Consider the following 72,089-nt stretch of genomic DNA (forward strand, 5'->3'; position numbering starts at 1 on the left):
TCCTTTGACAATAACATTGTAAAACTCATTATCCCATTTAAGACCAAACTGTAAACAATTCAGGGATGCAAATACCTTTGAAGAATAAATGTTAGAAAATTGATAGAGAACTCTGTTTCAACTTAATGACCTTAATGAAATATAATAGTTGATAGGAAAAGTCATTGACTGTAATATCAAAAACTGTTCACCAACATAGACAAGCTCCACCTTTGGTCATTGTTATTTTCAAAAACAATGCTTTACAATAAACTATCCAAAAGCAATTTATAGTGTTGTGTAAAATCAACCCAAAGTAATATGTATAAAGTTTGAATTCCAATCCTAAACAGCAGCAGATTCATTGCAGCAATTCAATGAACAACATGCAAGCAATTAAGAAAATTCATTAACTCCTCTACATTCAAAGCAATATTGCAGAAACTTTGAAACTTAATCTTGCATAGCAGCATATTCATTGTGGCAATTCAACAAGCACCATGCAAGCAATTAAGAAACATTCATAACTCTTGAACTGTACATTCAATATTCAGTACAAACTCGTCAAATGTTCATTCAATATTCAAAATGTAGTTCAAACTCTTGATCCAACAATCAAATCATTGAAACATTGATTCAATATTAAGTTAAGAGATCAAAAAAAAAAAATAAAAATAAAAAAAATGAGGAGGGAGAGAGAGAGAGATTGTACCGTTGCTCAATAGTTTTCGATTTCAGTCCAATAGCCGAGTCTTTGTCGCTGGTTATTTGTAGCGAGGGATTTGGGTTTGATAGAAACTACCGATTGCATTGCCGAGTTTGATGGAGCAACGATTTGATGCCTTTTCTGATTTTTCGGTATAAAATAACTAACATACAGTTTTGGCTACTTTGATAAAGATGCTCTTATATTTTGAACTTTTTAAATTTTTTTTATAATTATAAAATGCAATTTTATATTATTTGTATTGTTAAATGTTTATTTTTTTATAATTTTAATAGTATTATTTTGTATTTTTATTATCTTTTAATGTTTTTTTTATAATTTTATGACATATAATAAATAAATTTAATTATATATATTGAATGTATTCCCAACGTGTCGTGTCTCCCATTTTTTTAAAAATTTACGTGTCTCTATGTCCACGTCGTATTACGTATCCGTACTCATGTCCGTGCTTCATGACTTCCTCTAGTGAGGGGTTGAAAACCACTTAACAAATGCTAAAGTAAGTTGAGAACAAGTTTGTTGTCCAAAAAATGGAGTTCTGGGAATTAAATCATTCATTAGAATCAAGCAACAATTAAGAAATTCGTTTGGCATATATGCAAAAAGTTAAATATTCTATGGGTAATGTCAGAACTCGTATTTTTACATATTAAATTATTTTGATAATTATATTTAGCTACTTAAATATTGTAATCAATATTCATAATCTAATTCCATAATAACATTTTGTGACGAAATTCTATAATTAACTTTTAATTATTTAATTAGAGCAATTTTTTATCTTCATAGTATTATTATTATTATTATTATTATTATTATTATTATTATTATTATTATTATTATTGTTGTTGTTGTCATCATCGTCGTTGTCGTCACTTTTATGACTACACAAATATAATTCTTGATATATATTATTTTGTATAAAGTTTTGCATTAATAATTTGTGTACAAGAAAATTAACCAATGAAGATTAATTGGTTCAATCTTAAGTCTATTAGCTACATATAATAATATTATAATATTAAGTCAACTAATAGTGATTATTAAACTATTAAATTAAATGTTAATAGCATCATGATTAATACCAATATTAAACCCTTTTAAATAAATTTATTTATCTTAATGTGATTAAATTTCTATATCTAAATACAGTTGTGAAATTTTTTTTAAACAAATAGTAACTAAATTTTCATCAAAAGTTCTCCTTAATGGGAAAAATGTCGAATATAATGAACTAAAATCTAGATAGAGTGGAGTTTTAGATTGCCAAAAATGTAGAACAATGGATCTTAATGTTCATAGAGTTGTGTTGTTGAACGACTAATTTGAAGAAAAATAGACAATGATATATTTGATGTCAAATTAAAGAGTCTACCTGTATCGTACCACATTTTAGAGTGTGTGGCGTATCACATTCCCATTCTTCATACCAAAATGATCTACGTTCTAGGTAACATAGGTTGCCGTAATAAAGCCAAGGATCACGTGTACTTTATTTTTAGAAGTTCCTAAACATTGAATTATTAATTACATGTTAATAATTTGAATAGATTAGCATATGTTGTGCTCGCCCAATTACAAGGTAATTAGTCTAAAGTCATTAAAGTAAAAACACTAAAAACAAACTGTGGGCAAAGTTCCGAAAGTCTCTTTCCAAAAAGGATTGAGATTCATACCTGAGTAGTGTGAGAATTTCAATAAAAATACCATATCAACGGTCTTAAAATCGGAGATCTATTCGAGGCCCCACCTACTTTTTCTCAAGACATCACTAAGAAATTGAAAATCTTAAAACTTTGACACCTTAGATAAGGGTCACGTTTGATAGAGTTGTGAAAAAATGATTGTAAATTATAATTTAACAAATTATACCTTACAACTGTAAACATAAGCTGATAACCTATTTAGTATAACTGCGAGATTATAAATTTAAGCAGTATAATTGTGTTTGATAAATAATCTGTAAAATAACTTTTTATTGTGTAATTGTCATTTTTGCCCTTATGAATATAAAAATTGTGATTTTGAAAAAATTATTTTATTAATTTTGTCAAGTGATTAATTCTTATTATCTAGTTCCTCCCAATTTTATATATTTTCTTCACGCCTTCATTCTTCTTCTTTTTATTATTTAAATTTTGTTCTTAATGTGTGTAATATTCTCTAAATATTTAAATAGAAATACAAAACAACTTGCCTTTCCAATTAAGGCACAACAAGAAACTCAACTTTGCTGGCTTTTATCCATAATTTGCTCAATAATGTTACATAATCCGAAAAGTGATCAGCTTAATTAAATGGATTGATGGCTTATGTTAGTGGATTAAATAAATTCCATTCACACTCCAACCAAACACTGGGCTTAAAGCACATCACAACTGCCACAATTGTGGAAAATGCAAAGGAAACGAATTTAAAGGACATTTGAGACATCCCTGTGGCTGTATGATCTATAGTTCTCTATGAAGTAGGCCTGTATTAACAGAGGTATATCATGTGTTTATTAACAAGCACAAGATGCCTTCACGTTCAGCACAAATACATCAGAGGAAGATGGAGTTCAGAAAGGTATTCATGCAACCAAGGAGAACCGATTCCTGTAAATGGAAGACACCCACGTGTGGAACAAATAAAAAAATAATGCATCAGGCAACAAGAAATAGGCTGCTTTGAAAAGTATAGATATGTTTATTAATTCTCAAGGAGAAATTGATAATTACGGCATTACATTCCTTTTGGGATACTCTTTGTTACTTGACAACTATTATTATCCTAATATCTGTGCTTCTTTTGGAGTGTGATCGAATTTTGGCCACTGCCACTCTGCGTTCTTCAATGGATTGGCTTGAGAGATTGCGGACAAGTGCTTGAATGGCTGCTATGTCCCCACTAACATCACAGAATGATCCATCACTCTTCTTTATCCGCCCATTGGCCAATGCCATTTAACGCTCAATATTGTGCTCGACACACCACTGAGTAATTAGACTTCTCAAAACATAATTTGGGGTAAGTGTGAGATTTTGGAGTTTTTGTTGAGTTTTTGGGCATGTTGTGTTGCCACAATCTATCCATCTCTGTATGTAAGATCTCTCATATGTCTGTAAAATCAAGAGGCAGATAAAATTCGAAAGAAAGCATAACAAGGATGTCTGAGCTTTTAAAAATTCTTAAACAACACCATGTCAACATATACCTGTCCTGTGGCAACAATAACAGGATCCCTCATCAGTTCTAGAGATATTGGGCAAAGGCTCATCAGGAATTACAGGAGAATTAGGCTTTTTATACTCTTGATGATTTCTGGTCGCATCAAAATTATTTTGTTGACACTCCTCAGATGATGCAGATGAGTCACTTGGTCTTTCTGATTCAAGATTTGTTTGATGTGTACTATGACCTTGTGAACCATTGCCTTTTGGAGCAGAACCAACCTTCATTTGAACTTCATGATCAATATTACCTATATTCTCTACATACAAACTTCCCATTACCTTACGGCTAAGTGGTTGCAGATCGATTTCTTTTTCTAGTGGCTGGGATAAGGCACGAGATAATATTGTTGAACTTAGAGGCCCACTATATCTTTCAGTGGCTTTTCTCAACCGTGTTTTCACTAATTCAACCTAGAAAGAGAAAATCAGAAAAACTTCACAAAATTCACAAAAATGGTCCACTTTTTTGCATAAATTATTAAAACTTCACAGCTTATATATTTATTTTAGTTTGGCCTACTGGAAAGTGGTAACAATAGTTACATTTGAACTCATCAAACTAAGGGTAACAAACTTCACAACAAGTGAAGGTTGGACAAACTTCACAACAATAGTAACAAACTCATCAAACTTCACAACAATAGTTACATTTGAACTCTTTATATTTGTCTTGTTTATTCATCTTCTATTTGTGACCATGAATTGATTAAGGAAAATTCTCTATTAGTAATTGCCAGTAGTTGAACTTATCAAACTAAGGGTAACAAATATCATGTATTTCACAAAAAGTTTTTGTCATCCAAGCATATAAACCAGAGAAAGCATTACACCAGAGAAAGTTTTTGTCAAGGAAATATTTTCTGCCATGGATGTAAGGTCGGCACTACACCAAAGAAAGCATTTAAACTGTGAGGTCAGCACTACAACAGATCAGTCAAATACCAATTATGAATTTCCATTTTCTCCAAAAACCCAATCTCCAAAAACCCAAAGTTTTTGTCAACATTTAAACTAATTGGGCCAATCTTTAAATATATATATATATATATATAATAAAAAAAAAAACCAAAAAATTGAACCAAAAGTGATTTTGATTTTAACACTACAGCAAACAAGTGAACAAGAATTGAGCAAAAATTTAACAAGAACACTGAAAATTGAGCAGAAGATTATGCAAATCGGAGAAGAAGAAGAAAGCGAAGAGAGGAATGGAGTGTGATCTGGTCTCCGTCTGTAAACCCTAACTCGATGTGTGTATATATATATATATATCACAAACAAAAGGCATGAACTCTTACCTTTTTGGTGCAGATCAATGGAAACAAGGACGGAAGGAGTTCGATCGGCTGCTGTGGAGGATCGTCTTCAGTGTCGCCAAGAGAGGAAATGAGAAGAGGAGTGTGAGGAGAGGAGCGGGCTAGGGCAACAAGAGGGTTTATATAGTGGCAATTCTGTAATTGTTGAAGTTTTGGAGGGGCATTTTAGTCATTTCATCACCCATGAACCAGCTGCGCGCTTAAGCTTTAAGTCATAAGCATGCCTCGAGCAACTTCTACATTTGAGCTGAAAATAGCTTTTTTAAAGCTATAATTTGATCATTTAACTTGTACCAACATAATACCTTAAATTAAGTCAAAAGCTGAAATAAGTTGCTTTTAACTTTTACCAAACAGGGCCAAGGTATGAGCTACAAGCAAGAGGATTGAGTTTCAGAGCTAAGGTACACGGTAGAAAGGTGTGAGGCACCCATCCTGTCCAAACATTAGGTTGGTCTCTACTCTATTTTATTTGATTCAATTAGTTAAATTTGTTAAACCTTTTAATAATGCATGATGACATATGTAAACAAGTAAACAAAATAAATAGAACATGCAATAGAATGAGAACAGATGCTCATTCGGATAGGAATCACGCCAAAACTTTTGAACTGTAAATTCACCTCTAAGCAATAAACCTAATGGCTTGGGCCCAACCCCCAAGTGTTAACCCTAGGTTTTAACTAACAAATGTGAATTTACCTAATTGATGAAAAATGACAATTTCCATGATTTTTAAAAATAAGTCAAATGATTTTGAAAAGAGAAATCTCCATATTCATCAAAATTAAGGATCATGGGCAATGGTAGTAGTGATGAACATACATTCTTGAGACTATCCAACAGTTCGCAAAATATTGCCCTCAGTCCACTTATCTTGTGAACATACATCCAAACTTTTATGAAGATGAAGATGGTCGGTGGTAGTAGTGATGAGCAATTGATAGTGGCCGGAGGGGGTGAAAAAGAGAAAGAAATCAAATTTATTTTTCAAACAAACGAAGCAAACTTTTGTGTTCAATTAAAGAAATTAGTAATTTTTTAAATTGTTTATGATTCTTTAAAAACAAAAATAGTCAATTAACGAGTATTTGTTTCAAATTTTGTGTTCACATATAAAATAACTGAAAATTGCAAAAAAATCTAGTGCTTGTCTATTTTAGTTTTCAAGGAATTGTACACAAAATTTATTAAATTTTAGTAATTAATTAAAACTATGTGATTCCAATCCTTGATTGACCTTCGGCATGTGAACAACCCATTCTCCATCAACCTACAAGCTTCTACTTCAAAGAACAACTCCACTCCGACACTTAACTACCTTTACCAATTAATCTTCTCAATAAGAACGTATTCCTTATCCTCAACAAAGCTTTCTACTTCTCATTCAGTCATAGCACCTTATATCCATAGAGACAGTCACTAATCCACAGATAAACCTTAACCTCTTAACAATAATCATCTTCTTTGGGTTACCATTTGCATTGCTGTTGAAGGTGAAGATGGCCGATGGTGCTAATGAGCTGTGGGTGGTGGCCAAATAGGGTAGGAGAGAGAGGAAGGAGTAAAATTTCATTTTCTAAACAAATGAAACCAACTTTTCTATTTAATTACAACAATTTAGTAAATTTTGTAAACTGTTTACAATTCTTTGGTTTGAAGGTGAAAATAGACACCTAATAAGCTTTTGTTTACAATTTAATTATTATTATTATTTTTTTTGTGTAAAAATACACATTACCCGAGCTTGTTCAATAATGTTTACTTTTACAATTACGTGTTTAAGTCAATAAATAAATAAAGAAAATTGACAAATAAGTTTTTTCGGTGTGTATTTTCCTTTCTAAAGAATTGCAACCCATGTACAAAATTTATCAAAATCCAATAATTAAAAAAGGAAGTTGGTTTCACTTGTCTAGAAAATAAGCCACAAAAGTAGCATGTACGTCATTTTGTCAAACATTAACCACAACAGAATGGAATTGAGATTGAGAATGTATAGTTCAGAAGAAGAGGGAGAAGATAGCAAAGAAAGCAACTGGGAATTAAAATGGAAAAATAAAACTCAAATTTTAAAAGACATAATTGTTGTGAACACTTCTATACCTCAAGCAGAACTTGGTATCACTTTTCGTCTTGACATTAACTCTTAAAACTATTGTATGCCAACCACTACTAGCTCCCACATTCGGCTACCCACACCTCCAATCACCATCGTCGGTGAGCTCTTTAGGCCACAAACACTTGCTATTGATAGAAATAACCTTTGATCATCACCACTTGGCAGAAACCACCTACGAACGCCATCTTTTGCAGAAAAGCTACGGCAACCACCTCTAGCGACTGACAACCATGTTCCACCCAACTTCCACCGATGATGACCTATCACTACCTCTCGCCATAAACCATCACAACACTAAATTAACAAGAAGAAAAAGAAGAATCTAAGTCAAATTTAGATTCAAGAATAGACTAATTTAGTCCCTTGTTCAGGGGATACAAGGGGAGGACGTTGGTGGTGAGTTGGATATTATATAAGGTGCATCCCACATATTTTGTTGTCTCTCTATATTCGGCGTTTGTACTCTGAATATAGGAAGTCTGGATTTTATTTCCCTTGAAAGGAAGGGATATGCAATACCACACCCCAATGGTATTCTATATCCTCTCTTCCAAAAAAAGGTTGCTTGACTCTCGGATGCCACACTGCCCCTTCTTCTAGAAACAAATGGTTATAAAACCCCACAATCTCGAACTTAACTTGTCAACTCCACCCCATCCACCCACATTTCGTCAATTTGATTCACCCTCTGATAAGCATTGGCCATCCGCTGAATTTTTTTAGTTTTATTTTTTATATTACAATCCCTGTCTTTCAAACACAAGCACCTTGATTTTTGAAAAAAATTGATTTCTTCTATCCAAGCAATATGTCCAAAGTCCCCACTTCCGCAAGGCGTCCTCTCCACTCAGACCCCCCCATTGCTTCCTTAACATCTAGGTCATGCAACACTGCCAACAAAAAAAACCTCCTTGTTCCACAATTTCATATCTAACTTTAGCATCTCCAATTTCTGTGCTAGAATGGAACTATGCATGTCTGACCCAACATAACTGTCCCATCACCCTTTCACCCTGTCTAGAAAGCCCTAAGATTTTAACCACTTATTCTCACAGTGAAAAGGTGAGGGATTGCTCTGAATCCCTCCATTATCAAGTAAGATAGGCCAATGATCCAACACCGGTCTAAAGAATCGAACCTAAACAACCTATGAAAACTACTCCTCCCACCCACCAGTCAACAAGAACCAATCAATGCGAGATAGAGCATGCCCGCTAGACCAAGTATGGTTGCTCCTTGCCATAGCAAATCAATCAACTGCAACTCATCAATAAAAGAGAAAAATGCCCCTACACTACAATGCGTTCCATCTAAAAGCAACACTCCAATTCTTCCACAAAAAAAAGCATCTCCTGGCCCCTAACTTAACCATACACCTCTGTGAACACCCATCAGAGGTTATCCTCACATACCGAAAACAAGCAAGAAACTGAAAAGCCCCCCAGCTCTTCCCCTCCCCTCCCCACCACCCTTTTATCCTAATAAATAAGAACCCCACTTGCCGCCCCTATTTCTGGAAGGTACGTCCATCCATAAACCTACTGCCCCCTCCCCAAATTTCCTTCATTATCTCGGCCCCCTCACACTCCATTTTAGTCTCCTAAATGCACACTTTAGCACTTCGTAACAAAGATCGAACTGCCACCCTTTTCCCTTCATCATTCAAACTGAGCATATCCAAGAAAGGATCTTCAACCTCATTCAAAAAAATAATTATTCTCCCATCCCTTTCTTGCAACCCCCCACTCCTCACTCGGCCCCCGTCATAATTTAAGGAACATTCAAGATTCTGCAATTCTCTAACACCCTTCTGCCATTGCACCACTGGCCTGGCTACCTCCTGAGACAGCACACACTACTCCACAATGCCTCGATTGTTACAAAAAAATTATGGCTTTATCCTCGTGTCCCTCAAATGAGACCCCCAACAAACGACTGGCCTCGCTCATTCTGCTCAGCACCCATTCCAACACCTCCTCCGATATGGGTTCAACACTTCCTCCAAAGACATCATCACCAACTCCTTCCAAACCCCCCACACCCTGGAAAGAACTAATCAATTTTGATACCAAGACTTAAGTAGCATGTTTGAAAAGAAAAGAAAAAAAAGGTTATTATTTGGACCTAACAAAAAAATTCTTTTCACCATAAAAAATCCAAGCAATACAAAAATAAGACAGATCATTTTTATTTTTCTTGGTACTTATGACTGATAATCCTAATCTTTAGTCCCAGACACATTTATTGATGGGTAGCCCATAATTAGCTTACCTCCCAAACTAATATATTTAAATAAGGTGAATTTGTTTGCAAACTATTGGCTTTTTATTCAAAATTGGAAGCTGATTCACACTCACAATTTAAGCTCAACATTTGTTCTTCTGTTCTCAAAATTGTGCATCAAAAGAAAGTAATAGTTATCAACAAGATCTAAGCTCAACATTTTCGTACACATGTACAGAGAAAGGGGACAAAATATTACAAAAATCTCAGAATACATTGGACAACAAATATAGTGTCTATATAGAGAGAGAGGGGGGGATACCTGTGAGAGGTACAGTGGTTGAAGAGGACGGCGGTGGTGGTGCTGGTTGACGGCGGTGGCAGATCGGCCCACGGGAGTGGATGACGATGGCTGTGACGGTGGGGTATATATATAGAGAGAGAGAGGGGTATAATTGTGATAGTTACAGTGGCAGAGGACGACGGAGGTGTATGAGAAGATGGCAGTGGAGAGGAAGACCACGAGTAGGAACCGTTTTGTTTTCAGATTAAATAAAGGAGTTTTGTTAAGTGTGCAAGTGCACACCATGTGCCACTTACACAAAAAGTGTAAATGTAAGGTGTAAGTATAAGTATAAGGTGTAAGTGTAAGTTGTAAGTGTAAGGTGTAAGGTGTAAGTAGGTTGCACATGGTGTGCAACCTCAAAAAAGGTGTAAATGTAAGGTTTAATTTTTTACAAAAGGTGTAAGTGTAAGGTGTAAGTGTAAGGTATAAGGTGTAAGGTGTAAGTTGCACACCATAACCAAACCCATAAATAAATAGTGTAAATTCTCAGTTAGTTGAATAAAGTTAATTTTCTAATTTTTCCGAGGAATAAAAAATATATACCATTATATTTTATTGCGCAATTTTTTTTTGTTATCGGTAGAAAATTTTAATCAATCTGTTTGGTTTTAATTTTTTAAAATTTAATTTTTAATTTTTTGTATTTTTTATTTTCGTTGAATATTTTTAAAATTTGAAGTATTTTTTTTTAAATTTTTTTAGATACAATTTACGTAAGGTTTAGAATTTGAGACTTAGAGTTTGGGATTTGGGGTTTAGTGTTTAGGGTTTAGGAGTTCGGGTCTAAGATTTAGAGTTTAGGATTTAGGGTTTAGGGTTTGGGATTTAGGGTTTGGGGTTTAGCGTTTAGGGCTTGGAGTTTGGGTTTTGGGGTTTGGAGTTTTGGGTTTAGGATTTAGGGTTTGGAGTTTGGGGTTTGAGGTTTCGGATTTAGGGTTTAGGGTTTGGGATTTAGGGTTTAGAGTTTGGGTTTAGGAATTAGGGTTTTACGTTTAGAGTTTAGGATTTAGGGTTTAGGATTGAGGGAGGGCATAGGGTTTAGGGTTGAGAGTTTAGGGTTTTGGGCTAAGGGTTTAGGGTTTTAGGGTTTATGGCTTAGGATTTAGGGTTTAGGATTTAAGATTTTGGATTTTAGGGTCTAGGGTTTAGGATTTAGGGTTTTGGGATTTTTAGGGTTTAGGGTTTTGGGGTTTGGGGTTTTGGGGTTTTAGGGTTTAGGGTTTAGGGTTTTTGGTTTTGGGGTTTTGGGTTTTGGGTTTGGGGTTTTAGGGTTTAGCGTTTAGCGTTTAGGGGTTACGGGTTAGGGTTTAGGGTCTAGGATTTAGGGTTTAGGGTTTAGGGATTAGGTGCACACTTGGGCTATGTTATGTAACGCCCTCAAAAAAATAAACCCATTATATATATCATTGACATGCATTATTTAAAGAAAACACTTTAATAATTCATTATAATATCCATCAGAGTCTTACTAAACAAAAGCATTACATGTAACATCAAAATAAATGCCCTACCGGCTTACACCTTTCCAAGCCAACACTTGGACACAAAGTATGAGTTCTAACTCAAATATAAATAAAGTCCTAGGCTGGAGTGTTTACATGTACTAACAATGAAAAACAAATAACTAAAAATAGTCTTCAAAATCCAATTCCTTCCAAGCTAAGTCTTTGGAGGTAGTTCATCACCTGAACCTGAAAATGATGTTCCCATAAAGGGTGAGCCACAGTCCAGTAGAAATATACTAAACCACATATAAGCAATGAATAAAGCAATAGCATTCAACAGATGGTTAACCAAGATAATCAATTACTTCATTTTACAGTCTCATGACACTATTGTCTAAGACACGTTTTACTTTCCAATTTTATCAACATGGCTCAGAACCTGGCCAAACTTACAACAGTGAATTACATATATCATATTCACATCCTTCCAATATCAACAAACAAATGAGACTCAAGCTCAAATCAAAACACTTCATACTTCCAGATTGATACACATTTTAGTGCTGTATCAATAAAACACTTCTATATAAATAAGCACACATAAAAGTGATGCTAATGGAGTCCATCCCCTATCTCCTCCCAAACAAAATCCGGTTTAGAGGTCCATCCCCTATCTTCCCCTAAACCGTGGAGTACATCCCCTATCTCCTCCCACACAAAACAATGTATGCAAATGCAATGCTCAATCAATACACGTATTTTCTGTATCAATGCAATAGTCAAAATTAACGACTTAACCAATGTGATTAGTTTCAGTTATTCCTAATCCACATGCAATGTCTACAACAATCACGACTATCCTCCACCGATAGCCCAAAACAGTTATTTCTAAACTGAAAATAACTATGTCAACAATTCAATAGACAAATGATTCAAATTATCCAACTACGCCATTTAATCAATGAATTCCCCAATTCCATGAATTTAACCATCTTTTCCCAATTCCATGAATTTAACCATCTTTTCCCAATTCCATGAATTAATTATACAAATTAATTTAATAATACAACTAGGGTTTTTCCCAAAATTTACCAAAGTATTCCCAACATATCAAAATACCAAAACTTAGAACAAAACCTATAAAATAGAGTAGGAAATCCCTACCTCGAAGAAAACAACCCAAATGGTGAAGACAGAGATGAGTGCCCAAATACTAATGTGCTCCAAATCGCCAAATGTTCAGATTAAATGAAAGCCCTCGACTCCCTCTATATTTTTAATAAAGCAACTAGGGTAGAAACACCCTCTAAATAGATCAAATCTAAGAAAGAAGGTGAGTAGGGAGAGAGAGACGTCGGACCTAGGGTTTGGAATCAAAAGAAGATGAAAAAGACTGATCAAAACCCGCTGCTGTGTATATAAACTGGACAGGCTCGCTCGAGTGACCAGACACAGAGAAGCTACGCTCGAGCCAAGGAATCCTTGCTCGAGCCAACAACCCAAAAGCTCGCTCGAGCGAAAGAAAACTCGATCGAGCGAAGAACTCAAACCCTCAGGTCTGTAACCAGACACACGCTCGAGCGAAGGAACTATCGCTCGAGCGAAGAACGAACTAACTCGCTCGAGCGAAGAAAAGCTCGCTCGAGCCAAGAATGCACAGCTACAGGTCCAAAATCAGACGCAACCTCTCGCTCGAGCTACCAAACCCCGGCTCGAGCGAAGAACCAAAAATAACAGCTCGCTCGAGCGACAAACTCCTCGCTCGAGCGAAGATCCAAAATTCTGGACAACAACACTTGGTTTTTAAACCCAACCAACCTGAAACAAACCTGCCCAACACATCCTATAAGTCCAAATGAGAAAATAAGGGACAACAACAACAATTATACAATGACAGAATCTACGGAACCTAAGTCCGGATACAATAATCAAATGGGAGAAGACCGGGGTCGCTATATGTTATGTGTTCCCGGACCTCGCGGGCAACCAGTCGTAGGAGGAACAGGGAGGTGGGAGGGACAAATCGGAGCGACGTAGGGCTGAATCTCAGTGGATCGTGGCAGCAAGGCCACTCTGTCACATACAATACCCCGTCGCGTATTTAAGTCATTTGTAAAGGATTTTACCCGCTGCTCGAGATAGGAATTGTACTTTAAGGCGCCCGCGTGGCTCATCCACCATGTGGGCTTCACCAACAACACGTGCCTTTGGGGGCTGGACGACCCCTACTGTGGGTCGGCAAGCGGGCGGCGGGCGCATGTGTCACTTCTAGCCCGGATTTTGACTTAGAGGTGTTCAGTCATAATCCAGCGCACGATAGCTTTGCGCCATTGGCTTTTCAACCAAGCGCGATGACCAATTGTGCGAATCAGTAGTTCCTCTCGTACTAGGTTGAATTATTATTGCGACACTATCATCAGTAAGGTAAAACTAACCTGTCTCACGACACTCTATACCCAGCTGTAGCTCGACTTTCTGTGCTCCTTTCGGATATGACTAGCCCTACAGTTCGGACTCTCGCGGTTCTGAATCTGATTCCACAAGTGCAATGTGAAATAGATAAACACCAAAGAGTCCAAATCCGGCGAATCTTTTGAAAAATCGATTTTGAATCAAATTGCCAAAAATAGACTGCTTTGCCAGATACAGAGTCATCACCTAAATATTTTTTGAGAAATTTAGGAAACCCATAACTCTTGCCAAAGGCCACATGTCCGTCATCACCAAGATTGTCTCGGCGCGGGAACTTAGGTACGAGAGGGGAAGGCCATGAATTGAGCACCCCCGCTCACCCGATCAAAGATCGGCCTTTACTAATCATGATGTGAATCTTATTTACATTATATGCTCTTGTTCCGATTATTAGGCTATTGTTACTATGTGATGCGCACACAAGTATAGACTAATTTGCAAAAAATTGGAAAACTTTGATTTATGTTTGTTTGAAAAGTGTTTCGAATATGTACCATTTGAAAAAGTGATCGCATATGAATATTACTCAAATTATTCCAATTCAAGAAATTAGCCTTCATTCACAAGCATTCAATAAGAAATATCAATTAAGCAATTAGCCTTATGGCAAGCATGCTAAAGATGATAACAATCACATACATGCGATATGCTAAAACACAAAAATGCTCACCTCGTATTCCAAGGCAAGCCAAAAGAAACAAAGAGTTAGAAAACATGCATGCTCCTGTGGGCTCGCCTTTTTTCGCACCCCCTTTCGAAAGGTTTGAAAATAAGGGCCTCACAGTTCGAACTCCCGCGGTTCTGAATCTAGTCTCACAAGTGCAATGTGAAACTGATAAACACCAAATGGTCTAAATCCGGCAAATCTTTTGAAAAATTGATTTTGAATCAAAAAGTGCCAAAATTAGACTACTTTGCCAGATATTGAGTCGCCACCTAAATATTTTTGTTTTGGAAAAATTTAGGAAACCCTGACTCGTGCCGAAGGCCACGTGTCCGTCATCACCAAAGTTGCCTCAGTTTGAGAACTTAGTTACGAAAGGGAAAGGTTATGAATTGAGCACCCCCGCTCGCCCGATCAAAGATCGGCCTCTACTAATCATGATATGATTTTTTTTATAAACATTATGTGTTCTTGTTCCGGTTATTAAACTAGCTTTACTATATGATGCGCACAAGCAAGTATAGACTAGTTTGCTCAAGTTGGAACAATTCAACTCATGTTTGTTTGCGAAAATGGTTTGAAATTGCCACCTCAAGTGGGCTTATAAATTGATTTGAACAACATGCGATTAAACACGTATTCAAATAAGTATTGAAATAATAATGCAGTTTGAATGAGGCGCCGAGCCTCGGTGTATGCAAAACAAAATGAATGGATGTAAGCATAAGGTATGCTAATTGAAATATGATGTCCCTAATCTAACCATCAAAAGTGATTAAATAAAAGGGAAAAAGACGTGGGGTTGGAAGAAATGCACACATGCACGCACACTTATTACAACATTACGCCCTCGCGAAGGAGGGTCCGAATGAATAAGCTAACTAGCTAACTAGGCTAATTAAGCTAATTATTACAAAACTTGAAATGAATTAACTAACTATTCTAAGCTAAATAATTATTACAAACTGAAATCGAATAACTAGTTAAACTAACTAATTGTTTACAACACTTACAACTAATTAATTACAACATGTATTTAAACTATTGCTAACTAATTAGCCAAATCCGAGAAGCGAGGGATGCATGCATGCTCAATTCTTCACCCGAAAGGCCACTGTCTTGCTACTGAATGCCTCTGTTTGCACATATGAACATTGAAAATGCTGCCCACTTCCAGAACATCTCTCCCACACCTTGCCAACACACCGCTCAATTTTCATTGATGGTCGACATGGGGCCGGTCGGCTACCATTGGTGGGCGGTCGGCCACTGGTGATGGCTGTTGACCACTACTGGTTTGAACTTTTCTTGCTGCAACAGAGAGCAAAACAGTGTATTTCTCAAGGGTTGTTTGTACACTTTGCCTCTCATTTTCATGGGGAAATCAAAGGAGGGACAAGCTTTGGTTCGCAAAACATCAATCAAGCAATTCCATTGCATGATGGCTTGTGAAACCAATTGTGCAAGTTTAATAAATGCAAGAATAAGGCTCAAAGAGACCATCACACTATCATGCATGATCAAGGGCAATGGAGACCAAGGAAAGTGGCACATTTCATCACTTTTGAGTACGAAATGTCTCATTTTCCTTGTGTTCAAACTAACATCCGATTTGAACACATGCAATGCAACATAAAGAATGCTTATCTTGCCTCTTTTACTTGCCAATTTTGTTTACTCATTTTAATTACCAAATCATTCATTAATCCATTAAGTCCATTGGTGAGTGTCCTCTAATGGAAAGAGGGCTCAAACCCCTAGTTGTTTTGGGCATGAAAGAGGCATTACACTGTTGGTAATGAACCCCCTAAGGGATTAAACCATTAGGTGTAGCACCTCCATTCCACACTTAGGCAAACAAGTGGTTTGAAACCACTTTCAAAGCAAATCAAAAGTGAAGAATTGAGAAGGGGTGCAGAGATGGATTAAGTGCTGGAAATGAATGATAAAAGCACTAAAACATACAATCAACTCAAGCTAATAATAGTTAAAGCCTTAAAACACTAAGCTAGTGAAGGAATTAACACTACAACCATGCCATGCAATGCTGAAATGAAAAAAATAACCAAAAATAGAGGCAAAACAACCCTAAATATGGTCTAAAACATGCTGGACTTAAGCTAAGTTAGGCTAAAACAATATGCTAACATATGAAACTAACTAGACATGCAAACAAGACACAAGGAGGGGAGGCTAACCCCTCCAAATTTTGATCTCAAAATAAGTTTTTTGCAACTGAAAAACCTTTGAAATTCAATGGTTAAAAGGCCCAAAAAAAGTTGATTTGAAAGTGATGAATAAAGGCACAAAAGCTTTACAAACTAATAAGTAAGGAGGGTGAACCACTCCCTAACTAAAAAAAGGGGTCAAACCACCACTTTTAAGCCACAAAATAGAACTTTTTACAGTTCAAAACCAGCCCCAAAACAGTTTAAAAACAATAGAAGAAGATGGCAAAACAAGTATAAAAAGAGAGTGTTATACCTCTTGAAGGGAAGACACAAATGAGGCAATAAACCAAGCCAAGACCACCTTCTAAAGCTCAAAGAGGGTCTCAAGCAACCTCAGCCCAAAGATAAGCAACTTTGGTTAAGGGTTGATAGGCAAACTTGAAGTGTATCTACACTTGTTTGCACAAAAGTTTAAGAGAGAGAGAGAGATCTAGAGAGAGAATTGTAGAGAGAGAGACTCCCAAAATTTTTTCAACCTTGAAAACAATAGATAAGGTCCTCTATATATAGAAATATATGGCTTCAGGTCGAAAATATCAATATAGGACAATTGGAGCAGTATGGAACAGTTGGAGGGAAAATATCTGCAGAAAACTGCCTTTTTTGCACCAATGGCCGACTGGCCATCACTGGTGGCTGAAAAACCTTATTCATGGCCGACACACTTCACCCCTGGCTGACACATGGCCGTCAAACCTCACTAGTGGCGGACAAGCAAAAAATTGGTTTCTGGCCCCGACTTCAAACAAGCATATCTCTTTCGTCCAGACTCCGTTTAAGGTCATTCTTGAATCTAAATTAAAGCCCCGGAAGTAAGCTTTCCAATGGTGGCAGCCTCACATAAAAATTTCAAGTGTGCAAAAAGATATTCCTATTTTAGTGAAGACTACTCAGTTTTGGTCCTAACCGGATTCATGCCTAACTTCTCCTCAACTAGTTTTCTTCCATCTCCTCCTATTTTCTTCAACTCCAAACCTTTAAATAAGATGTTTTGAAAGATTTTTCAAAGAGTTCACCTCTCTTTCATTTATCTCCCCTTTGTCATTGTTCGGTTTACCGAAAAGTGCATTTGAACGAAATGTGAGCCTCGGAACATCATAGAAACTTTTTCAAAAATATTTTGAAAGAGAGGGTTTAAAGGTCTAAAATTATTTTGTCAAAATAGTTTTGGCCCAAAATGGGGTGTAAGGTTGGGATTTGACGCTCTCCTTGCTGAAGAAATCGAACCTTTGCATAGCATAACTTTCATCATCGAGTAATCAATCAGTGGCGCCCAAGTCTTAAAGGCAGTAAAAAATGGGGTGCCTACAGTTGCCCCTCTTTGACAGAGCTCAAAGCCATGAAGTGACGTGAGTGAATGTCAAAACCCGAAGACGACCCATTTTGACAAGGCCATAAGACTTGGGCAAACAAGCAAAATGCAGATGCAGTTGGTTGAACTTGATGGTTACCTACGTATCCCTTTGTAAGGAATCAAACCAGTGTAGTTCAGGGGCAAGATACAAAATGATACACAATTGTAATGAAATCATGCAAATGATATACAATGTGATGAAATCATCAAACCACCAGCAGTGTAAAACACACAAATATCATGAAGGATTGACGATGCAAGTCAAACTATGTTTTATATAGAAAAGGTGCCGGAGCACTCTAACCATAATTCTTGCGGAATAGGCACATGCACATGCAGAACTATGTTTTTCGTAGAAAGAGAAAGAGTACAAATAATTGGATGGTATGATATAAGTGAGGAATGATTTGCTAGGAAAAGATGATGCTGAATGCTAAATGCAACAAGACAAAGTACAATGCAATGGATGCTATGGATGCAGTGAATAAGGCGTAGGCCAAACCACATTTTACCTATAAATGGTATGAACACAAAACAAACCACGTCTAACACAGAAAAGGTGCTAAAAACCTTAGACCACAATTCTTGCAGAATATGCACGAACACATGTAGAGCTATGTTTTAACGTGAAAAGGTATGGACACATGCCAAACCAAGCTTAACATGGAAAGGATAGTATGATAAAACAGATAATGCAGTAGATGCATGCAATAAATTCTATATGCAATAGAAGTGATAGATGTGATGCAATAGATAATAAATGCGATGTAGCAGCTAGGAAGTGAAAGTACCTTACAGAGGCAATTGGTGATGACTCACCTTATGCTGTTGGGGATCTTCCATTTTTTTTGGTTAAACCACAGGTACTACTCTTCTCCCTGCTATGTTCGCAACTTTCTCTATTCTTCAACAGGGTGACAGACTAGGTTGGGTTAGTATCTAGAATTGAGGCGCATACAAGCTACCTCAACATATGGGGCTGCCATATAGATTTCAAGCCGATGATACACCCTTCGGTATTTAAACCAGACTTTATTCTCGGAAATCCCGAACCTTTGCGTTCTAGGCCTTGGCCATTCGAACTCTAGTTTCCACCGTCTCAGTTGATCTCCTAGGAACTCACCGCAAACACAGGCAGGTGGCTATACTAGACCACTGGAAGTCGTTTGGGCGCGACAAACACCAAAGAAATTGCACCTTTAGAGGATTTAAGGTCTCCTAGACCAAGGAATGCACAAGACAGTGCGAGTGATACAAAAAAACAAGGTGCACAAGACAGCGCGAGTGAGGGTGAATGAACGCACAAAATAGTGCTATACAAAATGCAATGCACAAGATAGTGCGACGTAAGATGAAATGCACGAGATAGTGCGATGAAATGCACAAGACAGTGCTATGCAATGCACAAAATAGTGCAATGTAATGCACAAGATAGTGCGAGGGGAAGTGCACAAGACAATGCTATGCAATGCACAAAATAGTGCGATATAAGATAAAATGCACAAGACAGTGCTATGCAATGCACAAAATAGTGCGATGTAAGATGAAATGCACAAGACAATGCGAATAAGGTGCACAAGATAGTGCTATACAGGTGAAATGCACAAGATAGTGCTATGCAAGTGCACAAGATAGTGCGATATTGTCACGTCTAAACCTGCCTTTAAAAGTTTGGTCCATGACTGGCCTATATACAGGCCTCAAACAAAATTTCATGAATATTTATTCAAATATGGGGCCTTAAGCGGAAGCAAATACCAACATAAGGGTAACGCCCATTGAGCTTGTGCATACATGAAGACTTAGATTAATTTAAGCATTTAAATATACTTTCCATATTTACACATATAATCACAGAACTTATATAGATCTCACACACAAATACATAAGACTCAATAAAAGACATAATTTTCCAATACAAAGTTAAAGCCTCGACACGGAGGCATAACCCGGTTGGTTTGATAGAGAGGCGGACCTCGATACAACTCTAGCGATGATCCCCGATGGCTTACCTACATATATAAAATAAAAAGGGTGAGTTAACGCCTAGTGAGTAATATTAAAGTAAAGAGGTTAATGAATGATGTCCTTAACATTAGGAGAATATATTTCGGAATTCTGAAATGTATCTTAAATCATTTCAAAAGAGACATTTACCGTGTCATAATCCATGCCTTTTCAAATGGAATACAAGTTTTAAACCATTACAAAACATTTTACGTGGTACGTGGTACGCTCACTTATACACCAGGATAGAAGCACATTTCAAAATAGGACATCCATTCATGCATATAAAATAATACTTCGTAACATGAGTCATATAGCGATGTAAAAACATTTGTGTTCATTTCATATATTCTAAATGACCTCAGGTCCATGTATAACAAAACGGCCTCAGGCCCAATCATACTTCAAAACGACCTTAGGTCCATACGTATCATATCGTATCATGGAGTAGATGGAACATCGACATGTACCCACCTCTCCGTGGGCCCAATTCATGTATGTATGGATCCAAGAGGTGACTCGTACGGACCCTAGAGGTGACTCCCACTGTAGCACTTAGTTCCGTACAGCACTTTGTTTTGTACAGCACTTTGTTCCATATTAAAAGTAAATGGGTCTTAAAGACCGAACAATCATGCCATAGCATAAATGAAATAGATAAACAGAATGGCCTTGGGCCTACCATATCATATTATAAACAATCCACATTTCTTATTCATAACTCATTTTACTTTTCTTGAAAACTTGTGTATTTTAACAAAATATGACATTTAGAGAATCATGCCACACATCAACAAAATACGATATTTAGAGAATCATGTCACACATTGGTCAAAATAGATAATGAAAAACATATCTTTACTATACTATTACTCACAGTGATGGGCTTCTAGTAACAATGGGACGATGTCCTCATTTTGACCTACAAACACAGTGCACATAACATAATATGAGAATATAACCAATCCCTTTCTTGTTTTTTAATCAATTAGTCATGGTGGTTCTACACTCATTGTCCTCAATAGGTCATAATCCGTGCCTCGGAAAATTGGAAGAATCGAAAGGAAAATGGTTTAGAAGAAGAAATGGTATAAAACCGGTAGATAGAAAGTAAACAACCTTCACTAATTTGAGCATATCTATGTGTGTACTTAGACTTTGGGTGTGAGATTACCACCATTGAAAACTAAACTTTCGGGGCTTGAGTTTAGGCTCAAGAATCACTTAAAACGGAGTCCGGATGCAAGAGATATGCTTATTTGAAGTTGGCTGAAACAGGGCTGTCCCGCAACTGCGGGAAACAGGGCCACACGTGCGGGAATTAAGCCGCACGTGCGGGACAAGGTGCTTTTATTTCAGAATCATTTTTGGTGCTGGAAGGGGACTTCCGCACGTGCGGCTCTAGGTAAATTCTGCTGTCTGAAAATGTTTGTTGGCTCTAACACTTGTTTTCCATTTTCCAAGCTTGGTTTTAAATCTAATCACCCAAAAACATGTAAAATTACCCCACAACATGATAAACTAACATCATTCAAGTGTAATTTCATTTCAAACAAATCAATCTTTGCCCCCAAGTTCAAGATCAATGCTTCATCTTTCACAATCTTGAAAGTTCCCAAAACACAACCCACAAACACCCTTGATCCTTGCATAATCTTATTCTATGGACAATCTAGAGTTCATTCATATGGTATTCATAAGGTGGAGCTCCAATCATAAACAAAATCATAGGACCCAAGTTCTAATTTCTTAAATTGAGCTCAATTAAATACATGTACAAAACCCTAACCTAAATGGGTTTCAAATCTTCCAATATCATTATGATTTCATGAAATTGATGCATTAATCATAAAGATTTAAGATAGATTTCCATACCTTAGCTCAATCTTTGCCTTTCTCATATCTCTCTTCAATTTCCCCAAGCTTCCATGGTTGATCTTCTTCCTCTCTCGTCAATCTCTTCAATTTATCTTCAAACCCCCATGAATATTGAGCTCTCTCTCTCTTAGAGAAGCTTGTCTCTCATTCTCTCTCTCTCTCACGGTTCTCTCTCTCTCTCTCTTAGATATTTTGGCTCAAAGTGATGAGTTCACTCATATCATATATCTATATATATATATAAGCTTATCACAATTAGGGAGAGCCAAATGCACCCTTACGAATCGTACGAAATCAAATTTCAATTAAACTTCCCAGATGACTCTAAAAATTATGCTGATCATAACTATGTACTTCGTTCTGGTTTCTGAAGCCTCTAAGGCCTTCAATTTGCAGTGCAAAGTTAACCACCCAAACATACCTTAACGAATCAGACGAAATAAATTTCCAATTAACTTTCCCAAATAGCTCTAAAAACTCCCATTAACATATCCAAGTACTCTATTTGATTTCTGAACCCATAAAATCAGTAATTTCAGTTTCAAGGTCGTAACTTAATAGATAATTCTCAATTCAAATAGATATAATCACATTAAAGCACATTAACCCATAGGTAAATAAAGATAATTCATCATACGCATTTTGGGGTTGTTACAGATATAATTGGAAATGCACAAGATAGTGTTATGCAAGGTGAAATGCACAAGATAGTGCTATGTAGGTGCACAAGATAGTGCGATATAAAGTGAAATGCACAACAGATAGTGCAAGTAAGATGCACAAAATAGTGCGATGAAATGCACAAACATAGCGCAAGTAAGATGCACAAGACAGTGCGATGAAATGCACAAGACAGTGTGATGTGAGATGAAATTATGCAATAGATGCACCGAGTGAGATTATTGTGCGATAGATGCACAGAATGAGATTATTGTGCGATAGATGCACAAAATGAATAAATGAACAAGGCTTACAAATCAATATAGTGACAACGCATGTTCCATGCAAGATAAACAACTGATGCATGATGTTAATTGAAAGCATGTTTTATGCAAGAGAAGAGCATATTCTATGCAACACTAAAAGCATGTTCTATGCATGAAACAAGAGCATATTCTATGCAACATTGGAAGCATGTTCTATGCATGAATGAAAGCATATTCTATGCGACATTGAAAGCATCTTTTATGAACGAAACAAGGGCATATTCTATACAAAATTGAAAGCATATTCTACGCATGAACCATAAATGATGCGAGGCATGCATATAACATAAGTGTATATGAAAGTGTACATTCTACGCAACAGAAGAGAATCGAATATGTGCTTTGGTGCCTCCGATTTACCTCTCGGAGGACTTTACAACATGCTCAACTCAAAAAGAATACACCTTGTTTATATTGGCGAGGGGTAACATTTGCATGCTGCTTTAATTGCCATTCTGACTTGAAGCAGGCTTGAGCTTGGGGTCGAGGTACACTCATATTCCAGAGCAATGGCGAGGCCTGGCGAAGGTGCATCTGGAATGTAGACTTGGAATTTGCTGAAGTTAAAACACACTCAGATGCTCCAATTTTCCCTATTTTTTTTTGCTTTATAGTCTGGAACCCATATAGCTTTAGATAGGTCCTGGTTCGATTGTTCTCTCTTGATCGGGGGTGGTCTTGGTTTAATTTTCTCACTTGATAATGCTCTCTGTTTCGTTACTAGAATGCCTCTATTGCACAGTTGGAGAATTGCACTGTTTTTTTTTACCTCAGCTTCTGGTCTGCTTTGCTGGAAAAAGGGGACTGTCTGCTTGGAAAAATGGCCGGCAACCCAGAAGTAGTGGCCGGCAGGCCACTAAAAGTGGGTTGTCGTCCAGAAATAGTGGCTTGCCGGCCACTGATTTTGGTTCTCTCTTGTAGCAACAGAGGACAAATAGAGCACAAACTAGAGTATTCTCAGGGAATGTTTGTCTACCTTGCCTCTCCTTATCAGTAAACAGGTCAAAAGAGGGGTAGGTTTGGTTCGCAAGTCATCAATCGACGCAATTTCATTGCGTGACGACTTATGAAGCAAGGGACACAATTCAATAAATGCACAATTTAAAGACTCTCAAAACCTCTTCCCTGTAGACACCCCATTTTTGACCATCCTCAAGACTTGGACGTCACCGCTTGAACACTCGGTGATCATCCATGTTTGTGCTCGTCTTGAGTTCCCGGAGGCCTCGGCTACGCGCCTTGCCTCAGAATCTCTCGACTTGACCGTTTTGTGTCTGGTTTTGCACCAAACACTTGTGTTTTTGCACCAAACACTTGTGTTTTTGCTTTGGAGGGCAGGGAATGGATTTTGAGACATCCCCACACTCCACCGGCCATGGCTTGAGGCCACCGGCTGTGTTCTGTTGCCATCGGCCAAATGTGATGGCCGGCCGGCCAGTTTTACTGCCGGTTGGCCACTTTGATGGCCGGCCGGCCAAGTGTGGTTTTCAACAGATATTTCTATAGACAGCTGGCAGCTGTCATTCTAGGCCATACCCCAGCCCATACCTGGACGTGGGTGTTCTGAGGAGCTGAGATTGATACATATCTATATCAATCAAACTCTCTAAAACAACAAAAAAAAATGGAGAAGGAAGGGAGGAAGAGAGATAGAACTTGGAGCAAAAAAATATCTCTCTCTCTCTCTCTACATTTTCTGCCTCTCTCTCTAAGGTTTAGGGCTTGTTTGTGCTTAAAAGTGCATTTTCTTTACACTTTTGCACACAAACACCTAGTTCTCTACTCCCTTTATTGAGCTGAGGTCCTTGGAGGTGATTCTTGGGGTGATTTGAAGCCTTTTTTTGGTCAAAAAATTGCTGATTTGCTGCTGTGCTTCAAGGGTAAGACTTTTGTCCCTTTTTACCCTTTTTTTTGTAAAGATTTTTAGCCTATCTTGCATCTATTTTTGAGCTTAACATATAACATATAAAAGTTCTGTTTTTGAGTGCTCTAAATAGTTTGTTCAGGGTGTTTTAAGCTTTGGGGTTGTTTGACCCCTCTTAAGGCTTGTTTGGCCCTTGTTTTATGCCATTTCGGTTGAGCTCTGGGACCATTGTGTTTGGGCCTCCTCACCACTAAAGTCTTGAGAGATTTCAGTGATGAGGATGGTGCCTTGAGGCCCTAAGAAGGAGAGGGCCACCCCCTCTCCTTGTTGTCCTTGAAAAGGGCCATTTTTGCCTCTTGAGGGAGCATCTTGTTTAAGTGTATGTTGGCCATGCTTTAACTGATTTTTGTGCTTATTATGTCATAATATAGCTTTGTTTTCAGTTGGTTTGGACACACCTTGCATGCCTTGCATACATGTCTTGTAATGCCACATTTTTGTCTTAACATGCTTTAGGTGTAGACCCTTGTTCTAGTATGATTTAGGCTTAGCTTTGTGAATCTTACATGCATATTTTGATGTGTTAAGGGACTGTTTTAGGTCATTTGAGTCATTCATGTCTTGCTTTGTATAGCTACCATGCAATCCCTCTTGAATGTCTTAAGCTTCGGCCTCTCTAGCATGCATTACTTGCATTGTTTCAGTGGTTTGGAACCACTTACCATGTTATTTCAGTCCTTATAACATGCTTGTATGCTTGCTTTTGATGCCTCTTTGATGCCTTATGAGGTTGTGCCTTGCGCTCTATGTTTGGTCATTGTGCATGCCCTTGAATTTAAGTCATTTAGATGCCATCTAAGTGGTCTTTAAGCTTTGTTTTAATATGTTAAAACTCTGTTTTGATCATTTAATTCATGCCATGTTTGGTTTTGCTAAGGGTAGTTCAACACCTCCTTAGCTTACCTTAAGCACTTGGACCATTATTGCATGCTTTGCTTGCTTTGATTACTTGGTTTGGCACCTCTCTTTCATGCAATTTCAGAGCTTATGATACATGCCATATGCCCATGTTTGTCTTCCTTTAAGTGTGCTTAAAGGTTGCTTGTTTGATGTTCAAGTGTTAGCCCATTTGCATGTATGTGCGTGTGTGTATTGGTTATCATTTCCATAGTATTGGCCACTGTTTTAGGCTTGTTTAAGGGCTGCCTAATTTAGTTCAAGTCCACCCTTTGGCATGTTGTTGCATGCTTAGCTTATGACATGTTGTTGCATGTTGAAATAATGTTGCATTTGGCACGTATTCTCCTCCTTGTTTTGGTTGCTTAACATGCCATATGTTTTGCATGCTTGTGTGTTGACATTGTGCCTTGTATGCTCATTTAACTTGCATGCTTGTTATATGCCTTGCATGCTTCCCATATGCTCATGTTGCATGCCTAGTTAACATACTTAGGTTGCATTGCATTTGCATGCATCTTTCACCTCTTGATCAAGCTATGATAGAGGTTGAAAACCCCTTGGTTTGTTTATGTGCATTGCATCTCATTTGAAATCGAAAGGCACACTTGATTCTTTGGACCATCATGCATGGAAATGTGCGATTGGTGGCCCGAGAATCGAGGCCCATCCTCCTTTGAGTCATAAATATGATAAGGAGTGTGGTTGGTGCATACATTGCTTGAAATACATTGCCATGCCAAGTTCTGTCCTCTGCTGCTGTCAAAACAGATTCAGCAGGAAGATTTTGCCGGCCGGCAGTATTGAGTGCCGACCGGCAAAGAATGCTTGGCCGAGATCATAATGTTTAGCCGATGACCATTCTCCATGGTCGGTGATGATCCCACTCAGCCGGTGGTGTTCCACAACACTCAGAGAAGCAACCTTGGGAGTTGTGCAATTTTCAGAGAAGCAGAACAGTCAAAGCAGAGGCAAACTTGTGTATGGCGTTGGATTTCCGAGCAAACCTGAGCACGCGCGCATTGGATCCTCTTCCTGAGGCCTTTACTGCTTTCTTAGCTTAGTTAATTTGCTTAATTAATTAGGTGGTCTGTAATAATTAATTAGCTTGTAGGTTAATTAATTTGTATTATTCTTTTGGTCCCTCCGAGCGAGGGTGAATTTGTAATAAGTGTGGGTGCGTGTGTGCTTGTCTTCTAACCTTCACTTCTTTCTCCCTTTTACTTACCTGCTTTGATGGTTAGTATTAGGACATGTTTACTTTAGCATACCTTATGCTATGCATGTGTGCATCATTCATTAGTCTTGCATGCACCAGGCTCGGCGCATCATACTAACTGCATAAGTATTTCAAATCTAACTTGAATACGTGCTACTTGTGCATTTTCACATGTCATTTATAGACTAGCCGAGCCTACTCTAGTGACATTCCGTATGCGTTGCATTAGGCATTTAAACATGGACTTGGACCATTCATGATTGCTAACATGTTCTTGTTTTGGCACGGAGTACTAGGTGAGCTCTTTATGCTTTAGCATCTTACATAAGTGTGAACGTTAACATGATAGCATGACTACCATGAGGCTAGATGCTTATGTGATATAAACTGCTTGAATGCCCATAGGTGAAGGTTGGATTGTTTGAGTTGGGATAACTCGTTGAAATCCGTATTTTAGCCTACTTATGAGTAGCAAATTCCAAAGCGTTTTCCAAACAAACGGATATGCAATGTTTTGTTCCAATTTAGGCGATTTGGTCTATACTTGTATGCTGTGCGCATCACATAGTAAATCTAGGCTAATAACCGGAATAAGAACACATAATGTTTTCAAAACTGGATATCATGGTTAGTAGAGGCCGATCTTTGGATCGGGTGAGAGGGGGTGCTCATAGCTGACCTTTCCCAATCGTACCCAAGCTCCCGAGTTGAGGCAACTTTGGTGATGACGGACACGTGGCCTTTGGCACCGAGTCAGGGTTTCCTAAATTCCCCCATAAAAAATATTTAGGTGGCGACTCTGTATCTGGCAAAGCAGTCCATGTTTGGCATTTCTTTTCTAAAATCTGTTTTTCCTCAAAACGATTTGCCGGATTTGGACTCTTTGGTTCAGATTAAGAACCGTGACAATTTGAGAGTCCTGAACTGTAGTGACCCACAAAACGAACAGAACGGGGGGGAGGGGGGACTCATCCTCCCGGGGCGTTCGGGGACGTCTACACTCCCTATCATGGATTGATCAAGGGAAGTGGTTGACATTGACTCTTGAACCGTTTATATCACTAACAAGTATGAAACGACTCAAGACTTAATGGGTTCAATTAACGTCCAATTGAACCCAAGTTGATTTTATTATCTTGCATCATTTTTAGTCCCAATTTTATTACTTCATTTTAATTACCTTCCATTCATTAGTTCATTGAGTCCAAAAGTGAGCTTTAAGTCCTCTAATGGAAAGAAATACCAAACCAAGAGTCGTTTTAGGCATGAGAGAGACATCATGTTGTTGGTAATGAACCCTCAAAGGGATTAAACCATTAAGCACGATACCTCTATCTCAAGCTTTAAACAAGCAAGTAGTTTGAAACAACTTTCAAAACAAAGAAAAAGCCAAGCAAGGAGGGAGGTTGTAGAGGTGATTAGAGGTGATCACAAGTATGGAAAGCAAGAAATAAGCACTATCAACTCAAATAGGTTGGTGGCTAAGGCCTAAAACACCAAGCCTATGAGGACCATTACACTACAAGCATACTATACAAAGCATGAATGAAGCTAACACATAAAAACAATCCTAAAATAGTCCTAAAAAGTGCTGGAGTGAAGACGAAAATAACTAAAACCATAAGCTAAAACATAGAGCAATTTAGGCTAGTAAGCAAGCACAAGGAAGGGAGGCCACCCCTTCCATTTTTGGGACTTCAAAACATGATTTTAGCCTCTAAAAAACCATTGAGATTGAGTAGTAAAAAGGTCAAAAAAAGATACTAGAAAGGTGGGAAACACAAGGGCAAAGGCTTAAGAAGTTAGGTGCAAAGAAGGGTGATCCACCCCTCTACTCTTAATGGCTTTAAACCACAAGTTTCAGTCCAAAAATTCAGTGTAAAAACAGTCCAAAAAATAGTAGAAAAGATGGCAAATAAAGAAGGGAAACAAGTTAAGAATTATACCTCTTGAAGAGGGATACCCTTTTTGAGTTACAAACCAACAATTACACACCCCCAAGAGCTAAATGCAAGCTCAAAAATACCTCAGCCCAAATACCACAAGATTTGGTTTAGAGTGTATAGGCAAAGTGTGAAGAACTTGCAAGAGAGAGGGAGAATTGTAGAGAGAGAAATTTGCTCTTCCAAAAATATTTTCTCACTCCTCAATTTTTCTAACCTTGAAACCAAGAGGGGAGGTCATCTATATATAGAAAACTGTGTGCCCATCTCGGAAATATTTGTATACATACAGCTGGAATGGTGCATGCACATGGGGGGACAGTTGGTAGAAAATATCTGAAAAAACACACAAGTGGCCGACAAGCCACTAATAGTGGACGACAGGCCACATTAATGGTCGGCAGTCCACAATAGTGGCTGGCAGTCCACACTAGTGGGTTTGCAGGTCACAGGATGTTTAGGCTTGAAAAACTACTATTTTAGTCCAAAAACAAGGCACGAGGTTTGAAGGGTTTTGAGGCTCAAAGTTGAGGCATTCTGCTGAGGACTTTGAGTATTTGATAAGCATATACATTTATCATTGGGTGCACAATCGGTGGCACCTAAGTCGTAAGGGCGGTCAAAAATGAGATGTCTATAGTTGCCCCTCTTTGACAGAACTCGTAGTCTTGACGTGACGTGAGTGAATATCAAAGCCCGAAGACAACCCATTTTGACAAGGCTGTAAGACTTGGGCAAACAATCAAGACATAAATTAAATTGGTTGAGCTCGCAAGTTGCCTATGTATTCCTTTACAGGGAATCAAACCAGCGTAGTTCTAGGAAAAAATGCAAATGATATGCATGAAAAATATTTTGAAAGCTCGACTCACACACTTCGTGAAGCTGACTATTTGAAAACTCATGATCATGTAAGATTATGCACTAAGCAATAACAAATGCAATAAGCAATAACAAGATAATAACATATGAATGAGCTTTAGGTTTAAATCGAAATAGGTTCCACTAAGGAAGAACTAAAAATGCACACTCTAACCATGTCGAGGGCATGAGAAAAGAAGAGAAAAACCGCTCAGGGTTGCATTTCACGCGTCCTAAGATGAAAGCAAAACCGCTCACGGTCGCGTTTCATGTGTCCTGAGATAAAAGCAAAACCACTCATGGTTGCGTTTCATGCATCCTGAGATAAAAGCAAAACTGCTTAGGTTCGCGTTTCATGCATCTTGAGATAAAGCCCGCCCAGGGTCGCGTTTCACACATCCTGAGATACTCTAATCACGCTGAAATCATGAGGAGAGGAGAAAACCTGCTCAGGGCCGCGTTTCACGTGTCCTGAGATAAAGCCCGCCCAGGGTCACGTTTCACGTGTCTTGAGATAGATACTCTAATCACGTTGAAATCGTGAGAAGAGGAGAAAAATCGCCCAGGGTCGCGTTTCATGCGTCCCGAGATAAAGCTCAGGCAGGGTCGCGTTTCACGCGTCCTAAGATAAAACCAAAATGTACAAGACCGTACCACAAATACACAATGTAGTGAAAGTGTGCGATAGATGCACAAAGTGAACAAGTGCGATGGATACACAAAGTGAACAAGTTTTCAAAGCAATACATTGACAATGCATGTTCCATGCAAGATAGACAACCGACGTATGATGTCAATTGAAAGCATGTTCTATGTAAGAAACAAAAGCATATTCTATGCATGAATTATAAACGATGCAAGGCACGCGTGCAACCTAAGTATATGTGAAAATGCACATTTTATGCAACAGAAGAGAACAAATATGTAATTTGACAGACGACAGAACGAACAAAAGGTGTTGTTCGATGACAACCTCCAATTTACCCCTCGTAGACTTTGCAACATGCTCAAAAAGGATACATCCTGTTCATATTGGCAAGTGGACAACGTTCACGCGCTGGAACACAACGAATATTGGGCACGACGCAATCGGAACACAGTTTCAAGCTCCTCAAAGACAAATCTGAACCCAAAAGAGAACCTTCCATACACTACTAGGGCAAAGGAGGAACCAAGCAACACTAGGCCACAAATGAAGACTGTCGGCCACCTGCTAGCCACCAATGAGGCTTGCCGGCCATTAATGCAAAAATTGGGGTAGAATTGTCTTTTTGCCTCGGGTCTTTATATACACACCTCTACACTTCATTTCCTCACTCACCCAAGGCTGAAAACACTCCCCCTCTCTCTAGGTGCTTCCTTTCTCTAGATTTGTGCTTTACACGCATTTTCCAATGCCCCAATTAGAATTTTTTCGTAAACCCTCTTTGATTCTCTACACTTTAAACCGTTCAGATTTTGTTTTCGTTGATCTTTTTGCATTTTCATCACTTTGGGCTTGTTTTCCTCGAGTTTCTCTCAGGTTTTGCAAACTTTCCCGGGTTTTGACTTTTTCTCCCATTTTCTCTCTCCTAGGGTTGACTTTTTCCAAGTTTTTCCTCTTTTCTCCATTTTTTTTTAAAAATTTTTCACCCACTTTTCAAATGGCGGATGATGTTCCACATGATGGTGCTCCTCTTGAGGTTCCACCTCCATGGTCACCCCCTGTCAAGGTTGAGGAGCCGGTGGTCGCCAAGGTCGGGGAGGCGGCGGAGGGCATTGCGATTGACTTTGAGGCGTAGTTCGCTTCAAAGCTCGAGCCTGAGCCACCACCACTGAGGGTACGACCTTTTGACCCTTTGACTTATCACCTTCACATACACATGTTGCTACTTGGAGGCATTAGGCGCTTTGACGATTTTGCCGGCGGTGTGTCGGAGGACGCCTTGGTGAGAGAGCTTCACTCCCACTTGTCCTATAGCGCTTCTAAGGTACAAAATTTATTTTCATACTTTCTTGCCTTTCATTTAACTGTATTTCTTACACTGCCTTTCCTTTGAATGCTCTTTATTACTGCCTTTCATCTGATTCACTATTTCTTTGTGTAGACACCCCATTTTTGACCGCCCTTAAGACTTGGGCGCTACTGATGGTTTGCTCGATGATGAAAGGTGTGCAGGGCAAAGGTTCAATTTCTTCGGCAATGAGAGGGTCAAATCCCAACTTCACACCCCATTTTGGACCAAAGCTATTTTGAATGGTTTTTAGACCTTAAAACCCTCTCTTTCAAAACATTTTTGAAATAAAGTTTCTACGATGTTCTGAGGCTCACATTTTGTCAAAAAATGCATTTTTTGATAAACCGAGCAAGGACAAAGTGAAAATGAATGAAAGAGAGATGAAATCCTTGAAAAATCTTTCAAGACACCTTGCTTAGGGGTTTGAAGTTGAAGAAAAGAGGAGAAGAGGGGAGAAGCCAAGTTGGAGAAGAAGATAGGCAAGAATTGCTAAGAGAGGGACGAGCAGTCCTCGCTAAATCAAGCTTATTTGTCTATACACTTTGAGTTAAGCTATGAGGCCACCACTGTTGGAAAGAAGACTTCTGAGGCTTCATTTTTCATTCAAGAATCTCTTAAATCTGAGACCGGAGGGTGGAGATATGATTGGTTGAAGTTGGGCATCATCCTGGTTGGACCGAAACTGAGCAGCCTTCACTAAAACAAGCATAACATTTTGCACAGTTGGAATTTTGATGCAAGGCTGGTGCCATTGGGAATCTTACTTCCGGGGCTTCAATTTTGACACAGGAATGACCTCAAAAGGAGTTCATATGAAGACGTTATGCCCATTTGAAGTTGGACCTGCAGAGCAGATTTTTCCTACCGACCGGCCAAAACAAATGGCCGACCGACCAAATAGATGGCCGACCGGCCAAATAGATATCCGACCGGCCAGAAAAGATGGCTGACTGACCAAGTTTGCTAGCCGATGACCTTCCGGAGTATTCTACAGATTGAATGGATGCCAGCTGTGCCAGCTGGAATGCACAGACTCTGCTCCCCATGCACGTGTGTGGCTGTTTTGCACACTTTGCACCCCTTTTGACCCTCTTTTTTGCACCCTTTGCTCAAAGCTTCTTGAGGAAGCTTTGACCCCTTGTCTTGGCTTCCTCAAGAAGCTTGCACCTTTGCATTAGCTTCTCTTAGAAGCTTGGTCCCTTTGACCCTTTTGCATAGCTTCTTTGAGAAGCTTTATGCCATTTCCTTGCTCTATAAAAGAAAGCCATCCTCCTCCATTGTTTTGATTGAGCAAAAACCAGACCTAGGGCATATATATCTGATATATATACCCTCTCTCTATACATCTCCCTCCATCTCTCTCTTTCAAGCTCAAGCATCCAAGTTCCTTGCACCATTCCTTCATCACTACCTAGCATCACCACCACTAATCCATTTCCAGCAGCTTGGGGAGCTTTCCAGCAGCTAGGAGGCATTACTTCTCAAGTCAAGAAGCAACCAAGGGTTGGTCTTCAAGGGTAAATGTCAATTCCCTCTTTTTGAGCTTAATTTTGCAACATTTTTCTAGCTATTTTTCTTGCTGTTTTGAGCTCCGACCAAAACTGAAAGTACCCTTTATTTGAGCTTTATTTCATGATTCATTAAGGGAATTTTGTCATTTGAGGTCCCCATCTTACACTTCCTTCTTTATTTCTCCTTTAGGCCCTAATCTCGCATGTTATTTTTGGCCTATGTGTAATCTGTTTTGGGGCATGTCATAAACTGTAAGTGAGATTGTTTTGAGCCTTTCTTCAACATTGAAGAAGGGCTCATCACCGTTTAGATACCGCATGTGCTACTTGCTTTGAAATCCATGTTTTTGCCTCATTTTGCATGTTTTTTTTAGCCTATTTTTCTTCTGTTTTTGGACCTTGGTCCGAACTGAAAGTGGCCATATTTTGACCCCCTTGTCATGTTTCATTAAGGGTCTTTGGCTGTTTGATGAATTTTTTGTATACTTTGTGTTTTGACCTCTTTTGGGCCCTACCTTGCATGGCATTTTGAGCATACTTTTATATTGTTTTGGGGGTTTCCATAAACTGTAAGTAGTCATATTTTTGGTCCCTCTTCAGTGTTGTAGAAGAGTCTTTTTCTGTTTGGGCTTTGCATCTACCACTTGCTTCATTGCCTCCCTTGCGGAGCCATTTTTGTATGATAATTTAGTCCCACTTGTGCTTACTCTTTAGCCATGCTTTGAACTGTAAAAATGCTTATTTTGGGGCTGCCTTGCTTCTGTCTTTTCATTCCATGTACCAATTATGCATGCTTTGTATAGCTGTAAGCCATTTCATGTACCTAGTTTTGCATTTCGGGAGAAATTCCATGCATCGGGTGTCATTTCGCCTTGTTTCGGGGCTGTTTTGCCCCTCATTTTGCTACTGATTTTTGCATGTTTGCATACCATATTTCATGCCTCGCCATGCCTTGTTAGAGTTTCATACTATGCCTGAGGGTCGGTCCTCGATTTGCGTGCATGCATGCACGCGTTTCGAGAGTCTCATTTTCATCTAATGGCCACCAATTTTGGCATGCTTGCGAGCTATCCATGTTAGTTTTAGTCCATCATCGCATGTTGTTGCATGCCATGTTTACTTACATGTTTAGGTTGCACGTCTAGTATACATTGCTCATTTGCATGTTCATGTTGCATACTTAGCCTCCATGCCTAGGTTGCATTTCATTGAGCATGCATCCCTTGCCTCTTGATCAATCATGATAGGGGTTGGGGCCCTTTGATGTGTTTTGTGCTTGCATTTCATTTGATATCAGAGTTGCAAAACTTGGCCTCTTAGGCCATCATGCGTAATTGATGGCCCGAGGGTCGAGGGTCATGCTCCATTGAGTCCCTTGCATGATAGGGAGTGTGCCCGCGCATACATGTGTTTGAAATTCTATGCCATGCACTGTCTGTCCTTGTTGCTGTCAAAAACCAGCTTCTGCAGGAAGTTTCTGCCGACCGGCACTGAAGAATGCCGACCGGCAAAGGATATGAGGCCGATGGACTTGAAAGCAGCCGATGGAAATTTCCCATGGCCGGTGGCCATTTCACTTAGCCGGTGGTGTTATGCAGTTCTCATTGAAGATACCCTGAGACTTTGGAAATTTTCAGAGGAGCAGGGCAGCATTAACAGAGGCAGCAGTGGCATGGTATGGGTTTCCGGGCTTTCGGGGAAAGATAAATCCGAGCATGCATCATTCACGCATCCCGAGGCGGGGGCTGCGACCATCCTCTCTTTGCATTTAATTTGTCAATTAGATTAGAAATTTTGTAATAATTAATTTAGTATTATTTATTCGGATTGTAGTATTTATTTGTACCCTCTGAGTGAGGGCAAGTGTGTAATAAGTGTGCGTGAGTGGGTGTATGTCTTCCAACCCCACGTCTTTCTTCCCTTTTATTTACCTGCTTATGATGGTAGACTAGGACATCTTTAAAATTAGCATACCTTATGCTATGTATGCGTGCATTCATGCATTTGTCTTGCATGCACCGGGCTCGGTACATCATGCTAACTGCATTTGTATTTCAATTCCAAATTGAATACGTGCATCGATTGGTTGCATTTCACATTCCATGTTTAGGTTAGCTGAGCCTACTCTAATTGCATCCTGTATGTGCTGCATTAGTCAATTTAACATGAACTAGGATCACGCATGTTTGCTAAGCAGTTTATTGTTTTGGCTTGGAGTACGATGTAAGTATCTATGCTTTAGCATCATCGCATGTGTGTGAATGCTATCATGACAGTATGCTTACCATGTGGCTAGATGCTTATGTGATAAACTGTTTGAATGCCTGTGGGTGAAGGTTGGATTGTTTGAGTTGGAAAAACTCGTTGAAATCCGTATTTTAGCCTACTTGCGAGTAGCAAATTCGAACACATTTTCCAAAACAAACGGATATGCAATGTTTCTTTCCAAATTAGGCAATCTAGTCTATACTTGTTTGCTGTGCGCGTAACATAGTAATTCTAGGCTAACAATTGGAATGAGAACACATAATGTTTTCAAAAACGGATATCGCGGTTAGTAAAGGCCGATCTTCGGATCGGGCGAGAGGGGGTGCTCATAGCTGACCTTCCCCAATCGTACCCTAGCTCCCGAGCCGAGAAACTCCGGTGATGACGGACATGTGGCCTTCGGCACCGAGTCAGGGTTTCCTAAATTCCCCCACAAAAAAAATATTTAGATGGCGACTCTGTATCTGGCAAAGCAGTCCATGTTTGGCACTTCTTTTCAAAAATCTGTTTCTCAAAACGATTTGCCGGATTTGGACTCTTTGGTTCAGATTAAAAACCGTGACAATTTGAGAGTCCGAGCTGTAGTGACCCCACAAATGAACAGAACGGGACTCACCCTCCCGGGGCATTCGGCGACGTCTACAGTTTCTGGCGACTCTGCTGGGGAATTTAGAGAGCTTGACTCGAACTCGTGATATCCTGTTTTGATTTCACTTATGTGTTTCTTTGCATTGCATGTGCATTGGTGCGCCTAGGACACCGTGTTTGCCATCTGCCATTCCTGAACGGTTTGCCGGAGGCTTGACTTTGTCAAAGCATGCCATAAGGCTGACTGGTTATGGGCTCTGACAGTATGGGAACACAAACCCCGGTTTTTACCGGGGCACCCTTTTGACCATTCGACCTAGTGCATATTTGGAAACCATAGTGGCCATTCCAAGCTAGGACAGGTTGCTTACCCGATTATAGGTTGTTTGAAACCGCTGCGTGCGTAGTGAAACCCTAGCTCCTGACAAAATAGGACAGGGAAACCCTACCCCAACATAGGGGTGTTTTTGGCTCTCATTTGCTTGCTATGTGCTTTTTAGAGTTGGCCTCTACAGGAATGCATATATCAGTTTGCAAGTCTGGGTATCAGGCCTGCGGGCATTAGTGTTTTGAGAATCAGTTATATCCGTGGGTATCAGATTCAGATTTGGGGCAGTGATTTTTGGAAACAGTGATCAGTAGTAGAATACAGTTATTCAGTTATGCCTATGCCTGTTCTGATGAAATTGGGCTGAGATGCTGCCTGTTTTCTCTTTTGCTAGGGTAGTCCTGGAACCATAGCTTCAGAAGGCTCCAATATCCCCCGAGGTTAATTGGACTTGTACTGATAGACTTTGTCAGGTCATAGACTCAGTTCAAGGGTAATCAGGGCCAGAGAAGGCTAGTCAGGCACAGACCACCAGTACAACAGCTACCAGATCAGTGATCTTTGAGCAGTCGAGCTGAGATTTCCGAGCCTATTGCCGACACAGATATACCGGTTGCTCAGTTAGATTAGAACAGTATGTCGAGTCTGGAAGAGATGGTGCGCCAACTCCAGGATAATATGAAAGCCATGCAGCAAGACACTGTCCGTCAAGCAGAATTCGCCAAGCAACAGGCTATGGTCATAGCCCAACAGGCAGAGACAATTGCCGGATTGGAGCAGCAAACTGGAGTATCTACTTCGCACCAGGCTCCTCCCCCACCAAGAGTTCCCATACTCGGGGAGGCAACCCACGTCCAGGATGATACGGACATTCCAGTCGGGCCAGCTCCGCCCCCGGTTCTACCCCAGCTATCCAAGACAACCATCAACCTACCGGACTCCCCTTTTGAGTTAGAGACGGATCCAACGGCGCTAAAGATGAGCAAGCTTGAAAGGTTGTTCAAGAAGGCTCAAGGCATGAAATCCATCCCGGACATTGAGGATGGGTATACCGATGCAGCTGTGACGCTGCCAGACAGATTCAAGATGCCAAATATCGACCGTTTTGATGGGTCCGGGGATCCTATGGTGCACTTGCGGCTGTTTTCAGACATACTAAGGCCGATGGGCCTCACCAGATTACAGAAGCTATCATTGTTTGGCCGGACCCTGTCTGGGATAGCCGCAATCTGGTATGCGAAATTGGAGAACTCTGTGAAACAGAATTGGGAAGAGATGGCTGAGGCCTTCAGTAATCAATACTCCTACAACACACAGATTGAGGTCACAACTCGTGATCTTGAAGTCACCCGCCAAGAGCCAAAGGAGGGTTTTTCAGAGTTTGTGGCGAGGTGGAGAGCAAAGGCCTTAATGATGGCTACAAGGCCTTCCGACAAAGACCAGATAAGGATGGTTGTGCGCAACCTCCAACCCAAACTAATGCAGAAAATGATCGTGCTCCCCTTCCCTACCTTTTCGGATTTGCATGAGATGGGGGTACAGATCGAGGATGCTATGAAGCAAGGCCTTATTGATCAGGAGAAGGAGCAGCCTAGGAGGGCGTTTTCCCACAATTCAAATGCGACCACCAGCGATGATGCAACTGCAAGATCTTCTGAAGTGGGCATGGTCGCCACCACCACACCAAGAACAGCCACCCCTTTTGTTGGTGCATCCAATCCAAACCCCCGAACTTCGGACTATCTGCCCCGAGGCAAGAGGGTTTTCACCCCACTTTTTATGCCTTTGTCTAAAGCCCTGGGGGTCCTACTCAGGAAAGGACATCTAAAACCGTTGGAACAACGGCCTTTACCCAATCCTCTCCCTCCGAAGCATGACCTGACTAAGTACTGTGCTTTTCATCAACAGACCGGTCATGACACCGACAGTTGCGTCCGTCTCCGCCACGAGATACAAAATTTAATTGATAACAGGGTCGTCCCCGCCCCAGGTCCTGCAAAGTCTATCGACACTTGACCAATGAACTTGTGGGGGATAATGTGATGTGATCGAGGGATGAACCACCTGCGTGCGGCGCTCAGTTTATTTCGGATGTGGCGTATGGCACGCACTGTTTTGAGCATTTGTGAATGCTGGGTTTTGTATATTCTGGCTTGGGTATTGAGTCAGTTCTGTTGTTTTGAGTCTGTCTCTTTGTTTTGAGTCAGTCTTTTCATATCGAGTCAGTCCTGTTGAGTCTGTCTCGTTGTATTGAGTCAGTCGGGCCTGTCTTGTTGTATCGAGTCAATCCTGTTTTGTTAAGAGTCGGGTGATTTCGGGGGTGTCGCCTCGGACATCACTATCTTGTTTTGTGTTTGTCTTTTTGCTTTCTTTTGAGTCTGTTTCTGCCTTGGAGCCAGTTATGCCAACAGATTTGAATGGAACAGCAATGATTTTCACACTCTTGTGTTTGCTTCTGCCATGTGCCAGTTGTGCCAGAAGTTTGAATGAAATGACAGTGCTCTTCACCTGCCTTTTCTGTGCCTTTGAAGTCATTGTAATGACCTAAGTTTTTCAAAACTTTTTTCGAAACATTGTGATAAAAACGAAGAGGAAGGAATTCCTCAGGTTTTGCAAAACTTGGAGAGAAAGAGAGGCATGCTAAGCCCTTAATGATTGAGATCATGCTTGTTAATGTGAGTACTGAGAAGGACCCTGGCTTGATCCAGATTGGTTCTACACTGTCTTCGGCGCGAGCGATTTGTCGCTTTCTTAAAAAATTTCAAAAAATATTTTGCGCGGTCCTGCGAAGACTTGTGTGGGATCGCTCTTGAGATTGTGCAGCTTAGGATCGCTCTCAGCCTCGAGATTCGACCCCTCACTTTCAAACCTTGAACTTGAGTTCAGAACGTTCAATGGTCAACCACAACGTGAGGCCTATGTGGCCATTTTGAAGCAGCCCTCGAACACGAGGCACCAAAGTCAGATCAAGAAGATCAGATCAAAGGAAGCTCGTAAAGCTAGATCAGAAGTCCCCCCTCAAACTAGGGGCAAAAATGTCAGATATGCTCGAAGAGCCGAAGATGGATCCTTCAGTAAATCAATACAACAGCACTCTCCTGGATACGGATGGCTTCAAAACCCTAAAACCATTTGGCATGGACTTGTTACACTTTTACCCTTTGAGAGGCTCGCTGGGCCGAAAACTCGGAAGGGCGACCCGGGCAAAAGTTAGAGCAAGAGAAAAATACAAAAAAAAAAAGCAAAAAAAATGCGAAAAAAAAGAGAAAAAAAAAATCCAAAAAAAAAAGAAGAGAAAAAGAAATGAAAAAAATTGAAAAGAAAAGAAGAACAAAGCTCGCAAGGTCGAAAACCCGCAACGGGCGCCTTGGCAAAAGTTAGAGCCTAAAAAGGAGAGGTTAATACCCGAGTGTACCTTAACCCCGAACTACGTAAGGCTTGATTCCCATCCTTGGGATACGTAGGCAACTTCATTCTGAAGTCCTGCCCTAAAACACTTCAAATCCGATCATGTCCATGTAATGGTTCTGATAATCTTTGCTTTCTCTGTATCCGAGAGTTCGGCTGCAATCATCGCTTCGAGGACTGATTATAATGCGCTGCGGTGCCATTTACACAAGGGGCAACTTTCCGTTGCCATGCAGCTCTCTTCGAGCAAGGGGGCAATTTTCGTCCAGATCCGAGGTTGTACGTCTCAAGAGTAAGTTCCGCGCTTGTTAAGCATCGGCCGTTTGCAAAAATAGTTTTTGAGAATTTTTACTGAGGTTGACTAATTTTCTCAAAAATTATTTCATCTTTTCCAAAAACTGGACCATTTCTTGGACCCAAAAAAGGAAAATTTTCAGTGCTCATAGCCTGACTTGCACGATTTCAAATCAAAAATCGAACAAGTATGTTAATCTAACTCTCATGTTGGTCAAAATTGTTTTAATAGAAAACCAAAACAAAAAATGGTCAAAATAATGAACCAGGGGCACAGTTGAGTCAGGCTTCCTGTCTTTTCCCTGTTGTCAATGCATTTGCCAAAAAGGGCACTCTACTTGCCAAAAAAGGGCACAACTGAAGTCAACAACAAAGGGCTGAAAGCTCTCTCATCCTCCAAGCAACGAGGTATCAAGACAAGTGCGAAGCATGAACTGGAATGGGGCGAGATATTCTATTCCCTCATCTGGACAGATCTAATCACGTCCAAACTCCCCAGCAGAGCATCGTCAACCGATGTCAGCTACAGATTTGCTACATACCCAGTTGTAGCGCAACCCCTCTGTGGGAGGAATTCACTGTTGTGAACAAGAATCAAAAGCTGGTAGAATACCAGGGGCAAGGGCCCACGACTTCCTGTTTATCCATCAACCACCCAGGGGAGGGATTGGAAAAAAACGAGAGATTGAAGAATAGAGAGATGTACGATGAGAGAAAAAGTGAGAAAAGGACTTTTTCAGAAAAATAGAGCTTGAGGGCCGAGTGATGTGAGGATCACAAATGAGAAAGGGTGGGAAACAATACCCGGTGAAACAGGCTCCCTGTGCACGTCTGTGTGTCGTATCTTTTGTTTTGTTTGTCTCGATTCTTGCTTTGAGTCGTTCCGAGCCTGTCTCAATGTGTTTAGGTTGTTTACCTTTTGTTTTCCGTTGTTAAGTCGTAGTGCGCTGTGTTCAGTCATAGGCTCAATACCCGGTTAAGAACTCATTTCTTAACTTCAAAAATAAAATCTCTTTGTGCTTAGAGTGCTGTGCCATTCTTCACGTTTGTACAAAACAAGATTCGTTCTTTCATAAAACTGCAGGGTTCAACCCAAGTCATGTCAGAACAGTAAAACCAGGACCTATTTGAAGCCATATGGGTTCCAGACTACAAAACAAAAGCAAAAGAGGAAAATATCGGGTATCTGAGTGTGCTTCAACTTCGGAAAACTCCGTGATTGTGCTCCGGATGTACCTCTTCAGGCCTTGTCAGTGCTCCGAAGAATGAGTGTGCCTCTACTCCAAGCTTAAGCCTGCTTCAAGTCAGAATGGCAATTAAAGCAGCAGCAGATGTTATCTCTCGCCAATGTAAATAGGGTGTCCCTTTTTCGAGCAGAGTTGTGTTGCCAAGTCCTCCGAAAGGTAAATCGGAGGCACCAGAGTACGTGTTTGATGCCCTTTCATTGCATAGAATGTGAACTTTCATATACACTTCGGTTGCATGCATGCCACGCATCGTTATGTTTCTGCATAGAATATGCTTTCAATGTTACATAGAAAATGCCCCCATACTTGCATAGAAAATGCATTTTATCGCACTGTCTTGTGCACCTGCATTGCATTGTTTTGCGTGCTCCTTTGTTTGAAAACACTGGGATACGTCCTTTTGTTTCTTATACCTTTCTGAAACACCGGGATACGTCCCTACGTTTACGTTTCGCTCTCTTTTCAAAACACTCGATACGTCCCTATGTTTCTTCTTCTTTTTCGAAACACTGGGATACGTCCCTATGTTTCTCTATCCTTTCTGAAACACCGGGATACGTCCCTATGTTTCTTCTTCCATTCCGAAACAACGGGATACGTCCTTATGTTTCTCTTTCCATTCCGAAACAACGGGATACGTCCCTATGTTTCTCTTTCCATTCCGAAACACCGGGATACGTCCCTATGTTTCATCTTCTTTTTCAAAACATTGGGATACGTCCCTATGTTTCTTCTTCTTTTTCGAAACACTGGGATACGTCCCTATGTTTCTCTTTCCATTCCGAAACACTGGGATACGTCCCTATGTTTCTTCTTCTTTTTCGAAACACTGGGATACGTCCCTATGTTTCTCTTTCCATTCCGAAACAACGGGATACGTCCCTATGTTTCTTCTTCCATTCCGAAACAACGGGATACGTCCCTATGTTTCTTCCTTCTCTCCGAAGCATTGGGATACGTCCCTATGTTTCTCTTTCCATTCTGAAACAACGGGATATGTCCCTATGTTTCTCCCTCCTCTCCGAAACACCGGGATACGTTCCTATGTTTCTTCTCTTTTGTCGAAACACCGGGATACGTCCCTATGTTTCTCCTCCTCTCCGTAACACCGGGATACGTCTCTAATCTTTGGGATATGTCCCTAACCCCCGGGATACGTCCCTAACCTTTGGGATACGTCCCTAATCCTTGGGATACGTCCCTAACCTTTGGGATACGCCCCTAACCTTTGGGATACGTCCCTAATCCTTGGGATACGTCCCTAACCTTTGGGATACGTCCCTATGTTTCTCCCTCTTCGGTTAAAAGCGTTCGGAATACGTTCCAATGCTCACACCATTTCGAAACACCGGGATACGTCCCTATGTTCTCCCTTCTTTCTGAAACACCGGGATACGTCCCTATGTTTCTCCCTCTTCGGTTAAAAGCGTTCGGAATACGTTCCAATACTCACACCATTTCGAAACACCGGGACACGTCCCTATGTTTCTCCCTTCTTTCCGAAACACCGAGATATGTCCCTATGTTTCTCCCTGTCCCCTTTCCCCACACGATTTCAGTGTGTTTGGAATTCATCTTAGGTTGCATTGTCATGCACACCTCTTCACTTGCGTTGTCACGCACATTCCACTTGCATTGTTTTGAATTATCAAACCGGCTTCGCAAAAGCGTATAAGTCCAATTACAAACCGGCTTCGCGAAAGCGTATAAGTCCAGTTACAAACCGGCTTTGCGTAGCATATAAGTCCAATGTTCAAACCGACTTCGCGCAGCGTATAAGTCCAATTATCAAGATCTTCCTACATATCAAAGGGATACGTAGGCAGCCTGCGGGTACAACCATTCATTCATTTGTATTTTGTTTGTTTGCCCAAAGTCTTCGGCCATGTCAAAAATGGGTCGTCTCTGGGCTTTGACATTCACTCCCGTCATTCCTATGACTTCCGAGTTCTGTCAAAGAGGGGCAACTGTAGACACCCCATTTTTGACCGCCCTTAAGACTTGGGCGCTACTGATGGTTTGCTCGATGATGAAAGGTGTGCAGGGCAAAGGTTCAATTTCTTCGGCAATGAGAGGGTCAAATCCCAACTTCACACCCCATTTTGGACCAAAGCTATTTTGAATGGTTTTTAGACCTTAAAACCCTCTCTTTCAAAACATTTTTGAAATAAAGTTTCTACGATGTTCCGAGGCTCACATTTTGTCAAAAAATGCATTTTTCGATAAACCGAGCAAGGACAAAGTGGAAATGAATGAAAGAGAGATGAAATCTTTGAAAAATCTTTCAAGACACCTTGCTTAGGGGTTTGAAGTTGAAGAAAAGAGGAGAAGAGGGGAGAAGCCAAGTTGGAGAAGAAGATAGGCAAGAATTGCTAAGAGAGGGACGAGCAGTCCTCGCTAAATCAAGCTTATTTGTCTATACACTTTGAGTTAAGCTATGAGGCCACCACCGTTGGAAAGAATACTTCCGGGGATTCATTTTTCATTCAAGAATCTCTTAAATCTGAGACCGGACGGTGGAGATATGATTGGTTGAAGTTGGGCATCATCCCGGTTGGACTGAAACTGAGCAGCCTTCACTAAAACAAGAATAACTTTTTGTACAGTTGGAATTTTGATTCAAGGCTGGTGCCATTGGAAAGCTTACTTCCGGGGCTTCAATTTTGACACAAGAATGACCTGAAAAGGAGTTCATATTAAGAAGTTATACCCGTTTGAAGTTGGACCTGCAGAGTAGATTTTTCCTGCCGACCGGCCAAAACAAATGGCTGACGGACCAAATAGATGGCCGACCGGCCAAATAGATTGCCGACCGGCCAGAAAAGATGGCTGACCGACCAATTTTGCTAGCCGATGACCTTCCAGAGTATTCTACAGATTGAATGGATGCCAGCTGTGCCAGCTGGAATGCACAGACTCTGCTCCCCATGCACGTGTGTGGCTGTTTTGCACCCTTTGCACCCCTTTTGACCCTCTTTTTTGCACCCTTTGCTCAAAGCTTCTTGAGGAAGCTTTGACCCCTTGTCCTGGCTTCCTCAAGAAGCTTGCACCTTTGCATTAGCTTCTCTTAGAAGCTTGGTCCCTTTGACCCTTTTGTATAGCTTCTTTGAGAAGCTTTATGCCATTTCCTTGCTCTATAAAAGAAAGCCATCCTCCTCCATTGTTTTGGTTGAGCAAAAACCAGACCTAGGGCATATATATCTGATATATATACCCTCTCTCTATACATCTCCCTCCATCTCTCTCTTTCAAGCTCAAGCATCCAAGTTCCTTGCACCATTCCTTCATCACTACCTAGCATCACCACCACTACTCCATTTCCAGCAGCTTGGGGAGCTTTCCAGAAGCTAGGAGGCATTACTTCTCAAGCCAAGAAGCAACCAAGGGTTGGTCTTCAAGGGTAAATGTCAATTCCCTCTTTTTGAGCTTAATTTTGCAACATTTTTCTAGCTATTTTGCTTGCTGTTTTGAGCTCCGACCAAAACTGAAAGTACCCTTTATTTGAGCTCTATTTCATGATTCATTAAGGGAATTTTGTCATTTGAGGTCCCCATCTTACACTTCCTTCTTTATCTCTCCTTTAGGCCCTAATCTCGCATGTTATTTTTGGCCTATGTGTAATCTATTTTGGGGCATGTAATAAACTTTAAGTGAGCTTGTTTTGAGCCCTTATTCAACATTGAAGAATGGCTCATCACCGTTTAGATACCCCATGTGCTACTTGCTTTGAAATCCATGTTTTTGCCTCATTTTGCATGTTTTTTTTAGCCTATTTTTCTTCTGTTTTTGGACCTTGGTCCGAACTGAAAGTGGCCATATTTTGACCCCCTTGTCATGTTTCATTAAGGGTCTTTGGCTGTTTGATGAATGTTTTGTATACTTTGTGTTTTGACCTCTTTTGGGCCCTACCTTGCATGGCATTTTGAGCATACTTTTATATTGTTTTGGGGGTTTCCATAAACTGTAAGTAGTCATATTTTTGGTCTCTCTTCAGTGTTGTAGAAGAGTCTTTTTCTGTTTGGGCTTTGCATCTACCACTTGCTTCATTGCCTCCCTTGCGGAGCCATTTTTGTATGATAATTTAGTCCCACTTGTGCTTACTCTTTAGCCATGCTTTGAACTGTAAAAATGCTTATTGTGGGGCTGCCTTGCTTCTGTCTTTTCATTCCATGTACCAATTATGCATGCTTTGTATAGCTGTAAGCCATTTCATGTACCTAGTTTTGCATTTCGGGAGAAATTCCATGCATCGGGTGTCATTTCGCCTTGTTTCGGGGCTGTTTTGCCCCTCATTTTGCTACTGATTTTTGCATGTTTGCATACCATATTTCATGCCTCGCCATGCCTTGTTAGAGTTTCATACTATGCCTGAGGGTCGGTCCTCGATTTGCGTGCATGCGTGCACGCGTTTCGAGAGTCTCATTTTCATCTAATGGCCACCAATTTTGGCATGCTTGCGAGCTATCCATGTTAGTTTTAGTCCATCATCGCATGTTGTTGCATGCCATGTTTACTTACATGTTTAGGTTGCGCGCCTAGTATACATTGCTCATTTGCATGTTCATGTTGCATACTTAGCCTCCATGCCTAGGTTGCATTTCATTGAGCATGCATCCCTTGCCTCTTGATCAATCATGATAGGGGTTGGGGCCCTTTGATGTGTTTTGTGCTTGCATTTCATTTGATATCAGAGTTGCAAAACTTGGCCTCTTAGGCCATCATGCGTAATTGATGGCCCGAGGGTCGAGGGTCATGCTCCATTGAGTCCCTTGCATGATAGGGAGTGTGCCCGCGCATACATGTGTTTGAAATTCTATGCCATGCACTGTCTGTCCTTGTTGCTGTCAAAAACCAACTTCTGCAGGAAGTTTCTGCCGACCGGCACTGAAGAATACCGACCGGCAAAGGATATGAGGCCGATGGACTTGAAAGCAGCCGATGGAAATTTCCCATGGCCGGTGGTCATTTCACTTAGCCGGTGGTGTTATGCAGTTCTCATTGAAGATACCCTAAGACTTTGGCAATTTTCAGAGGAGCAGGGCAGCATTAACAGAGGCAGCAGTGGCATGGTATGGGTTTCCGGGCTTTCGGGGAAAGATAAATCCGAGCATGCATCATTCACGCATCCCGAGGCGGGGGCTGTGGCCATCCTCTCTTTGCATTTAATTTGTCAATTAGATTAGAAATTTTGTAATAATTAATTTAGTATTATTTATTCGGACTGTAGTATTTATTTGTACCCTCTGAGTGAGGGCAAGTGTGTAATAAGTGTGCGTGAGTGGGTGTATGTCTTCCAACCCCACGTCTTTCTTCCTTTTTATTTACCTGCTTATGATGGTAGACTAGGACATCTTTAAAATTAGCATACCTTATGCTATGCATACGTGCATTCATGCATTTGTCTTGCGTGCACCGGTGTAGACGCGCCCGTGGGCCTCATGCTACAGTAGTTCGGACTCGATTTGTGTCACAGTTAGCGTGATGTACCGAGCCTAATGCATGTAATACAAATGCATGGATGCACACATGCGTAGCATAAGGTATGCTAAATTAAACGTGCCCTAATCTACCATCGTAAGCAGGTAAATAAAAGGGAAGAAAGAAGTGAGGTTGGAAGACATACACACCACCCACACACACTTATTACAGATTTGCCCTCGCTCGGAGGGACCGAATAAATATTACAAATTAATTAACTACGCAAGCTAATTAATATTACAAATTGCCTAATTTAATTAACAAATTAAATAGGCTAAGAAAAACAGTAAAACGCCTCAAGAAGCGCGCCGCCATGCGCAAGCTGCCTCTGTTTTCCTTCCTTCACTCCTCTGGAGGTTGTCAAAACCTCAGGACTGCTCCCTTGGACAGAGAGGGTCACCACCGGCTGAATGAAATTGCCACCGGCAGTGTGGTATGGCCATCGACACAAAATTGAAGCTGTCGGCAAAGAAATTGTTGCCGGCCGGCACCTTACACTGCCGGTCGGCAGAGTATTCCTGCAGGACCTGCAACTGACAGCAACAGAGGGCAAGGCAAAGCATGGCAGCACAATTCAAGGCATGTATGCAATAATCATGTCCCTTATCATGTTTGCGACTCAAAGGGGCATGTGCCTCGATTCTCGGACCACCAATCACGCATTTCCATGCATGATGGCCCAAAGAACCAAGTATGCAACTTTGATTTCAAATGTATGCAAACCAATCAAACAAAACTCCCAATCCCTATCACCCAAGTCAAGGGACAAGGAATGCATGCAAGATGCAATGCAACCTAGGCATACAAGCTAAGGATGCAACATGGCATGGCAATGAACTTATGCAATCATGCAAGCATACATATGGCAATGCAAACTAATGCTAAGATGGTCTTATACATGAATTAGGCAGCTCTAATAAGGCCTAAAACAGTGGCCATTAATGCCCAAAATGGATGCTAAGCACACATGCACACACACACATGTTAAGACCCAACACTTAGGCACAAAGCAAGCAACATTCAAGCACACTTGAAAGAGACATTCATGGACTAAAAGCATGCAACATAAGCTCTGAAAATCATGCTAATACATGGTGCCAAACCAAGCAACAAATCAAGCTAAACATGCAACAAATAGTCTAAGTGTTCAAAGCAAATCCAAGGAGCATTGAAATACATTTACAAGACTAAACATGGTATGAGCTTATCAACCAAAAACAGAGTTTTGGGGCATCAATACAAGGCCTAAGGACCACTTAGATGGCATCTAAATGACCCAAAAACAAAGGCATGCATAAACACCAAAACATGGAGCATTGCTACACAAGCTTCCAAAGCATTAAAGAGGCATGCAAGGCAACCAAACAAGCATGAAAATGGGACTGAAATGGCATGTAGAATGATCCCAAATCACCAAAACAATGCAAAGATGGCATGCTACACATGCACATACTCAAGGCCAACAAGCCCAAATACAAAGGAGCTATATCAAGCATGCCAAAATCGACCCAAACACTTATGGAAAGACCTAAAACATGGCAAAATAAGCATATAATCTTCACAAGACTAAACCTAAAACATGCTCCAACTAAGGCTAACAACCTAAGACATGTTAAGGCATAAACAAGGCATTACATGGCAACTATGCTAAGCATGCATGGAGTTCCAAAACCAACTTGAAATCATGTTATATTATGGATATATAAGCATGAAAAACAGACCGAACATGCTCAACACACACTCAAGCATAGGCTTCCTTAAGAGGCCAAAATATGCCCTTTTCAAGGACAACAAGGAGAGGGGGTGACCCTCTCCTTCTTGGGACTTCAAGGCATCACCTTCACCACTGAAATCCCTCAAGATTTCAGTGGTGAAGAGACCCCAACACCAAAATCCCGGAGCTAGCACAAAATGGCTCAAAATGAGGCCTTTTAAGGCCTAAGGGTGGTCAACAACCCTCAAACAACAAAACACTCTTAATAAACAATAAAGAGGGCCTAAAAACAGAACTTTTTTATGTTATACAATAAGCACAAAAACAGCTCTAAGATAGGTATAAAATCAATGCAAAAATGGGGAAAAATGAGACTAGGTTCTCACCCTTGATGATCCCTTCACAAATGGTGCTCCAATGGCCTCCTTTAGCTTGGATCCAACAACAAAACTTCAAAAACAGTCCTTTGGAACCTCAAGAGCCAAAGGAAGGTGAAACACTAGGTGCTTGTGTGCAATAGTATGGACTAAAACACACACAAGAGTAAATATAGAGATAGGATATGTATACAACTCAAACCCTAAAACCAGAGCTTCTCTCTGTGTTTTTCCCTCTCTAAAAATGTCTAAAAGTCTCCCCTCTTAGCCACAAGAGAGAGCCTCTCTCTATCCCTCTCACCAAACTTGCAAAACTTACAAGTTAAGCAAAACTAGAGGGCCATCCCTCCATACACGTGTATGGAGGGAAAGTCACTGCAATACAGCTGCCTAAAAATATCTCAAAAAGCAACTGCACAGTAACCGGCCGGCCAAAAATGCCATCTTGGCCAAAAAGAGTGCCGACCGGCACAAAATAGTGCTGACCGGCAACAAATAGTGCCGGGTGGAAGCAAAAACCAGCCGGTGGCCTCTAGCCACTGCCGGTGATGGGTGGGGATGGTCTACAAGCCCTACCCTGCCTCTCAAGGGCAAAACAAAAGTGTTTGGTGCAAAACCAGACACTAAACGGTCGAGTTCGGAGATCCTGAGGCAAGGCGCGCGAGCCGAGACTTCCGGGAACTCCAAACGAACACAAACATGGATGATCACCGAGTGTTCAAACGGTGACGTCCAAGTCTTGAGGACGGTCAAAAATTGGGTGTCTACAGTTGCCCCTCTTTGACAGAACTCGAAAGTCATAACAATGACGGGAGTGAATGTCAAAGCCCAGAGACGACCCATTTTTGACAAGGCCGAAGACTTAGACAAACATGCAAGACAATCAAGATATGTGCCCGAAGGCAGGGGCAAAATGCAAGACAATGCACAGACCCGAGCATAACCTATGATCATGCAAAGAAAGCTGTAACGAAGCATACATGCGACAGTTTTAAGCTAGCATACCAAACTACACTACAATGCAGAAAGGATGTAAGAGAATTATGGAATTCTCAATACGTCTCACTCGGGAGATACAATACCTGTGCGGCTCGTCTAGTTGCACCAACCTCAAATGAACCGTACATACAATATCGTGCCTGAAAAGAAAACAAACTTAACAGGTACAATATCGTTAGCAACATGCATGACAATGCAAATGTGGATGCAAAACGAAATGCAATATATACAAAACAATGTATAAATAATGCAAATGAAGATGCAATGTAATTGAAACAATGCAAGCTACATGCAAAGCATTTGAATCGTGATCCAATCACGAACGGTTCGAAACCACACCTATGTCAAATAGATTGATGGAGATAATAAGTCTGTCTACCATAGAACGGTCAACTGAACTATGAGCATTGTAGACAGACGCAAGAACAAGTATTGGGTGGAATTGACATAAGTGGGGAAACGACCCGCTGGAGAAAGGACTACGATCCTAATGCCGGATGCAAAAATTACACTACAATGTAATACATGAATATGGCACGCGGGCCAAACCAAATCTTGCCTAGAAAAGGCATGTATACATACGAGCCATGTGTAACACAGAAAAGGTGCCGCAACCCTCAACCAACATATCAGCGTGGAATCGGCGCGATACACATGCAGAACTGTGTTTTAACATGAAAAGTAAGGGCACATACCGGACCAAGCTCAACCTGGAAAGGCGCAAGCCATAGGCGGAAGGCGATGCAATGAATGCATGCAATCTACAATGCAATATCTACAAATATGCAATGGAGTGGATATTTACAAAATGCATGACAATGCAGTGCAATGCGACCTACTGGGGAAAATGCAATGGATGCATGCGAGCTACGATGGAAATGCATGACAATGCACTATGATGCAATGACTATGATTGCAACTTTCCCTATCTTACCAACAGGGTGATATACTAGGTTGGTTCAGTATCCAGAACTGAGGCGTAGACATGCCGCCTCAACCTATGGGGCTTCCATACAGATTTCAAGCCGAGGGTAAACCCCTGGGTATTTAAACCAGACTTTAGTCTCGGAACTCCCGAACCTTTGCGTTCTAGGCATAAGCCGTTCGAACTCTAGTTTCCACCGTCCCAGTTGGTCTTCTAGGAACTCATCGCAAACATAGGCAGGTGGCTTTACCAGACCACCGAAAGTCGTTCGGGCACGACAAACACCAAAGGAGTTGCACCTTTAGAGGATTTAAGGTCTCCTAGACCGGGATGCAAAATGTATGCATGACAATGCATGTTTTTGTTTGTTTTTTTTTGAGATGCACATGATGCAAGTGATGCATGTTGCATGGAATGCGCGACAACACGCGGCTTAAGACATGTACAAAGCAATAGTGTGCACACCAATGCATTAAAGGTCTTGCACCTTCCAAGGATTTAAGGTCTCCTAGACCGTACGTGTTTAAGGTCTCGCCAGACCATGCGCAAAATGTAAGTGTGACACACATGCCACACGGAATGCAAAATGAAACAAATGAGACACGTGTGCCTCATAAGATGCAAAAAAAGATACAAGTGGACTTACACGCTACGCGAAGCCGGTTTTGAAAGTTGGGCTTATACGCTACGCGAAGCCGGTTTTAGAAGTTGGACTTATACGCTACGCGAAGCCGGTTTTGAAAGTTGGACTTATACGCTACGCAAAGCCGGTTTTGAAAGTTGGACTTATACGCTGCGCGAAGCCGGTTTTGAAAGTTGGACTTATACGCTACGCGAAGCCGGTTTTGAAAGTTGGACTTATACGCTACGCGAAGCCGGTTTTGAAAGTTGGACTTATACGCTACGCGAAGCCGGTTTGTGTTCAAAACAATGCAATGTACTAACAAGTACAAGCAAGATGCGCAAGATAGCGCGAATGGATACATGCAAATGCAAGTGAGGTGCACAAAACAGTGCGATGCGCAAAACAGCGCGATTGAAATACAATGCACAAAACAGTGCGACAATAAGTGTACACGCATGCCACACGGAATGTAAATGGGCTTAAATGCGCAACAACGCACGTATTCCAGAATGCATGACAATGCATGGAATGGAAATGCAATGATGATGCATGAGAAATGTGCACGACAATGCAAAGGGGTGCGTGTTGCAATGCATGTAACACGTGCATAACAATGCAAATGTGTGGCGCATGACAGCGCGATGTAATGCACCGAAGTAGTGTGATGAACTCATGCAATACACATGGGGCAACTTTTGAATTTAAAAGGATACACCTTGCACGAATTCGAGTGCCACGTACTGGAGACACGGCCTGCGGTCAGAACGGAGGCCGGTTGAGCGTCGGAGATGCACTTTCTTGCACTTTCTTGAGCTATGAAGACCACAAACTTCTCATATGGCCTAAACAAGGCTGTGGGAACCCCACCGGCCGAAAGGGGAGGCCACCGGCTGGCCACCGACATCAAAATAATTCCATCGGCACAAAAAAAAGTGCCGGCCGGCACAAAACATTGCCGACCGGCAAATAGTTGCTGATGCGGGGCAGTTTTGACTTTTCACCTTGGGTGTTTTAAAATAGGGCTTCAAGCCCTATTTCCTCACTTCTCCACCGCCGAAATCCCTTGCTCTCTCTCTCTAGAGTGTTTCTCTCTCATTTTTCGCCCGTTTCTTCGCGTTTTACGCTCGTTTCGTCGTCGGATTCGCGATTTCCTTCGCATTTCGGACATTTTCCACCGATCACATTTTCGTTTCGGCGCCTCGTTTGGCGTCCTTGCCTTTTCGGGGTTTGTTCCCCTCACTTTCCTCTTCATTCCTGTGCCTTTTCACATTCCAGCCTTCCCGGCCATTTCCGAACCTCTCAGGAGTTGACTTTCCGGTTGACTCTTCGTATTCCGGCCCGGTTTTCCTTTTCCCGACCATTTTCACACCATTCTCTACATGGCGGACGACATTCCACGTGGCGGGACTCCCCCGGACCACGAGATGGATCCCGGGGTCGAGCTCCTACCACTGAGCGAGCGCCCGTTCGACCCGGCGACCTACCGGCCGGCGATCCATGTTCTGCCCCCCGACGGCCTGCGTCAGTTCCGGAGCTTCGAGAGGCATGTGGCGCCTGAGCTACTACTGCGTGAGCCTACCTCCCACCTTTCATTCGGCACTTCCGAGGTAACTCTTTGTCTTCTGCTTTACTTTCCGCAATGTAGGATACAAAAACTGTCATAGTTAGTTGTATTCTTTAACTGCTGAAAACTGATATGCTGTAGACTGTAGTTGACTGTAAACATACATACAACTGATATCTGCTTGAGACTGACACATGCACACACACTGCACTAGCCCTGAATCATTCAAACACACCGCACTCACTGTATTTTACTGCATATACACTGGCACCCAGTATTTGTCTGAATCTGTCAAACTTGCACACATGTCACATCTGTTCTGAAACACCCAAACACGCTGACACAGCACACGTATTTCACTGCAAGCACACCGGCACCCGGTATTTGCCTGAATCTGACAAACTTGCATACATGCTATATCTGTCCTTTCAAAACTGCATTTTGAATGTTGTCTTGCAATTGTTATTTTCTGTTTACAGGAGGGTTCCCATACCATTCGCGAGTATGGGAATACTAGTGCATGGGAGTGGTATGATGAGCTCCCTGATGCGGTCCGACGCATCGTGGACCGAGCGGGCTTTGGCACCTTCTGCCGAGGGTTCTCTAGGTTGTCCACATGCAGGCCTCTCCTTGCCGCTCTGGCGGAGAGATGGTGGGACACCACCGATTCTTTTCATTTCTCTGCTGCAGGGGATATGACGATGACCCCTCATGACTTCTCGATGCTCACAGGCATCGGGGTAGGGGGGGATCCGATCCCTTTTGACACAGACATGGATGAGTGGACCGCCGCTCAGATCCATCTACTGGGGGAGGCGCCACCCCTAGCTCGCCCAGGTTTCGTCCGATACTCCTGGTTCGAGGTCCAGTTCCGAGTCCAGCCCGTGTTGGAGGAGGAGGCGCAGATGACCCCAGAGGACGAGGAGAGGTATGCTCGCGGCTTCCTCATGTTCCTGTTCGGGACTACTATCTTCGCCGACCGGGCGAACACCGTGCCTCTCTGTCTTCTCAGCGCACTGGTGGACGTCCGGGACATTCTGCACTATGATTGGGGCGGCGCTGCTCTGGCCACCCTTTACGGGTACATGAGCTCGGCTTCGTGCGGCAGCGGCCAGCTACTCGGAGGTTACTGGCGGGCTTGGGAGGTACATTTCTTCTCCGCTTTTTCATTTCTGTCTCATACTTTCTGTACCTTGTACACTGCACACACTGTAGTCTGCTTTACACTTGCTGTATACTGTACACACGGCACACACATACATTTTGCTTTACACTGACTGTACACTGCTCACACTGTACACTGCACACAATACACTGCACAACACACGGCTCTGCCATTTCTGCTTTATTCTGCCGGTCATACTGACATCTGTTTTGCAGTTGTGGGTTTATGCCTACTTTCCTAGGCTTGCCCCCGTGCCAGTTGCGGAGACTCCCCTGGCCGTCCCCTTTTCGAGTCGCTTCGACGGGAGATGCACCCAGCGACCACGGGAGACATTCGGCTTCTTCCGCCGATATTTCGACACCATCACCCCCGCGGAGGTATGCTTTACTTTCAGTTCATTTAAGCTTCGCTTTTCGACTGCATATTTCAATAACAGTAGATAACAAACTGTCTATCATTTTCAGATCACATGGCGGCCGTGGGCTCCTATGCCGGCGGCGATGCGGGGTCGGTTCCCTGGTGCGGAGGAGACCTCGCGCTTCCGGATTCTGCTTGAGGGCCCGGTCTGTCGGGCTTGGTACCTGGGGGAGCGTTTTCTACGCCAGACCCTAGGGTTACCTGAGCAGATAGTCCCGGTTCCCCCTCCTGCAGACATGAGGGAGACCGAGGGGCTCACCACTGAGCAGCTGGATGATTACTCCATCGGCTGGGAGGAGGCCGGCTTCCGAGGTACCGGCGACTATCAGGAGTACGTGCGGACGTACCTGATGCACCCCCTGAGCGGTCGTCGAGCAGAGGGGGCCAGGCCTGTGGCATCGGCGGCTGGGGCTGGAGCGGGAGCAGGGGCTGGATCTTCGAGGAGGGCTCGGGTTCGTGGCAGGGGTGGAGCTCAGGGAGGACGAGGAGCTGGCTGGCCTGCCCTGCCCGCCGTACTGAATTTCCAGGGGCAGGGTGGGTCGACCTATCAGATCCCCTTCGCCCCTCCACCGGCTGGTCACGAGTTCATTGATGTCCCCGACTTACCTCCGGTACGTATTACTGCATTTTTGTACAGTTATTCATCTCAGTTTACTTGATATTCCACAGAATATTGATGCATCTGATACTTTTGCAGGCTTCTTCTGGGTACACCCGTCAGTCGTTGGCGATGAATGCCTCGATGATGGGGATGCTCCAGCGGACATTTGATCTCCTAGCCCTCTACAGCATACCGGTATGTCCTTCTGACATTGGCCTCAAACCAATCATACACTGCTTCACATAATCTGATGCACGGCACAACACCCGATACACTGATCTCACAGCATCTGACACACTGCATACACTGCATTCTGCACTGTTAAACTGCCCACGGCATTCATACACTGTACTCACACACTGCATTCTGCACTGACAAACTGCTCACGGCATTCCTACACTGTACTCTGCATTGCATTCTGCACTGATAAACTGCTCACGGCATTCCTACACTGTACTCTGCATTGCATTCTGCACTGATAAACTGTCTACAGTATACTGATGCATTTCCCTTTTGTGTACTTTTTTAGCCTCCTTTCCAGATTCCCATGGCAGGAGGTGCTCCAGCCGGACCTTCTGTCCCTGCTCGGGGGAGAGATGAGGGGGGCAGGATATTTCCCCGTACCAGGGGAGGGCGTACTCATGTCGGGAGTAGCTCGCGAGCTCCAGTCTCGGACGATGATGATGACGAGGAGTCAGAGGCGGAGGCAGAGGCGGAGTCCGAGTCATCAGAGGAGGAGACCGGAGGCGGTTCTAGCTCGGGCTCTGATGACGATGCTGATGATGCTCCTGGACCCTCATCCAGGAAGAGGACTAGGACGGACTGACGACCCCCCCGGAGTGCTTGACATGGATGCAGATTTTTGCTATCTTCTTCTTTCTTGTACTTTTCTTTTTGTTGGTAGATAGATTACCTTGTACTGCCGCAGGCAGATTTTGTTTCCAAAACTTGTACATTTGAAAAGATAATGAAATGAAACGGACTTTTCATTTGAAAAAGTGTTTACATTTACACATTTCATGCATTGCATCGCATCTCATCATGTTACACCTCAATGTAAATGAAATTGATTGGTTGTCTGAAAATTGAACACTTGCACTATAATAATCAGATAACTAAACAGCCGACGGCGAAATAACCCAAGCAACCCACTGCCTGATTCTTGGACACACAGCCCTTACTCTGTTGGGGATTAATCTGCATACAGCCCATAACACAGCTTTCGTTTCATTTTGCACACGGCAAATTCTGAACAAACGGCCCAATCTAACAGGACAGCCTCAAAGGTGGAACCGGTTGGAGTCGAAACACGCTCAAATGTAGAGAATGGCACAGCATTCTTGAACATAAATGATTTTTGAAATTGAATGAGGGTTTTTCAAACCGGGATATCGAGCCTACAACTGAACACAGCAGGGAGGACTCAAATATAAGTACATGACCTAAACACAACGAGACACGCTCGGAAAAGACCTAGAACAAAGGTTGAGATAAACAAAACCAAAGACACGACATACAGACGCGCTGACGAAGACGGGGGACCTCAGATCACGAGGGGCCAGTTTCTCTTGGCATTGTTTCCCACCCTTTCTGATTTGTGATTCTCACATCGCTCGACTCTCAAGCTCGGATCTTCTCTCGAAACCCTTTTCCTCACTTTTCTCTCAACTTACACCTCTCTATTCTTCAATCTCTCATTTTCCATCCCTCCCCGGGGTGACTGATGAATGAACAGGAAGTTGCGGGTTCACGCCCGATACCGTTAGCTCACAGCTATTTCTTCTGGCGGGCAGAGCCCTCTTCTGACAAGTGCGTCGATGACGGGGGAAAGACAGAACGCCTGGCTCGACTGTGCCCCTAGTTCATCATTTTAACCATTTTTTCGTTTTTGCTTTCTACTAAAACGGTTTTGATCAAAATGAGAGTCGGATTAACGTACTTGTTTGATTTTTGATTTGAAAACCGTGCAAGTCAGGCAGTAAGCACTGAAAATTTTCCTTTTTGGGTCCAAGACAATGGTCCAGTTTTGGAAAATGGGATAGTTTTCGAGAAAATAGTCAACCTCAGTAAAAATTTTCAAAAACTATTTTTCAAACAGCTGATGCTCAACAAGCATAGAACTTACCCTTCGAGATGCGCAACCTCGGATCGGAGGCAATGGAAAATTGCCCCTGGTTTGAAGGGGGGGTGGGAGGCAACGGAAAGTTGCCCCTAGTTTGAATGGTGGCTCACGGCGGCTCGTGGCAACGGAAAGTTGCCCCTTGTTTGGGATGGTGCCGCAGCAATCCGCAGACAGTCTTCATTGGCGATGGTCGAACTCTCAGACACAGAGATGACGAAGACGGTCACAACACATATATGGACACAATCACCTTGAAGGGTGTTGGCCATTGGACTTTGGGATGAAATCGAAACCATTGCATGGACTGAGACGCTATGAAAGCGTTGGGGGCTGGACTTCATGATGAAGTTGCCTACGTATCCAAAACATGGGAATCAAGCCTTACGTAGTTCCGGTTAAGGTACACTCGGGTATTTTAACCTTCACTTTGTTTGGCTCTCATTTTTGCCAAGGCGCCCAACGCGGGTTTTCGACCTTGCGAGCTTCTTTCCATTTTCTATTTCTTCTTTTATTCATTTCTTTTTTCTTTTTTTTGCATTTTTTTTCTTTTCTTTTTTGCATTTTTTGTCTTTTTCTTTTTTGTATTTTTCTCTTGCTCTAACTTTTGCCTGGGTCGCCCTTCCGGGTTTTTGGCCCAGCGAGCCTCTCAAAGGGTAAAAAGTGTAGCAAGTCCATGCCAAATGGTTTTTTTTTTTGAAGTCGAAGCCTCTCTGTGTCTAGGAGAACGGCCGTTGCGCTGATTTGCGGAGAATCCATCCCGATTGCTCCACGAGCTTCTTCCGGCGAGATCCACTCCTTCCGATTCGGCTTTGGTGCCTCTTGCTCGAGGGCTGCTTCAAAACTGGCCACACGGGCCTTCTATTACAATCGGCCGTTTAGATGTTCTGAACGGTCCAAGGTTCGGAGCGGGTGAGTTGAATCTTGAGGCCGAGAGCGATCCTAGGCTGCGCAATCTCAAGAGCGATTCCACACAGGTCTTCACAGGGCCGCGTAAAACATTTGCTTTTGAAAGTTTTTAAGAAAGCGACAAATCGCTTGCGCCGAAGATAGTGTGGAACCAATCTGGATCAGGCCAGGATCCTTCTCAGTACTCACGCCGACAAGCATGATTTCATTCATAAAAAGGCTTAGCACGCCTCTCTTTCTCTCAAAATGATCAAAACTTTGCAAAACCCGAGGAATTCCTTCCTCTTCGTTTTTATCACCGCAGTGTTCAAAAAGTTTGTTTTTTGGAAAACTTAGGTTAATGCAATGAGTTTGGCACGCAGGGGAGCAGGCAAGATGTACTGTCAGCCCGATCGAATTCTCTGGCACTTATGCTGAAAGCAATCATGAAGTTTGAGATAGCAACAGCTGTTTCAATCGGCTCTGTTGGTGCAACTGGTCCCTTGGCAGAAACAGACTCAAAACAAAAACAGATAATAATTACAAAACAAAATGGTGTTCGGGACGACAACCCCAGAATCACCTGGTATTATATACAACGGGGACTGACTCGATACAATCAGACAGACCCTTAAGCAAAAAAAGACTGACTCAAGACAAAGAGGCAGACTCAAAACAAAAGACTGACTCGACATCCAAGCCAGGATTTACAAAACTCGGTTTCACCGATGCTCAAAAATGCGTGCCAGACGCTTCAAAAATACACCAAATGTTGCCCGCGGGCGGTTCACTTTACATACTCGCAGTATCTGAGCCCTCGAAATCCAACAACTGAGTGGTGACGGGCTTGCCTGAGGTGGGTGGTAGGATAACCTTGTTATCAATCAAATCCTGCACTTCATGACGAAGGCGGGAACATCCATCGGTACTGTGACCGGACTGTTGGTGGTACGCGCAGTACAAGGTAGCATCATGAGTGGCGGGGAGATTCTTCGGGAGTGGCCGGGGCTCCAAAGGCTTAAGATGTCCATTCTTCGCCAGTATTAGCAATGCCCTAGACAAAGGCATGTGGAGGTCGTGAAAGACCCTGCGCCCTTGGGGCAGGTACTTTGCGGTTTGAGGATTCTTGCCAGATGTGTTAGCGAAAGGATCGGCCGGCGCTGCCTTGGCTTTCTGAATCTTTCCCGGTGCAGGGTTGGGAATTACAGGCATTGTCTGGGCATGACGGGGCTCATCCCGGTTTTCTGCCTGGCTTGAACTGCCTTTGATTGGAGTGGGGAAAGCATCATCCACAGCTTTGATCACGATCGCAGATGTTTGTTGCTTGTTCATCCCTCTGACTTTCAGAGCCTCGACTGCCCACAGCAGTTGTTCAATAGGGTCGGCGTCTACCTTTGCCTTGTCTTTTCCTCTGGCCTCAGCCTGATCAAGGGTCGGGGTTGATGCTGGTATGTCGCGGCTGTAGCTGGAAGCCACCTCTGGCTGGCTGAGCTCTATCACAATCCGCCCCAGTAGCGGGGGCTCCTGTGGTACGAAATTCCCGGCATATGGCGCCGCTGGCGATGAAGCCGACATTCCATAGGCTAGGTCCGCCACAGTCCTCTGGAGGTCCCCTATCATTCCCATCAATTCGAAGGTGGTGGGCTCACGAGCCTGATATAACTGGGGAGCCCAAACCGGGTGCACAACGGGCGACCTGGGCGGGTATGACATACTGATGCTGGCCTCACTCTGCGGGGCGGTCCCCTGCTCCAATGCAGCCGTCATAACCACAACTTCTTCTGAATTTTGTGCCGCCATAAATCCTGCCTCGGCAAGGGGAGACACTGGCTATTCTGTATCAACTCTGCAACTTTCCGAACCTTGAAAGAAAAAAAAACAGACAGCATTTCAGCCCAAACTGATCAAACACGGGTGTAGCCAAACAACTGTATCCTACTGCTGATCACTGTTCCCAGAAATTACTGTTCCCGAAAACTGAACCCGATACCCGCAGATAACTGATTCCTGATAACTGATTCTCAACAATACTGATTCTGGTGCCCTCGGGTCCGATACTCAAACTCGCAAACTGGTATATGCGTTCCTGTAGAGATACACTCTAAAAGCACATAGCAAGTAAGTGAGAGCAAAAACACCCCTATGTTGGGGTAGGGTTTTCCTGTCCTATTTTGTCAGGAACTAGGGTTTCACTATGCACACAGCAGTTCTCAAACAACTTAGTATCGGGTAAGCAACCTGTCCTAACTTGGAATGGTCACTATGGATCCGAATATGCACTAGGTCGAATGGTCAAAAAGGGTGCCCCGGTAAACCGGGGTTTGTGTTCCCATACTGTCAGAGCCCATAGCCGGTCAGCCTTATGGACATGCCTTGACAAGGCAAGCCTCCAGCAAACCGTTCAGGAATGGCAGACGGCAAACACTGTGTTCCTAGGCGCACCAATGCACATGCAATGCAAAGAAACACATAAACGTAATTAAAACAGGATATCACGAGTTCGAGTCAAGCTCTCTAAAAATCCCCAGCAGAGTCGCCAGAAACTGTAGACGCGCCCGTGGGCCTCATGCTACAGTAGTTCGGACTCGATTTGTGTCACGGTTCTTAATCTGAACCAAAGAGTCCAAATCTGGCAAATCGTTTTGAGAAACAGATTTTTGAAAAAGTAGTGCTAAACATGGACTACTTTGCCAGATACAGAGTCGCCACCTAAATATTTTTTAAAATGGGGAAATTTAGGAAACCCTGACTCGGTGCCGAAGGCCACATGTCCGTCATCACCGGAGTTGTCTCGGCTCGGGAGCTTGGGTACGATCGGGGAAGGTCAGCTATGAGCACCCCCTTTCGCCCGGTCCGAAGACTGGCCTCTACTAACCATGATATCCGATTTTGAAAATGCTATGTGTTCTTATTCCATTTATTAGCCTAGAATTACTATGTTATGCGCGCAGCAAACAAGTATAGACTAGATTGCCTAATTTGGAAATAAACATTGCATATCCGTTCGGTTTGAAAATGCTTTGGAATTTGCTACTCGTAAGTAGGCTAAAATACGGATTTCAACGAGTTTTTCCAACTCAGACAATCCAACCTTCACCCACAGGCATTCAAAACAGTTTAACACATAAGCATCTAGCCACATGTTAAGCATGCTGTCATGGCAACATTCACACTCATGCGATATGCTAAAGAGGAAATACTTACATCGTACTCCGTGCCAAAACAAAGAACTTGTTAGCAAACATGCATGATCCAAGCCCATGTTAAGTGCCTAATGCATCGCATACAAAGTGTTGCTAGAATAGGCTCGGCTATCCTAAACATGGCATGTGAGAATGCACAACTATCACATATTCAGTTTAGAATTTGAAGTACAAATGCAGTTAGCGTGATGTACCGAGCCTAATGCATGTAATACAAATGCATGGATGCACACATGCGTAGCATAAGGTATGCTAAATTAAACGTGCCCTAATCTACCATCGTAAGCAGGTAAATAAAAGGGAAGAAAGAAGTGAGGTTGGAAGACATACACACCACCCACACACACTTATTACAGATTTGCCCTCGCTCGGAGGGACCGAATAAATATTACAAATTAATTAACTACGCAAGCTAATTAATATTACAAATTGCCTAATTTAATTAACAAATTAAATAGGCTAAGAAAAACAGTAAAACGCCTCGAGAAGCGCGCCGCCATGAGCAAGCTGCCTCTGTTTTCCTTCCTTCACTCCTCTGGAGGTTGTCAAAACCTCAGGACTGCTCCCTTGGACAGAGAGGGTCACCACCGGCTGAATGAAATTGCCACTGGCAGTGTGGTATGGCCATTTTGAAGCAGCCCTCGAACACGAGGCACCAAAGTCAGATCAAGAAGATCAGATCGAAGGAAGCTCGTAAAGCTAGATCAGAAGTCCCCCCTCAAACTAGGGGCAAAAATGTCAAATATGCTCGAAGAGCCGAAGATGGATCCTTCAGTAAATCAATACAACAGCACTCTCCTGGATACGGATGGCTTCAAAACCCTAAAACCATTTGGCATGGACTTGTTACACTTTTACCCTTTGAGAGGCTCGCTGGGCCGAAAACTTGGAAGGGCGACCCGGGCAAAAGTTAGAGCAAGAGAAAAATACAAAAAAAAAAGCAAAAAAAATGCGAAAAAAAAGAGAAAAAAAAATCCAAAAAAAAAGAAGAGAAAAAGAAATGAAAAAAATTGAAAAGAAAAGAAGAACAAAGCTCGCAAGGTCGAAAACCCGCAACGGGCGCCTTGGCAAAAGTTAGAGCCTAAAAAGGAGAGGTTAATACCCGAGTGTACCTTAACCCCGAACTACGTAAGGCTTGATTCCCATCCTTGGGATACGTAGGCAACTTCATTCTGAAGTCCAGCCCTAAAACACTTCAAATCTGATCATGTCCATGTAATGGTTCTGATAATCTTTGCTTTCTCTGTATCCGAGAGTTCGGCTGCAATCATCGCTTCGAGGACTGATTATAATGCGCTGCGGTGCCATTTACACAAGGGGCAACTTTCCGTTGCCATTCAATGCACTACGGTGCCGTTCAAACAAGGGGCAACTTTCCGTTGCCATGCAGCTCTCTTCGAGCAAGGGGGCAATTTTCGTCCAGATCCGTGGTTGTACGTCTCAAGAGTAAGTTCCGCGCTTGTTAAGCATCGGCCGTTTGCAAAAATAGTTTTTGAGAATTTTTACTGAGGTTGACTAATTTTCTCAAAAATTGTTTCATCTTTTCCAAAAACTGGACCATTTCTTGGACCCAAAAAAGGAAAATTTTCAGTGCTCATAGCCTGACTTGCACGATTTCAAATCAAAAATCGAACAAGTATGTTAATCTAACTCTCATGTTGGTCAAAATTGTTTTAATAGAAAACCAAAACAAAAAATGGTCAAAATAATGAACTAGGGGCACAGTTGAGTCAGGCTTCTTGTCTTTTCCCTGTTGTCAATGCATTTGCCAAAAAGGGCACTCTACTTGCCAAAACAGGGCACAACAGAAGTCAACAACAAAGGGCTGAAAGCTCTCTCATCCTCCAAGCAACGAGGTACCAAGACAAGTGCGAAGCATGAACTGGAATGGGGCGAGATATTCCATTCCCTCATCTGGACAGATCTAATCACGTCCAAACTCCCCAGCAGAGCATCGTCAACCGATGTCAGCTACAGATTTGCTACATACCCAGTTGTAGCGCAACCCCTCTGTGGGAGGAATTCACTGTTGTGAACAAGAATCAAAAGCTGGTAGAATACCAGGGGCAAGGGCCCACGACTTCCTGTTTATCCATCAACCACCCAGGGGAGGGATTGGAAAAAAACGAGAGATTGAAGAATAGAGAGATGTACGATGAGAGAAAAAGTGAGAAAAGGACTTTTTCAAAAAAATAGAGCTTGAGGGCCGAGTGATGTGAGGATCACAAATGAGAAAGGGTGGGAAACAATACCCGGTGAAACAGGCTCCCTGTGCACGTCTGTGTGTCGTATCTTTTGTTTTGTTTGTCTCGATTCTTGCTTTGAGTCGTTCCGAGCCTGTCTCGATGTGTTTAGGTTGTTTACCTTTTGTTTTCCGTTGTTAAGTCGTAGTGCGCTGTGTTCAGTCATAGGCTCAATACCCGGTTAAGAACTCATTTCTTAACTTTAAAAATAAAATCTCTTTGTGCTTAGAGTGCTGTGCCATTCTTCACGTTTGTACAAAACAAGATTCGTTCTTTCATAAAACTGCAGGGTTCAACCCAAGTCATGTCAGGACAGTAAAACCAGGACCTATTTGAAGCCATATGGGTTCCAGACTACAAAACAAAAGCAAAAGAGGAAAATATCGGGTATCTGAGTGTGCTTCAACTTCGGAAAACTCCGTGATTGTACTCCGGATGTACCTCTTCAGGCCTTGTCAGTGCTCCGAAGAATGAGTGTGCCTCTACTCCAAGCTTAAGCCTGCTTCAAGTCAGAATGACAATTAAAGCAGCAGCAGATGTTATCTCTCGCCAATGTAAATAGGGTGTCCCTTTTTCGAGCAGAGTTGTGTTGCCAAGTCCTCCGAAAGGTAAATCGGAGGCACCAGAGTACGTGTTTGATGCCCTTCCATTGCATAGAATGTGAACTTTCATATACACTTCGGTTGCATGCATGCCACGCATCGTTATGTTTCTGCATAGAATATGCTTTCAATGTTACATAGAAAATGCCCCCATACTTGCATAGAAAATGCATTTTATCGCACTGTCTTGTGCACCTGCATTGCATTGTTTTGCGTGCTCCTTTGTTTGAAAACACTGGGATACGTCCTTTTGTTTCTTATACCTTTCTGAAACACCGGGATACGTCCCTACGTTTACGTTTCGCTCTCTTTTCGAAACACTGGATACGTCCCTATGTTTCTTCTTCTTTTTCGAAACACTGGGATACATCCCTATGTTTCTCTATCCTTTCTGAAACACCGGGATACGTCCCTATGTTTCTTCTTCCATTCCGAAACAACGGGATACATCCCTATGTTTCTCTTTCCATTCCGAAACAACGGGATACGTCCCTATGTTTCTTCTTCCATTCCGAAACAACGGGATACGTCCCTATGTTTCTCTTTCCATTCCGAAACACCGGGATACGTCCCTATGTTTCTTCTTCTTTTTCAAAACATTGGGATACGTCCCTATGTTTCTTCTTCTTTTTCGAAACACTGGGATACGTCCCTATGTTTCTCTTTCCATTCCGAAACACTGGGATACGTCCCTATGTTTCTTCTTCTTTTTCGAAACACTGGGATACGTCCCTATGTTTCTCTTTCCATTCCGAAACAACGGGATACGTCCCTATGTTTCTTCTTCCATTCCGAAACAACGGAATACGTCCCTATGTTTCTTCCTTCTCTCCGAAGCATTGGGATACGTCCCTATGTTTCTCTTTCCATTCTGAAACAACGGGATATGTCCCTATGTTTCTCCCTCCTCTCCGAAACACCGGGATACGTTCCTATGTTTCTTCTCCTTTGTCGAAACACCGGGATACGTCCCTATGTTTCTCCTCCTCTCTGTAACACCGGGATACGCCCCTAATCTTTGGGATACGTCCCTAACCCCCGGGATACGTCCCTAACCTTTGGGATACGTCCCTAATCCTTGGGATACGTCCCTAACCTTTGGGATACGTCCCTAATCCTTGGGATACGTCCCTAACCTTTGGGATACGCCTCTAACCTTTGGGATACGTCCCTAATCCTTGGGATACGTCCCTAACCTTTGGGATACGTCCCTATGTTTCTCCCTCTTCGGTTAAAAGCGTTCGGAATACGTTCCAATGCTCACACCATTTCGAAACACCGGGATACGTCCCTATGTTTCTCCCTTCTTTCTGAAACACCGGGATACGTCCCTATGTTTCTCCCTCTTCGGTTAAAAGCGTTCGGAATACGTTCCAATACTCACCATTTCGAAACACCGGGACACGTCCCTATGTTTCTCCCTTCTTTCCGAAACACCGGGATATGTCCCTATGTTTCTCCCTGTCCCCTTTCCCCACACGATTTCAGTGTGTTTGGAATTCATCTTAGGTTGCATTGTCATGCACACCTCTTCACTTGCGTTGTCACGCACATTCCACTTGCATTGTTTTGAATTATCAAACCGGCTTCGCAAAAGCGTATAAGTCCAATTACAAACCGGCTTCGCGAAAGCGTACAAGTCCAGTTACAAACCGGCTTTGCGTAGCATATAAGTCCAATGTTCAAACCGGCTTCGCGCAGCGTATAAGTCCAATTATCAAGATCTTCCTACATATCAAAGGGATACGTAGGCAGCCTGCGGGTACAACCATTCATTCATTTGTATTTTGTTTGTTTGTCCAAAGTCTTCGGCCATGTCAAAAATGGGTCGTCTCTGGGCTTTGACATTCACTCCCGTCATTCCTATGACTTCCGAGTTCTGTCAAAGAGGGGCAACTGTAGACACCCCATTTTTGACCGCCCTTAAGACTTGGGCGCTACTGATGGTTTGCTCGATGATGAAAGGTGTGCAGGGCAAAGGTTCAATTTCTTCGACAATGAGAGGGTCAAATCCCAACTTCACACCCCATTTTGGACCAAAGCTATTTTGAATGGTTTTTAGACCTTAAAACCCTCTCTTTCAAAACATTTTTGAAATAAAGTTTCTACGATGTTCCGAGGCTCACATTTTGTCAAAAAATGCATTTTTTGATAAACCGAGCAAGGACAAAGTGGAAATGAATGAAAGAGAGATGAAATCTTTGAAAAATCTTTCAAGACACCTTGCTTAGGGGTTTGAAGTTGAAGAAAAGAGGAGAAGAGGGGAGAAGCCAAGTTGGAGAAGAAGATAGGCAAGAATTGCTAAGAGAGGGACGAGCAGTCCTCGCTAAATCAAGCTTATTTGTCTATACACTTTGAGTTAAGCTATGAGGCCACCACCGTTGGAAAGAAGACCTCCGGGGCTTCATTTTTCATTCAAGAATCTCTTAAATCCGAGACCGGAGGGTGGAGATATGATTGGTTGAAGTTGGGCATCATCCCGGTTGGACCGAAACTGAGCAGCCTTCACTAAAACAAGAATAACTTTTTGCACAGTTGGAATTGTGATGCAAGGCTGGTGCCATTGGAAAGCTTACTTCCGGAGCTTCAATTTTGACACAAGAATGACCTGAAAAGGAGTTCATATGAAGAAGTTATACCCGTTTGAAGTTGGACCTGCAGAGTAGATTTTTCTTGCCGACCGGCCAAAACAAATGGCCGACCGACCAAATAGATGGCCGACCGGCCAAATAGATTGCCGACCGGCCAGAAAAGATGGCTGACCGACCAATTTTGCTAGCCGATGACCTTCCAGAGTATTCTACAGATTGAATGGATGCCAGCTGTGCCAGCTGGAATGCACAGACTCTGCTCCCCATGCACGTGTGTGGCTGTTTTGCACCCTTTGCACCCCTTTTGACCCTCTTTTTTGCACCCTTTGCTCAAAGCTTCTTGAGGAAGCTTTGACCCCTTGTCCTGGCTTCCTCAAGAAGCTTGCACCTTTGCATTAGCTTCTCTTAGAAGCTTGGTCCCTTTGACCCTTTTGTATAGCTTCTTTGAGAAGCTTTATGCCATTTCCTTGCTCTATAAAAGAAAGCCATCCTCCTCCATTGTTTTGGTTGAGCAAAAACCAGACCTAGGGCATATATATCTGATATATATACCCTCTCTCTATACATCTCCCTCCATCTCTCTCTTTCAAGCTCAAGCATCCAAGTTCCTTGCACCATTCCTTCATCACTACCTAGCATCACCACCACTACTCCATTTCCAGCAGCATGGGGAGCTTTCCAGCAGCTAGGAGGCATTACTTCTCAAGCCAAGAAGCAACCAAGGGTTGGTCTTCAAGGGTAAATGTCAATTCCCTCTTTTTGAGCTTAATTTTGCAACATTTTTCTAGCTATTTTTCTTGCTGTTTTGAGCTCCGACCAAAACTGAAAGTACCCTTTATTTGAGCTTTATTTCATGATTCATTAAGAATTTTGTCATTTGAGGTCCCCATCTTACACTTCCTTCTTTATCTCTCCTTTAGGCCCTAATCTCGCATGTTATTTTTGGCCTATGTGTAATCTGTTTTGGGGCATGTCATAAACTGTAAGTGAGCTTGTTTTGAGCCCTTCTTCAACATTGAAGAAGGGCTCATCACCGTTTAGATACCGCATGTGCTACTTGCTTTGAAATCCATGTTTTTGCCTCATTTTGCATGTTTTTTTTAGCCTATTTTTCTTCTGTTTTTGGACCTTGGTCCGAACTGAAAGTGGCCATATTTTGACCCCCTTGTCATGTTTCATTAAGGGTCTTTGGCTGTTTGATGAATGTTTTGTATACTTTGTGTTTTGACCTCTTTTGGGCCCTACCTTGCATGGCATTTTGAGCATACTTTTATATTGTTTTGGGGGTTTCCATAAACTGTAAGTAGTCATATTTTTGGTCCCTTTTCAGTATTGTAGAAGAGTCTTTTTCTGTTTGGGCTTTGCATCTACCACTTGCTTCATTGCCTCCCTTGCGGAGCCATTTTTGTATGATAATTTAGTCCCACTTGTGCTTACTATTTAGCCATGCTTTGAACTGTAAAAATGCTTATTTTGGGGCTTCCTTGCTTCTGTCTTTTCATTCCATGTACCAATTATGCATGCTTTGTATAGCTGTAAGCCATTTCATGTACCTAGTTTTGCATTTCAGGAGAAATTCCATGCATCGGGTGTCATTTCGCCTTGTTTCGGGGCTGTTTTGCCCCTCATTTTGCTACTGATTTTTGCATGTTTGCATACCATATTTCATGCCTCGCCATGCCTTGTTAGAGTTTCATACTATGCCTGAGGGTCGGTCCTCGATTTGCATGCATGCGTGCACGCGTTTCGAGAGTCTCATTTTCATCTAATGGCCACCAATTTTGGCATGCTTGTGAGCTATCCATGTTAGTTTTAGTCCATCATCGCATGTTGTTGCATGCCATGTTTACTTACATGTTTAGGTTGCGCGCCTAGTATACATTGCTCATTTGCATGTTCATGTTGCATACTTAGCCTCCATGCCTAGGTTGCATTTCATTGAGCATGCATCCCTTGCCTCTTGATCAATCATGATAGGGGTTGGGGCCCTTTGATGTGTTTTGTGCTTGCATTTCATTTGATATCAGAGTTGCAAAACTTGGCCTCTTAGGCCATCATGAGTAATTGATGGCCCGAGGGTCGAGGGTCATGCTCCATTGAGTCCCTTGCATGATAGGGAGTGTGCCTGCGCATACATGTGTTTGAAATTCTATGCCATGCACTGTCTGTCCTTGTTGCTGTCAAAAACCAGCTTCTGCAGGAAGTTTCTGCCGACCGGCACTGAAGAATGCCGACCGAAAAAGGATATGAGGCCGATGGACTTGAAAGCAGCCGATGGAAATTTCCCATGGCCGGTGGTCATTTCACTTAGTCGGTGGTGTTATGCAGTTCTCATTGAAGATACCCTGAGACTTTGGCAATTTTCAGAGGAGCAGGGCAGCATTAACAGAGGCAGCAGTGGCATGGTATGGGTTTCCGGGCTTTCGGGGAAAGATAAATCCGAGCATGCATCATTCACGCATCCCGAGGCGGGGGCTGCGGCCATCCTCTCTTTGCATTTAATTTGTCAATTAGATTAGAAATTTTGTAATAATTAATTTAGTATTATTTATTTGGACTGTAGTATTTATTTGTACCCTCTGAGTGAGGGCAAGTGTGTAATAAGTGTGCGTGAGTGGGTGTATGTCTTCCAACCCCACGTCTTTCTTCCCTTTTATTTACCTACTTATGATGGTAGACTAGGACATCTTTAAAATTAGCATACCTTATGCTATGCATGCGTGCATTCATGCATTTGTCTTGCATGCACCAGGCTCGGTACATCATGCTAACTGCATTTGTATTTCAATTCCAAATTGAATACGTGCATCGATTGGTTGCATTTCACATGCCATGTTTAGGTTAGCCGAGCCTACTTGTAGACGCGCCCGCGTGGGGCCTTCGCTATAGTTCGGACTCGATTTTGTGTCACGGTTCTTAATCTTGAACCAAAGAGTCCAAATCTGGCAAATCGTTTTGAGAAACAGATTTTTTTTGAAAAGAAGTGCCAAACATGGACTGCTTTGCCAGATACAGAGTCACCACCTAAATATTTTTTTTATGGGGGGAATTTAGGAAACCCTGACTCGGTGCCGAAGGCCACATGTCTGTCATCACCAGAGTTGTCTCGGCTCGGGAGCTTGGGTACGATTGGGGAAGGTCAGCTATGAGCACCCCCTTTCGCCCGGTTCAAAGACCGGCCTCTACTAACCATGATATCCGATTTTGAAAACGTTATGTGTTCTTATTCCAATTGTTAGCCTAGAATTACTATGTTATGCGCACAGCAAACAAGTATAGACTAGATTGCCTAATTTGGAAATAAGCATTGCATATCCGTTCGGTTTTGAAAAGCGCTTTGGAATTTGCTACTCGCAAGTAGGCTAAAATACGGATTTCAACGAGTTTTTCCAACTCAAACAATCCAACCTCCACCCACGGGCATTCAAACAGTAATATCACGTAAGCATTTAGCCACATGGTAAGCATATTGTCATGGCAACATTCTCACGCATGCGAGATGCTAAAGCGAAAATACTTACATCGTACTCCGTGCCAAAACAATAAACTAGTTAGCAAACATGCATGTCCTAGTTCATGTCAATTGTCTAATGCAACACATACAGGATGCAGTTAGAATAGGCTCGGCTAGTCTAATCGTGGCATGTGAAAATGCGATCAATTTGATGCACGTATTCAATTTGGAATTGAAGTACAAATGCAGTTAGCGTGATGTACTGAGCCTAATGCATGCAATACAAATGCATGAATGCACGCATGCATAGCATAAGGTATGCTAAATTAAACGTGCCCTAATACTAACCATCAAAGCAGGTAAGTAAAAGGGAAGAAAGAAGTGGGGATTGGAAGACATACACTCCACTCACACACACTTATTACAGATTTGCCCTCGCTCGGAGGGACCGAATAAATATTACAAATTAATTAACTACGCAAGCTAATTAAATATTACAAATAATTAACTAGTTAAGCAAATTAACTAATCTAGGAAAAGCAGTAAACCGCCTCGGGAGGAGAGCTCGATGCAATGCACGCTCGGTCTTGCTCGGAAATGCACCGCCATGCATAGGCTGCCTCTGTTTTCCTTCCTTTACTCCTCTGGAGGCTGCCAAAACCTCAGGACTTCTTCCTTGGACATTGGGGAACACCACCGGCTGAATGGGATTGCCACCGGCAGTAGCATGTGGCCACCGGCCATTGGTGAAGCTATCGGCAGAGAAGGGATTGCCGGTCGGTACTGGGAACTGCCGGTCGGCAAAGTGTTCTTGCAGAATCTGCAATTGACAGCAACAGAGGGCAAGGCAAAGCATGGCAGCACAATTCAAGGCATATATGCACCAATCATGTCCCCTATCATGTTTGTGACTCAAAGGGGCATGTGTCTCGATTCTCGGACCACCAATCACGCATTTCCATGCATGATGGCCCAAAGGATCAAGAGTGCAACTTTTATGTCAAATGAAATGCAAACCAAACAAACAAACCAAGGGCCAATTCCTATCACCAAGTCAAGAAATAAGGCATGCATGCAAAATGCAATGCAACCTAGGCATATAAGCTAAGGATGCAACATGGCATGGCAAAACACTTATGCAAGCATACAAGCAAACATGAGGCAATGCAAATGGATGAAAATATGGACTTATACATGATTTGGGCAGCTCTAAATAGGCCCAAAACAATAGCCAAAGTGACCAAAACAAGGGACCAAAATACACATACACGCATGCACATGTTAAGGCCCAAATGCTTAAGCATCAAAGGGCTATTTCTAAGCACATTTGAATGAGGCAATCATGGACAAATAGCATGCAAGGTAAGCATTGTAAATCATGTTAGGATGATGTCAAACCAAGCAACAAGATAGGCTAAACATTAGCATGCAAATGGTCCAAGTACTTGAAGCAAGTCAAGGAGACTTGAACCATGGCTAAGCCAACCAAGCCTCACAAGACTAAGAGGACTTAAAATAGGTTCAAGACAGTCCTAGACCACGCAAAGGGGACTCCCTAGATGGCATCTAAGTGGCTCAAATTCAAAGGCATACGCAATGGCCAAAACATGGAGCATGCAAGACAAGCTTTCAAAGCATTAAAGAGACAACTAAAGCAAGCATACAAGCATA

General features: G+C 42.1%; 1 long non-coding RNA gene and 1 other non-coding gene across 2 annotated transcripts; both read right to left on the reverse strand.

Annotated features, from left to right (window-relative positions):
- Nucleotides 1-3,187: 3,187 nt before the first annotated feature.
- Nucleotides 3,188-10,135, reverse strand: LOC145803036 (uncharacterized). Its single transcript, XR_014345099.1, has 2 exons — nt 9,908-10,135; nt 3,188-3,306 (listed from the first exon to the last, which is right to left on the reverse strand). It is a non-coding gene; the product is annotated as an uncharacterized LOC145803036 (long non-coding RNA).
- LOC114259693 (U-box domain-containing protein 10) lies at nt 3,375-5,405 on the reverse strand (the record flags this gene model as incomplete). Its single annotated transcript, XR_014345384.1, has 3 exons — nt 3,375-3,810; nt 3,906-4,335; nt 5,223-5,405. It is a non-coding gene; the product is annotated as a U-box domain-containing protein 10 (transcript).
- Nucleotides 10,136-72,089: the final 61,954 nt, after the last annotated feature.

This window comes from Camellia sinensis, chromosome 11, assembly GCF_055761805.1.
Source record: "Camellia sinensis isolate YWXY chromosome 11, ASM5576180v1, whole genome shotgun sequence".
Classification (NCBI taxonomy): Eukaryota; Viridiplantae; Streptophyta; class Magnoliopsida; order Ericales; family Theaceae; genus Camellia; species Camellia sinensis.